The sequence below is a fragment of the Pogona vitticeps genome, chromosome 3, assembly GCF_051106095.1.
Source record: "Pogona vitticeps strain Pit_001003342236 chromosome 3, PviZW2.1, whole genome shotgun sequence".
NCBI classification, from domain to species: Eukaryota; Metazoa; Chordata; class Lepidosauria; order Squamata; family Agamidae; genus Pogona; species Pogona vitticeps.
In genome coordinates, this window is record NC_135785.1 from 25409650 (window position 1) to 25481738 (window position 72089).

Genomic DNA, 72089 nt, shown 5'->3' on the forward strand with positions numbered 1-72089 from the left:
TGGATCATGTACAACATATATTATACAGTTAATATAGAATAGATAGATAGATAGATAGATAGATAGATAGATAGATAGATAGATAGATAGATAGATAGATAGATAGATAGATAGATAGATAGATAGATAGATAGATAGATAGATAGACAGACAGAAAGACAGACAGACAGACAGACAGACAGACAGACAGACAGACAGATAGATAGATAGATAAAGGTAAAGGTTCCCCTTGACAATATTTTGTCCAGTCGTGTTCGACTCTAGGGGGCGGTGCTCATCCCCGTTTCCAAGCCATAGAGCCAGCATTTTGTCCGAAGACAATCTTCCGTGGTCACATGACCAGTGCAACTTAGACACGGAACGCTGTTACCTTCCCACCGAGGTGGTCCCTATTTATCTACTTGCATTTGCATGCTTTCGAACCGCTAGGTTGGCGGGAGCTGGGACAAGCGACAGGCACTCACTCCGTTGCGTGGATTCGATCTTACGACTGCTTGGTCTTCTGACCTTGCAGCACAGGCTTCTGCGGTTTAGCCCACAGCGCCACCACGTCTAGATAGATAGATAGAAAACAGGGGACATATTTTTATATGTAAATGTCCCCTATAATTGAGAAACAAAAGCTTTGACTTTACAAAGTAAAAGAGAAGACCGAGTAAGCACTTGACAGTGGAAAAGGATCCGCAAATTGGATTTTTTTTAAAAAAATTATCAAGCAAAAAAGTTATGCACTAAAAGTCAAGGCAGGCAGATCACATCCCAGAGTTTTAGGGGAAGGGCTGCCCCTGCTTGGGTCATGAGTTCCCTGTGATTCCTCAGTATCAAATAGTCATAAACTCAATAGACATTATCATCTAATGTCCATTGTATCTGTTCCAGTATAGAAAATTCCTGTCCATTATTTTAGTATTTTTCATACGTTTATTTATCAAACTTAAAACATTTTAGTTTGCCCATAGGTTTCCATTGAAAAGATGTCCCTTTTAAGTCTAAGCAAATTTATTAAGGATAAAACTGCATTGAAAAAAATGGGCTACTTCTAAATAAACATATGCCAGATAATAACAGAGACAAAGAACTATTTGGAGCAAGGTGTGGTTGGGTAGATGGAATCAGAGTTCCCTCTTGTAGTTCTCTGTTAGCGTAATTCAGTCCTCATCTGAAGTTCTCGATGTAGGGCTCCCAGTTCTCAGGGTGCTGGCTGAAGTCTTAGAAAAATGCTATGATTCCTTAAATCACTTGTTTGAGAAAACAAATCTCAGAGCAGGCAGTCCTGGAGGAGGAGGAAGTTACATTTTTGTGTATGATGTCAGACATGAGTAGTGGCAGCAACTGCTGCAGCTGTTGGGTGCCTATTGCAACCTGCCTGGTTACCAAACAACAACAATTTTTTCTTCCTTGTGCCAGTGGTTGTTGTATTATCTTGTTAGTCAGGTTACGCCTGGATTCTGGGGCCTATTTATCCAGATTGCCTTCATGCCCACTTCTATAACCAGCTTCTGACCCCAATGAGTCATGCCTCCACTCCCAACCTGTGCCTGCCTTGCCTCTATGACATCACAAGAGCTGACTCAGTGACATCACACTCTGGATTGGCCCTTCAGGTTCTGGCTATGACATCTCAGGGAACAGGATGTTGCTGACCAGGCACACTATCTTGATGACACTGTGGCTGGAGAATCCCATGAAGTCCTCCTCCCTCTTCTCTGCATGGGGAAAAGGAAAGGAAAACAGAGCACTTTCTGATGATGATAGCAAATGCCAGCTGAACATGGACAAATTTATGCACCATTATTTATTCCCATTGGGGATGGAAAACAGCATATGGAGGAAATCACAATTTGCAGGAGGGTGGACTTGTGGGCAGGAAAGGACCCAGACCTTCCAGAGGGCAGATTCTGACTCACTACCACAGTCCAAATTTCCCCTGCTGCTCTGGATTATACTGTAAACCTCAATGCATAAAATGGAGAATTAGGATGCATTTAGACTTTGGCTTTAATCCTCCACTGGTAACCCTTCTGCATTTTTCAACAATGTTCTCTTTTCACTTTCTCACTCTGTTAAAAAAGACTCAGCAATATTGAGAAGGAAAAGACAGAATAACTCTGCAGTAGGTTGGATCCCTATGTAGGCTCCTGCTACAGGGCTGGAAGAAGCAGACTTCCTTGCCCCATCTGTCCATAGCAGATCCTCCCCATGACAGCCCTTCAAAATTGTCCACAAAGGATTCATGGAAACAGTGGTGAACAGGGTTTCGGAAAGGGGGGTGTCTTTGGAAATGCGATAGAGCCACTTTTGATGAATGGAGCCCATCTATTCACATGTATCTGATTCTGGATCCAGTCTGTTATCTTTTGGTATCATTAGGAGCCATCTCTCTGGATGCAGCTTTGTTTTAGAATAAAACACTCACTCACTCACTCACTCACTTACTCATTCACTCACTCACCCACTCACTCACTCACTCACTCGCTCACTCACTCACTCACTCACCCACCCACCCACCCACCCACCCACTCACTCACTCACTCACTCACTCATTTTATATACCACCCATCTAGAAAATTGATGCAACAATGATAGACATATATTATACAGTGAATATAGAATTATGTCCCACATGCAGACAGCAAGCCAGGACAGTGATGATACATTTTGAAAGCATACTACAATGCAACAATAATCCTCTCCTCCACCCTCCACTGCCCCAGCTACTTGGGAAGAACCTCCCCAAAAGCTTCTCCGAATAGCTCTGTTTTTAGGAGTTTTTAAAATATACAAAGGGAGCTCCCATGGAGAGCATTCCATAAAGAAGATGCCATTGTCAAGGAAGCCCAGTTTCTGTTTACCATCTTCTGAGCTGCTCTAGATGTCACCAATCGCAGGTGTGAGGTCTGTGAGGCCTGCATCAGATGGGCAGCCAAAGTTGGCAGAAGATGTTCAAACAAGTAGTGGGATCCCCAAACCCTATAGGGCTTGTGTTCGAACTAAGACCTCGAACCTGGCATGGAACCGGACCAGTAAACAGTGCAGGTGAACCAGAACTGGGGTGATATGGATAAAGTTCCTCACACCAGCAACCAGCTTCCATACCAGCTTCAAGGGAAGCTCCATGTAGAATGCTTTACCGTAGTCAATTTTTGAGTCCACCAGTGTGTAGACCAATATTGCTAGGGACCTGTCATCTAGGTAGGACTCAGCTGAGTGATGCAGAGAACTGCAAACATGCAGATGATTGTAGCCTTAAGGTTATGTTAACCATCAGATTGAAATCAAGGACAAATAAAAGAATCTAAACTGAGCTGGATGATTCCTGTATTTCTTCAGAACAACCTGTGAAGTGGGAACAGGGGATGACGCTGGCAAACGTACATTTCCTGTTGAGCAGGAGGAACCTTCGGTTGTTACGTCCAGACAGGACACTTTCTTTCCACTTTAGGTTAGGAAAAGTACATTCTTCGCTTGACATGTGTCATTTTCAGAATGACATAACTCATCTTCGCACAACCAAGAATGGCCTAACGGCACGTAGGGAGAAAGGAGCTGTAACAGCAGTACTTCCTATTTGGAGAAACAGCATGTTTTCTGTTTGCGCTTCTTTCCCATGAGAAATGGGAAAGTGAGAAATGGCTGGAAATGAGCCAGAGCACTTTCTCATTTAGAAGTACAATCAATGTATGAAACAGAAGTTAAAAAAAAAAACAATAAGACACAGGCCTAAATTAAACCAGTTTTTCAGATATACATAGTTACTCTGTTTTAGTATGAACAGCAATAATACAAACAATAATATAAGACTTGTGGTGAGTCCTGAGGGTGCCACAATTTTATTTTCTTTTATTTTTAGATATAAACCACACCTGCTTTCGGGAGGTTCAGCAGATATGCCCTGGAGGCAAGGGAGAGTTACTTGGAAGGTGGATCATAGAGCTCGGAAAGTTACTCTCAGTTACAATTGGAGGGTCAAAAGTAGTACATTACCATTATTATTACAGTTTTGTAAAGGTATCTACTCTATTTTCATGTTCCTTGAAAGTAACTTACACATTGCCTTTCTATCTGTTTTTTAAAATGAAACCTCAGTGGTACAAGAAACCTCAGTGGTACAAGCTATTGATGTGTTCTAGAAAACCCATTCTCCTTCTGCCTCGTTTGCCACCACTTCTGTACCTATAAGCAGACCATGAGACAAAGCTTCAAGGCACAGCGTGAGTGTGAGCCCCAGACTCCCCCATAAGTTCTGGGGAAATTCCTCTCCCCATTACTGAGTTCACACACATGACCAGAGTATAAGAAATCTTAATTGGCTATATTAAAACTGGGAGATGGGTAAAGCATAACGGAGCATCACAAACAGTACAAATAAACTCAGTCCCATTTTCCAGTACAGCCTCTACTGACTTTTTAGAAATCTGACTTGGTTTGCAGAGACTCAGTCCTTTGTGGCGGGGGGGCACTTCAAAGTGACGGGTGGTATGCCCACACTGAGGACAAATATGATCGCCCATAGCTGGTTCTGACCCCTTTGGCTCTATGGCTCAATTGCCTCCATCATTCTTTCCCCTCTAGGGTGTGTTTGATGTCCCCTCCAGTCACGTCTCCTTGTCTCTCTCCCTTCTTTCTCCACAATCCCATTCTCCCAAACAGGAAGGTGGAGGGAGGGGCTGGACTGATACTTGTTAGCTCCTCCTTTGGGGATTCTAAACTGTTACCCAACCTCACCTACCCCCAAGAGTTCCTTTAAATATAATCACACTTTTCTGGGAGCTCTTAATTTAGGAGCCTCCTCCACCCAGAAACTTCCCAAACACTGTTCTTGAGCGTCCCCTCAGACTTCTTCCTCCTGGACCTCACTCTCCCCTTATCAATTAGTTGTTCCCTCAGCTCCCTGAGGTGGTGCATAGAGATGGGCACAAAGTGACCCTTTGTCGTAAGTCATCTGCGTGGAAGTACAGCTGCTGTGGGTTCCTTTTCCCTTTCCCCTGCCAGCTCACCCACTGACCTACTGCACTGCTCCTTCCCTCCCCGTTACCCAATCTTCCAGTCCAGGCAGGAGCCCAGACTTCCCTTCTCTGTCTCCTCCAGCGGCTGGCCACTGAGACAAAGAGGCGGAACAGTGCTGCCTTTGAATGGCTACTTCGTGATCATTCTTTGTAAAGGTGAAGTCTGTAGTTAGACAGAGAGAATTGTCCATTCCGAGTAAATCAATTTCATACTTAACTGACAAGAGAAGCCCTAGCTTTTCTTTTCTGCTCAAACAGGATGTCTGTGCTATATACATACATTTGTGTTTTGGGTTTGTTTTTGTTTTTTTTTTTTGGTTTTTTTGCCTTTTGGAGAACATTAAACAGGAAATTGATGCCATTGGATAAATATTCATTCTTCCCATCTTTTCTCTGCTAAACAAGTACAGATTTGCTGAAGGCAGACTCTCTTCCTGCGAAACATTGACACTTACCTCTTGTTTCATACAGAGAAAAATGCTCTTTGGTTCATCTTAAAGCATGATTGCAAAAAAAAGAAAAAAGAAAAAGAAAAAAAGAAAAAGAAAAAAGAAAGGAAGGGATGGATGGAGAGAGAGAGAAGGAAGGATGGAAGGAAGGAAGGAAGGAAGGAAGGAAGGAAGGAAGGAAGGAAGGAAGGAAGGAGAAGGAAGCAAGCATACACTGAAATAATATGAGGTTTTGCAGCATAGCACAGCACATGCACCAAAAGCTCTTGCTTGTTTAAATTGTCAGGCCAGTTCACACAAGTTGGCAAAGGTTGAAATTTCAGGCTCCTCATCTTTCATGGGGGCTGGAACCCCTACCATGGGGCAGACCAAAATGAAGGTATGTGTGTTTAGTCGTTTAGTCGTGTCTGACTCTTCGTGACCCCATGGACCAGAGCACGCCAGGCCCTCCTGTCTTCTACTGCCTCCCGGAGTTGTGTCAGGTTCATGTTGGTTGCTTCGCATACACTGTCCAGCCATCTCATCCTCGGTCGTCCCCTTCTCCTCTTGCCATCACACCTTCCTAACATCAAGGTTTTTTCCAAGGACTCTTTTCTTCTCATGAGATGGCCAAAGTACTGGAGCCTCAGCTTCAGGATCTGTCCTTCAAGTGAGCATTCAGGGTTGATTTCCTTTAGAACTGATAGGTTTGTTCTGATAGGTTTGTTCTCCTTGCAATGAAGGTATGGCATCTGGTATTTGTCTCCTAGAGGTGCTCAGAGAAGGGTGGAACATGTTTGAGCACTGAAAGGTATCTGGACAGGCTGCAGAAGGAGAAGCAGACTGAGACAATATGGGAACCTGCTGAAGATTTTCTTTTTCGTGTTCTCACTTCCCCCACCACAGGATCTCATTGTTTCTGCTAAACAGAAATAATATCCACTCACATCTCTTCAAGCCCCAGCATATGAAAAGTACAGGATTCCATCCATAGCTACCATTATGGAAAATGGCAACTTGCGCTACACTGTTCCTCTGCTGTCATGGAAACTTGACCAGTTAGTATCCCAGGAATGTTACTGCGTTAGAGAATAAAGCAAATGTCTCTAGACTCTAAGGTGAAATATTGGCAGCTGCAATCCTTGGACTGCAATTCGTAATCATTGGTCACCTTGGCAAATAGCAAAATAAAGAATTCTGGTACCTGAGCTGGGCAGGACCTATGGAGGGCATGGAAAAGTTACTTTTTTGGATGACCAACTGGCCACGCTGCCTGGAGGTATCCAAGGCCTGTCAACCAAAATGGTAACTTTCCAGTCTCTGGCTGAAACAGAGCCTGGCTTTGGAGGCTAGGGGTAGGCAGAGCATGTTGGGATGGACTAGGAAACCTAAGTCATGATGGGGTAGATCTAAGGAGTTCTAGGGCTAGAGGACAGTGTGAGATTTTCCATTAATCGAAGTGCACAGCTTTAAAAATAAAAAAGATGGAGGGCAGTCCTGTTCTTGCTTTTCTGACAAGAGAGAAAGGAAAGAAAACCACACCTCTCCAATCCCCCTCCCCCTGGTTAGTTCCTGTTTGTCATAATTGTCTACTTGAGTCTCCTTATCAGGACCCTGTTGTCTACTACCCAGTGCCAGGCGGTGCAATCAAGTTTTGAAACAGCCCAGAACTGCAGGGTGGAGGGGCCAGCATGATAAGCGAAGGCAACGCTGCAAGGCAGAGGGAGAAAAGAAAGTGCCGAAGGCATCAATCGTCTCAGTCCACAACTGACAGCCAACCTGCATTACGTGTCTCCAGCCCATTTCCTTCTGTTCCAAAGGAGATTCCCCAGACCACACATTATGTCAGCATTGCAGCTGTGTTCCAGGCAAACCCAAGTCATTGCAATAGACCTGTGTCCATTGATAGCAGTGGAAGATACTTCTGAGAAGACATAAGCCTTATTCCTGCTTTCATCCACATGTTTAGAGAGAAGTGCCCTGCTGTGATCCCCTCCATTATCTTTTCCTGCATGTGATGACTGAGGAGCATGAAGAGGAGAGGCAGTTGTTTGCATGTCCATTTTATATGCAAGAGAAAACTCTGGGTCAGAAGCTGTTCCTGTTCAGATTCCTCAGACATCTCAGATAGAAAAACACAACAGAAGGGCCAGGCTACCATATAAATGAAAGCAAGTATAATAGGGCTATAGAACATCCAGGCAATACAAAGGTGATCTAGCTCAACCCTCTGTCAATTCAAGAAACCTGCCGCTGCAGCACCACTGGTTGATGGCCATCTGCCCTCTCCTTTAAATCCTCTAACACAGATTCCGTAACCAGCGGAGTAATTTGTTCTACTGCCAAATGGCTGTTTAGTCAGGGAACCCCATTTCTTTTACTCTGAACCTCTTGGTTTCAGCCATATCCTCCAAAACAACAGGGGGTGGGGATTTCTCCCTCATATATCTGACGTACCTTCAGTATATATTGAAGAAGCACTCACTTTTGAGTCACTGAAAGCCTGCCTGTTGCCGAACAGGCAAATTCAGCACACACAGCAGGAAGAGAAGAGCCATCAGTAATATGTAATTTTCTGGCTGGGCCATCAAGCATCAACATCTGGGCCTGTCCCAAAACATTGTGCTGCCCGACAAGGTGCTTTTTTGCCCCTGGGTTCTGCCCACAGAGGTTGGCCACATATACAGTTAATTTTACTTTCATGTTGGTGATAGCAGATCATCCTTAACCTCAGCTGAGGGAAAACAAGACAGCTTAGGGCTACAGGATGGCCAGATGGAACACAGAGATATACCTCCCAACTGTGGGGAACACCCACACCACACCAGCCACCACTGACCACCTGAGGCAGTCACCTCAGTTTGCCTCATGGTAGGACTACTTTAGGGATATCTACGAGAACTATTATATACTGTTCCACTCTGGTTTCATAGAAGCAAACAACCTTGCATAGGATGTACTTTCTTCAGGCAAGACCATAATGTTATGGCTTTAGGCTGCTTCTGTATGAGAAAGACTCCTTAGTCTATCCCACTTGCACATTTAGCTATATTCCGCACAACATGACACAAGGGCAAGCAGGGGCCACCCTTATGGAGGTTTTTTTTGCCAACAACTCCTGTTAGAAGTAAGCAGCTTAGTTAATGGTGAAGGACAATGGGAGTTGTAGACCCACAACATCTGGAAAGCTAGAAGTGTCCATCCTTAGTGTACCACATTGCGTGCTACAGTCTCCCTGTGTACCAGTGTCTTACATTTGCCACAACTCTTTAATATTCTTCATTCAGGCATGCGGCCGCATAAGCTGGTAGATCATTTTTGAGCATTCCAACTTTTAAACTTGTTGATTTTTTTAAATTGTTCAGTCTGGCTTTAAATATATATATATATAGTACAGAATTAGGGGATAAGGAAGGAATCACCCTTCATAATATGAGATCTCAGAACACACTTGGGCATCCCTTGGACAGTAACAGAACTTGCTAGCTGACCTTTCCACTCCAGAAGTACCATTGGATTGCTTCTGACATGAATGGAAAAGAATAAAAGTCAATATATATATATAATTAAAGTAAAATTAAAGTAAAGCATTTTACTTTGCATGTTATAACCGTTGGCCACATGGGAGAACATGCACGGGGAAAACAGGACAAATGAGCAAATTAATCAGTCCTTGCCTCGAGAAGAAAAGTATCCCAAGTGCCTGTCAGCAGTGGGAGAAGGAAGAGTCTCAGAGTGTCCGTGGTAACAGACACTCTTCTACTTCTTCCTGTCCTGGGAGAACAAGATGTTCCTAATTTCACAGATTCCTTGACCCATTGTTTGTTCGCATTCTCTCAATTTTACTCCCTCTCAAATGTCTACTGGAAAAACATGTATGCTCACGTAAGGGAATGCAGATCTGACACCGCCTTGATTTCTCTCCCATTTCAAAACTGTTACGAGATGACTGTAGCTATCTCAAAGGGAAAGTTTTTTGCCACACATTTTGAAGTTCCTAAATCCTTAAAAGCTGGATTAAGGGCATTTAGCCCTTCCACATGACAGCTGGATTTAAGAGGACAGTTCCTCCTATAAAACATTTCTTGTGCTCCTCGGTACAATGCCCCCAATCTGAAGAGTTCTGAGAGGGAGGCTTTGTCAAACCCAATTATCCTTCCTCACCCCTAGCAAAGATGGTTATCTACATTCCACAGAAAGGGAACTTCCATGCTGGTTGGAGAAGTCACATCGTACTGTACTTGCATGCACTGTACCCAGCATGGAGATAACAAAGACACTTGTGTTCCCACTGTTGCCTTGTTCTTTAGGGGCATGACCAAAAGTTACCCACAGTTCTCTAAAAATATCAATATGTTTTGTGTTTCTTTAAAAGGTGGGCAGGAGCTTCTCATCCCTAGTCTTTTCACTTAGCTTTGGAAATTGTATTTTTTAAAAACACACACACATACATATATTTCATTCCATGTAGAATAACATCTCCTACAAGAAGGGCTTTGGTGTGCATTGAAGGGAGATGAGTACACTGCAGGCTTGAGGCAAGTTAATAGTTTTGAAAAAAGAAGCCATGTTAGTCTGTCTCATCAAAATGCCATAATACTTCAAACAGATTTATTTCAGTGTGCGTTTTTGGGATCAATATCCACTTCAGATTCAAGGAGAACCAATACACGTCTCCTCTTATTTACCTACATAGTGGTGAGAGTCATATCCAGGTGAGCATACAGATAACGGACACAGTGGAAATGGTTAATTAACACAAGAATGGGACAACCAAGCAGTTATTTAGCCAAAGTAATGTTGCATGTCAGGTAGACTTGGCTGTCATAGGAATACTAAGAGTTGTTTATGGGACAGAGGTCTGAGTCTGTAGACAACTATCTTAGGGTGTGATTCCACTGACAAAAAAACCCTCTTTTATACCAGGTTGGACTGAAAACAATCCAATTTAGATTTTAGCATACACATGAGCTATATGCATGTGTAGACTGCTGAGTCAGGGAGTCAGTTTTCCGCTCCTCTGGCAGAGGTCTCTTTATTTTGCCTTGGATGTGGAATTGATTCATTGGAATTGATTCCACATATGTGTAAGCCCCTGCCTCTTTTTTTAAAAAAAATCCTGCTGTCTGATACAACGCTATACCAGAGAGCAGGAATTTTTAAAAATAACTGTACTTCTTCCTCCCACCCCCCTGGCAACAGGTCATAGTGACTTACTATGTTTTATTGATAATCACATTGCTTACTGTGCAAATCTATGTATGCATACTTGAAGGTAAGACCCACTGTGTTTAATGGAACTTGGGGAAATGTGCAGAGGATAACAACTTTATTTCTAGTCAATATGTGGAAAAAAGAGGAAGGGGCACACAGAGGTACAAATACAAAGCTCTTGCGTCTAGTTCAAAGCCACCCAGGCTGGCTCTCCTCCTGGGGCGGGGGGGGGAATACCATGGAATTGAACCCCTGGCCTCTGGCTCTGCAGCCAGGTATCACGTTCACTGAGCTACCCAGCCAGCTAATTTTGTGCTGAATTGACTAATTCTGACTTACAGTGATGGCCCTTCCCAGGGTTCTCTCGGTAGAGAGTACTCAGATGTAGCTTTCCATTCCCTTCTTTCAGGTGCATTCTGAGACGGTGTCGCTTGCCCAAGGCTGGTCTCATGGAAGGCACACTGGGGAATTAAACTCCCAAACCCTGGATCTTCCAGGGTGCTCCAATTCAATAAGCTACACATAGCTGAGAATTCATTGTGATTTTGTTTAAGTAAGAAACTTACCAATATCTATACATTTCTTCACAAACAGCATAAAAATAACTTGAAATTTGTAACAACCACAACAAAAGAACAAGAGGGAAAATAAAATTCGCCATCCTATGTATGTTGTACATGAACAAGAATCTCTAGATTCATATAATCAAAAAGAGGACAAGGTTTGAATAGTGTGCATGTGCTAATACATATGTATAGATGCAAATACTGTATGTAAATAATTACATAATTAGAGTGGGAGAGAAGGTGACCACTTAGTGTGTTGCTTGGAAGATATGCAATGCATACCTCTCCAGTCTCTGCTCTCCTTTCTTATATATTTTTGTATTTACAGTGGTACGTTCTACAGGATATTACATAATGTGAAAAATTCATAAACCGAAACGCAGATTGCCATAGGAACAGGGGATGGCGCTATAAACCTTCAGGCACAATGCATCCTAGGGAAACTTTCTTCGTACTCCAAAAAAAAAAAAAAAAGTAATCTGAGGCATTATTTTCAATGGATTTTGCTTCGTAAACCAAAAATTACGAGGAGATAGAGAACTCTCTTCTTCAAAGACAGGACTGCCTGGTGCAAAGTGGATCATATGACATTTTCTTGGATACTCACTGCTGGTTATCCAGGCTGAATGGCAAAGACTGGGAGGTTTACTTCATCCACTAGAACCAGTCCAGCTGAGTAAAAAGCCACTAGTGTTTTTGTTGGGATTTGCCTGCAGAATAGTATTTCCTAGGAAATCCAGGCTCTCCTTGACTAAAATATAGCAGCAACAGCTCTTTACTTGAAGTGTAGACAAAGTAGATGGGGTCAGATGCAAGTGGAAGTTAGACCCCCAAGGATAAATCAAGTCCAGGGAGTAGTTGTTCTGCTCATGGGTAGCTGCATCAGCATTCTAGAGAAATCCAATATGATTAAAAAGAAAATAAAGAACTGCACCCACACTAGCAAATGTGAATGTTGGTTAAAGAGCAGATGGTGACCATTATCAGCTTAGTCTGCCAGCCATCACTGTTCTGGCCGTTTGAAGTTGCAAATGTTCTCCTGTGCCTCACAGTGACGATAAGTCACGCCATGTTTCACAATATGTTTGGAATACAGGCACAGAGTTTGTTAAAAACTTGGAAAACGAGACACCACCATCATTCATTTTTCTGACAGGTTGGAGGAGACTTTATGACCTAAACAGCTCTTTAAAAACAGCAACAATCCCTTACCATGAATATAATCATCTCAAGGCCTACCTTGTATGCTGACAAAGCAATCTCTCTGGAAAAAGAAGCAGTCTCAAAAGCTTTTGAACTGACCGGGTTCCTTGAATCAAAAGGGGCTTCTCATGTAAGGTTATTTAGACAGATGTCGCTTTATAGCCTTTCACTGGTGTTATTGCTGTTTTGATTATTATTACTTCTCTAGGAAGTCCCACTTAGCAGCCTCATTGGGGCAAGGAGATGACCTTGGGTTCTTCAGAAAGCTATTTGCAAGCACTGGAAGATTTTACCGCCCACAAACAGTAAGGGCTGGGTCCTTTACATCCTCTTCCCTGAAGCTCAGCACAGGCTCCCCTCAGGGCTATGTGCTTAATCCCTACCTGTATTTGCTGTACACATATGACTGCATACCTTCAGACCCATCTAACATGATAAAAAAGTTTGCAGACAATACCACTGTGCTGGGCCTTATCACAGGTGGGGATGAAACAGCATACAGGAAAGAAATCCAGAAGCTAACTACATGGTTCTTAGAAAACAATCTGCACCTAAACCCCAGCAAGACTAAGGACATGGTGTTGGACTTCCGGAAACAGAGACAGGAACCAGCCTCACTCTGTATCAATGGGGACAGTGTGGAAAGGGTTTCCGCCTTCAAATTCCTGGAAGTGCACCTCAGCCAGGATCTCACCTGGAAAAGTAACACATTCCAGGTGGTCAGGAAGGGCCAATAGAGACTCCATTTCCTAAGAGTCTTACAGAAAAATCAGGTGGCACAACGGCTGATGACATCCTTCTACTGGTCAACAATAGAAAGCATCCTCACATACTGTGTCACGGTATGGTACGCTGGCTTAACAACCGCGGACAAGAAGGCATTACAGAGGGTGATGAACACAGCACAAAAAATCATGGATTGCCCCATAAACCCCACTGGAGGAAATTGCCAGGTCCCGCTGTCTCAACAGAGTGAGTAAAATCCTTAGGGATGACTCTCACCCGGGATAGCATTTCTTCCTACTTCTACCTCGTGGCACAGTGGTTAAACTGCTGTGCTGCAGCCAAAACTGTGCTCACGGCCTGGGATTCAATCCCAGGTAGCGGCTCAAAGTTGACTCAGCCTTCTATCCTTCTGAGGTCGGTAAAATGAGTACCCAGCTTGCTGGGGGGGGCAATGTGTAACCTGCATAATTAACTTGTAAACCATCCAGAGAGTGCTTGAAGCGCTATGGGGTGGTACATAAGCAGCACGCTTTGCTTTTTGCTTTTACCATTGGGCAAGAGATACAGAAGCATAACGAGCTGGAAAAATAGGCTGAAAAATAGCTTCTATCCATGGGCCGTCAGACTTCTAAATGCCACATAACACCATGGTTAGACTTAATAAAACAGACTTTCAGTGCCAGTGCAACATGTAATATGTACATATTGGTGGAAATGTGTGCTGAGCCCCAGTATTCCTGGGGCTGGGGATTTGTTTATAAGACTGGAGACATATTCTGTGTCTGAATGTATTCTGTGTGTTTTTTTGTGTGTGTGTGCTTTGTGTGGTTGTACCAATGGAGGCTCATTCAATTTCACTGCACACATGTTGCACATTGACAATAAAGGTTATTATTATTATTATTATTTACCAGGCTAATAGTAGTTCAAATATTACCCTTGAGGTGGACTGTATGTCTGCTGTCTGTGAAATGCTAAAATGGAGAGAGTTGTCACCAGAAGGATGGGCACAGGGCAAAGATCTGGCCAAAACTATTCTGTATGCAGTCGTTTTAGTCCACATTGTAGTTTTAGTCCATATTGTTAGCAAGACTCATTACATAAAAGAAATCAGAGATCAAGGTGTTTTTTGTTATTAATGTTCCAATGCATTCCAAACTTGTGTGATATTTTTGCAAGCTTACAGTGATCCACACCAGGAAGCAGAGGATACCAAAGGAAGAAGAAACCAGGATTTAAAACCATGGACTGAGTCTGGTTCCAGATTCTCATTTGTTCTGAACGTGATAATGACAGGCTACCAAGCAAGAACTGATGACAAAAGTCAGTACATTTCTTGATTTTATTATTATTATTATTATTAAAGGGAGGCACAGCGTAGGCTCCTGCCTCTAGCCGTAGCATCCAAGCATCTGGCCAAGCATACCAATCTTCACCCTCAAACCTAAACCTATGCTTTTGTAGAGCCTTTTGTAGATTTCATAGCTCTGCAGAGCTTTAGGTCACATCTACCACTTTGGTCAGAATTTGCTAAAGAAATATGGACACAGAAAAATTGCTTGGAGGACCATCTAAATGAAAACAGCTGAGGCTACAGCTACATGGTCGAATACTACAAGATTTACTGCGGGCATAAAACAGATGAATTTGCATTTAGGTTTACTGATCTTATGACGTAAAAACTAAATCAAATCAGTCTGGCTCTTTTTGCTTCCGGTGCAGAGGTGGATTTTTTTCTGCATTGGGAACTTCTACTTTTTTCAAGCTGGAATGATCTGCATGTACTTTCCCCCTGTGATCAGTTGTTTCATTTTCCAAAAAACTGGAGTGTGTGACTGTGGGTGGCATTCTGGTGACATAGTAAAATGGGTAGTGGGAACACCCACCCCGTATCTTTGTCCCTGATCGCTCAAAGGCTGGGAATATTCTGATGATATTTCCCTTCAGTAATGTGAAAAATGTATGAAATGATGGATGGGAGGGGGGGAGAGAGAATATTTTTATTACTATTATTCATTTAATTTTATTTACACTTTATCTTACTCTGTCTTTGAGAAGCCCACACCATAAGTTTGATAGTCTCAGTTTTGTTTTTGACTCTATTCCTAATTATATCCAAATTTAATTTGTTTATTTCATAAGGAAAACATACTGGCTTGATGTTTTTATCACAACCCCAAGATCCTTTTCTTAATCAGTCACTGCCAGCTCAGATCCTATTAAGTTATTTGGATCCAGTATGCATTATTTTCCAATTGCTTGCATTGAATCTCATTTGCCATTTTAATGCCCAGTCCCTCAATTTAGAGGGATCACTCTGAAGATCTTCAGAATAAATTTTGATCTATGCATGCTCAATAATTTGGTGTCAACACCTCATTGCCCATCTCTAATTCTAGGCTATGACTATGTCTAAAAGCATAAGCTTCCAGCTCAGAGTCTGAAGACACACTCGATCAGGTGTTTTGTGGAAATGATGGTGAGGCAGGCTCCTGTTTGGTGTTGTAGAGGAACCAGGACTTATACAACTGGAGCACTGCAATATTCTAATTAACAGGGCTAATGTCAGCACCTCCCCTCCCCCTACAGGCTTGTCTGTTCCCTCAGAGCTGAACTGCCATCCTCATCATAGCCCAGTATGGGATGGGTTTTCTCAGCAACAGCATAAAAATGTGAGCAACCTTCATCCTAATGTTGGATTTTTGAAGGTGGTTTGATCTTGAATGGATAATTAAGATCCATTAATTATGAAAGACGTACATAGAATACCAGTACATATATACAGAGAGAGGGTGGAAGAGATAGATCACTGCAACTATTGGCAAAAGTACTACATTTCAAAAGTTGCTGTTTTGTCACTACTTACCGTGTTTCCCCAAAAATAAGACAGGGTCTTATATTAATTTTTGCTCCAAAAATGCAGTAGGGCTTATTTTCAGGGGATGTTTTATTTTTTTCCATGTACAACAATCTACATGTATTCAAATATAGTCATGTTATCTTCTGGTTGCTGCACAATACTTCACAACGGTGGAGGGCGGGGTTTCACTTAACTAGGGCGTATTTTCAGGGTAGGACTTATATTATGAGGATCCTGAAAAGTCATATTAGGGCTTATTTTCAGGTTGGGTCTTATTTTTGGGGAAATAGGGTATGTGGGAGAAGAGTCTGTGAGGGAAGGCTTGTAGGAAATGTGAGAGTCCTTAAACTGTAACAGTTTGGATATGGGGGGGGTTTACACAAAAGTGTGCAGCGATACTTTCCCTGGTTCGTTTTTCCAACGTCTTTGGTAAAAAAATTAGGGGGGGCATGAAACGTGAGGAGGAATCAGTACATTAGGAGTGAGCAGTGAATGGCTCATAAATTAAATCCCAGGTCCTCGAGGTGTTATTGTCGCTAAAGTTCCAACTGTATTCGTAGCCCCAGATGTCCCCCTGTCAAAAAGACAAAAGTAATTTCTCATTCCTTGAAGCTTCTAGGAGTAGTGTTTTTGCAATAAAGCAGGGAACAACCTGCCCTCAACCCACAGAAAAATGAAAACGTAAGTGAACTTCCAGCAACCTTTAGTTTTGATTTTTCATATTTTTGTGGATTTTATTTATTTATTTATTTATTTATTTATTTATTTATTTATTTATTTATTTATTTATTTATTTATTTATTTATTTATTTATTTATTTAATGTATATGCTGCCCACTCTACCCAGAGGTCTCTGGGCGGCTTACAATAATTAAAATTCAATACAATAAAAATAAAATGATTAAAATACAATTAAAATATTTTACTGAGCTTGTGGGGTCTCTGGGGGACCCTGGAAGCAAAACAAATGTGTCCTGGACTCTCTGAAGTTGTGCACCTAAATATTTATTTATTTATTTATTTGTATGTATGTATGTATGTATGTATGTATGTATGTATGTATGTATGTATGTTTGTTTGTTTGTTTGTTTGTTTGTTTGTTTGTTTGTTCTCGGCAACAGCAGAGAAAGCTATCTCTGAATACAGGAAGCTATACATTCCAGTGGAACACAGCTATCATCCTATATGCTATTTTGTGTTGAATCATGAAGCCACCTCAACTGGAACAGCTATATTCTGTTATGCACAATGTGTGTTTAATTTAAATAATACTGGATTAAAGGATTATAACACGGGGGGGCCTTTGCTAAGTGCTCTCCACAGTTCAGTGGCCCTGATATAATTTCTTTTTCTTTTTGCTGCACTGACCCAGGTGCAACACACTGCAAGTCAACAAGGCCAGCCCTAACAATAGGCAGAGTGAGGCAGTCATCTCCAGCAACAGATTTTTAATATTGAGAAAGGGCTGCAAATATGTAGTTGTTTAACTTACTCTGTGCAGAGCTAGGAAGAAGAGCTTCAGGGATTTTCTGCATCTTTAACAAAATAACATCTGGCTTGGATGGTATTCACTTGGACTCAAGTGGACAACTGGAGGCTGTACGTGGTACTGTACTCTGCCCAAGGCAGAAGAATGTCAGAGGTGATTTTGTTTAATCAGGCAGAATTACATAGACAAAAAGGTATGTCTTCTTTCAGAACTAGAACTGATTTAATCACCCTGGTGCCCCACAAAGAACCAGAGGAAGCACAGTCTCCTTTTTATTAGAAGTTCCCACAACATTTCCTCCAGGTTCCTTGACTAGCGCCCAATGAGGACCCTGATTTTTCCCCCTCTGATGCGCACCGTAAGTGAAAGGCAAGCTGTGCTTAGAGGGTTTTATTCACATTTTATCCACACTGCTGATGTTGCACTATCCATCCCAGCAAGGCCAGCCCTACTCTACCTTTAGGCAGGGGGAGGTGGCCTCTTCAGGTAGAAATCTCTGAATATTACGAAGCAGCAGAGATAAATAAATAAATTTTAAAAGTGTTTAATATCGCTCTCAGAAATGGGAAGGGTCATTTACGAGACTTCCAAGTCTATACGCCAGACTAACTTGCTTGGCTTTGAGAGTCTGCTCCTTGACTTAAGTGAGTCAGTTGTGTCATCTACTATTCTGTGGCAAAATGTTTTTGGGCAGCCTTGCGTCCTAGTCCCAGACTCAGGTCTGTGTCAGGGCTGGGCATCTTCTGATAGTCCAGAGACCACTTTTGCTCTCCCACAGACCTTGGTGGACTGTGGCTTCTACAACCCTTCAACCCATCCGTGGGTTGTACCATCTGGTTTTATTGGTTAGTTGTTATTTGATTTTAAATAATTTTCATTTCATTTCATTTTATTTATTATTGTAAACTGCCGAGAGGAACGCTTTGGCACTAACGGGGAGCAGTATAAAAATTCAATCAATCAATCAATCAACCAACCAATCTCCTTCCTTTCATCACCGACTTTTTCTTTTCCCCTCATGTGGGAACTAGTGTACATTTTTAAGCCTGCCAGATTTGAGATCTCTTATCTCCATCTGGTTCATTGACGCAAGTCATTGTAGGTCCCATGGAGGTGTGTATAATTAGAGCTCCCCTAACATCAGCAATGATGTGATGTGTGGGAGTGTTCTCCCCAGCATGGAGGAAGGCTGATTAAAGCTGAATCTCTTAGCTGAGGTAGAGGAAAGAGGGAGAGATTGGTGCCTCTCACCCTCACCTTAATGCCTGGCAGATCAATATAAACAGGATGCTATTTTACATTGCAAGGGGGGGGGGGAGAGCTAACCGCTCTAGGGTCTCATTCAAACTCTGTGGGAAATTTGTTATGAAGAAACACACACTCCCTTCTCCCTTCTCTCCCACCCCCAGTAAGCTTCTACTACCAAATCAGTCAAGAAAAGGAAGGAAAGTGGTGGAGGCAGAGCAGAGAATGGAGATGGCACAAGAAGAAGAGAGGGAAGGAGGAAGAGAGTTGATTTATCAGTTGGAAGCTTAACTCTGAAGAAACCAAGTTATATTCAAGCAAAAATAAAACAAGTATAGACACTTGGACTGAGTAATAGCAGAGGTATGGGGATTATTTGCACCTGTATCAATCCAAGCCATACAGTCTTCTCGATAGGAATTGAGGATAGGAAGTTTCCACATGCCTTTGTCCATCTACAGAGCATTCCTTGGCTTCTGGAAACTCAATCTTGTGAAACAGCTGGACCACATGAGGAGCAAGAATAGGACTGTGTGATGGTTTTTGGAACTTGATTTGGCCCTTCAGACGAGTGGATGTCAGGATGCTGCTGATTTGGTCAGGCTTCAGTAGGGGTTGGGTGGGAATGAAAGATTGATATGTGGCTAGCTGCACTGCCATGACAGAGTTTGTGTGAGGAAACAAAACAGAGACCCTCTGGCAGAAAAAGTGGCAAGACAGCAGCTGACTTACCTGCTGCAGCCAAGCATTTTGATCCTTAATTTAGTTCTACCTGAAGGGTCTCAGTCTGATCATACCAACCTGCAGAAAGACTTGATCCTGAATTGTCATTCCACCCACAAAAAACAAACTTTGAATGATGGTTCTTGTAGGTTTTTTGGGTTATTTGGCTGTGTTCTGAAGGTTTTTCTTCATAACGTTTCACCAGTTTCTGTGACTGGTATCTTCAGAGGACAGGAGTTAGAACTCTGTCTGTGTTCTGGTATAGTGTGTGGGATAGTTGAGTATTTGTGGCTGTGGGATCAGCTTTTTATCCTTTTCAGGAGATTAGGTGATTATAGCGATCAGGGTCTCTTTTGTTATGGGTATGTTGTTGTGATAAGGGTGGGAGATGATCTGTCACTGGGATTGATGGATGTCATTAGCTAGTCTTTTGTGTGCAGTGATCACCGGTCCTTGTGGCTGGTAGAATTTGTTGACCTTTTGCAGGTTGTATTTTTCAGTGCTGGGAGCCAGGCTTTGTTGAGTTTAGACTTTCTTCTTTTTTGTTGAAGCTCTGCTGTTGTTTGTGGGTTTCAATGGCTTCCCTGTGCAGTCTAACATAATGATTGCTGGTGTTGTCCAGTACTTCTGTGTTTTGAACTAGAATTTCATGTCCAGCTTGACATGAAACAATACACCATAATAAAAAACACCCTGATCACTATAATTACCCAATCTCCTGAAAAGGACAAAAAGCTGATCCCACAGCTACAAATACTCAACTATCCCACACACTACACCAGAACACAGACAGAGTTCTAACTCCTGTCCTGTGAAGATGCCAGCCACTGAGACTGGCAAAACATTAGGAAAAAAAACCCCTTCAGAACATGGCCAAACAGCCTGAAAAACCTACAATAACCATCAGATCCCGGCCGTGAAAGCCTTCAGGAATATATTAAATTTTGAACCGCCATCTCTAAGGACAAAGACTGATTCTAAAGTCACCTATCACCCCTTGGGGCCTGATCCAGACCCAACTTGATTACAGCAGAGAACTAGAGTTATAGAGATGGGCACAAACTGCTGGTTCAGTAGTTCATACCAGCTCAGCCAAAAGAACAGGCGCTTGGCGCTTCATAGTCCTGCTTCCCCCAGCAGGCAGTGCCTGGAGGAGGCGGGACAGAGAACCTGGGACACTGCCTCTGGGTGCCTGCTGGAGGAGGCAGACCCATGACCTTGACGTCAGCCTCTACCTTAACATCAACAGCAGAGGGCTATATGCCCCACACAGTAATGTGGACCCTGGCTGAGCTGATTCTTTGTATAATATACTCTGTGTTTATTGACTATAATTGTGTAAAATAATAAATAAATTATGTATGCATTGCAAGGTGGAAATCTGTCCCTTCACTGAATTCAGACAGAAGCTGGGGAGTGTCAGGGCAGCCCTCCCTATGGAGGAGGCAACCTTGTGGACACAGCTGCAACTGAAAAATGTCAGTGTTCATTGTGAAGAACATTAAGTCATAGTATGTTATCAGAGTTTAACACAGGATGCATCTGCCTATCACTTAAGTAACATACAAGAATGTCACAAAAACCTAATGTTCTTCCTATGTGTGTTGCTCCTGGCATGAAAGTATTCATCTGTGAGCAGTCATGAAATCATTTTCTGTAAAAAAACAAAATATCACCAAACTTTGGTTAAACAGTGAAGTGAGCACTTTGGAAAAGTTCAGCTGTGATGACATGATATGTGATGGCAGACACCTTTCCAAAACATGCAAACGCAACAGTTTCCTACCTGCAGCAAAAATTGTTCCACATCTTTATGGAATAATTACTGGATTTGGCAAGGTAATAAAAGCTGTGTGACTAGTTTCAGACAAAGGATGCCTTTTTTTAGCTGGAAGTGCTATTATTAGTCATGAAAGAAAGAAAAGACTAGTTCACTTCTTCTATGTTTTTTCTTTTGAAAAGTATCTTTGGCTCTCAAATCACTGGGCGCTTCTGTAATTGCCTCCATTTATCTTTGGCTTCCTACCTTCTGATTTGTTTTCCAGCACCGGAAAATCCCAGTGCATGCTTTCCTCATCAACATGATTATGTGAACTACTTTACTTTGTCATGAGTTGCAGAGGTAGGAACTTGATTCTAAAATATGAATAACTGGCCCTTCATAAGAAATTGTTTAGGACTAGAGCCTCGTGGCGCAGTGGCTAAACTGTTGTATTGCAGCCAAAACTGTGCTCACCACCCAAGGTTCCTTCCCAGGTAGCCGGCTCAAGGTTGACTCAGCCTTCTATTCTTCCGAGGTCACTAAAATGAGTACTCAGCTCACTGGGGGTGCACACGCAATGTCTAGCCTGCATAATTAACTTGTAAATCGCCCAGAGAGTGCTTTAAGCACTATGGAGCAGCATATAAGCAGCATGCTTTGCTTTTGCTTTGTTTTTTAGAGATAGACATGAACCGCAGTTCAGCAGTTTGGCCCAGTGTGCTTTGCCTGTACAGGTGTTTTATGGATGCTGTGCACTCCCCTCTCCCGCCTCCTCTGTGTGCTTGCCCATTCCCTGGGCAATACATGCTTCCCTCCATGCCTCTTCAGAGCAACTGCCCACTCACCCATCACAGCATGCACTTCTCCCCTCTGCCTCCTCTGGTGAGTGCCCACTCAAAGGCAGCATTGCAGGCGTTCCTGCCCCGCCTCCTCATCTGAGTGGGCAACTGCTGGAGGAGGCAAAGGAGGGAAGTACATTCTGCAATGGGTGAGTGGGCAATCGCTCTGAGGAGGTAGGGAAGGAAGCACACATCACCCAGGGAATGGGCAGGCACATAAAAGAGGCAGGAAAGGGGAGTATGGAGTGCGCACACAACTCTTGTGTGGGTGTAGTGCCAAACTGGGTTGAACCACTGAACTGTGGTTCATGCTCATCTCTATTTAGGACATGTCTTAAATTGCTTGGAAAGAGTAGAGGAAAGAAACAATGACTCCTTTGCAGCTGTCATTGAAGGAATTTTTTTTTAATGTTTGACTTAATTTCCTTTCCCCATCCTTGTACTTTTGCATTGCAAATATAAAAATTCTGCTAGCATTCTCAAAATGAATTATTTTTGAAATATTTTTGTGCCACCCCCAGTTCTATGGTGGCCAGCCTCATGAAGACCTGGCTGGGGTTGAAAACTAGCTTATGTTTGTGATGTTGTAGTTATCTAATAAAGGTATCATCCATCCTTGCCTTCAGATTGTGCACAAGGATCGATTTTCGATGCAGGGAGGTTTTTCACCTGACCTTTAAGACAAATCAAAAGAAAACAACGGAAATTCTCCTTGCTTCCTAGTCATGTCTCTTTCCACTTCCAGGAGGAAGTTTTCTAATTTCTTAATATTTTTAATAAGTGATACAGTGCATCAGTGCTGACCAATAAAGTCTAAAAAATGCACTTCCTCTGCCCCTCCACAGGGCAGAGGAAGTATTTAATTTGCCAATATCTTGAAGTGGCTGTCTTCTTAACCCACTTTACAATATGGGAAATTCCTAGCAGAAGGCACCCAAGCTAATTTTGGTTCATTTCCAGCAATTGCACATGCTGGAAACATACCAAAACAGAGTGATTCGACGCAAACCCCCCCCCCCAAAAAAAAGGAAGAAGAAGAAGAAGCCTCTGACAAGGGGGCTGAAAGGTGGACGTAGGAAGGCTCTGAGCATAGGGTAATTTGCTCCAGCAATTACACTGTGTGATCATTGGAAAAAGAAGTGAATCAGCCTGTCCCAGCGGTAGACCAAACAGTGGGCTAAATGCCTGTCCAACAGCACCCTTAGGTGATCATCCTACTGCTGCTAACTGCTTTTGTAAATATTCACTGGTTATTTTTAATGATTGAGCTTTAAATGCATTGTTATAAGTGTACATCTGTCTGTCTATTTGCTTGTTTGTTGTTTGAGTGCATTGTTAAAAATTAAATCACTGGCCATGCTGACAGGAAATGTATTACAAAATATAACTTCTACAAACTGTTATTAAATTAAGGGCCTGATCATACATGAGAAAAGAACCCCAGTTATACAAATTCTTTTCATACTTCTGTTGTACTGAGTGTTTCAGTGGTCACGTGGTATATATATCGGCATAAGCATTCACATTGTTTTTAACTGCATCAATTCATTTCTTTTTATTTAAACTGTCATAGCAGGTACACTGATCTTTACTTTTGTATCAATTCATTGTTTGTAATGTTTCTTGGGCAATCAGCCCCCCCTTGCCCTTTTTTAAAAAATAGCAAACATGATATATCAGTAAGCAATAGAGCAGTATGAGTCTTCTTTCCTCCTCTCCTCCTTTACTCACTAGTCCCTTTTTCCTTATTTTCCTGCATATCTCTCCCTCTTCAGTTCTTGGCTTTCATTTTACTTTTCCCTTTTACACAGCGTCTGGAGGAGGAAGCAGGTTTTAAAAGACTTTCAAAGCATCATGAAGAGCAGATTTTTAAAAAAAGAGAGAGATAGTAGAGATTCTTCCTTCACAATCGAAAGCCTCTTTCATCTGCAAGGGATGGGAGGAGGATGTCTCCTTCAAGCTGTTTCCTTTTTGAGCAATGTATTCATGTTGTTTTTGTTAGTAGCAATGGCTGCTACTAGTGATTTACAGATATCCCTTTTTAAAAGGGCTACAAGATGTGGCCACAGTGCCCAGAAACCTGACTCCTTCACAAAGGAAGGAAATTGACAGCAATGTTCGCACACACTGAAACAATAAGGAACAAAGCAACACATCATCAGTACAATTAAAAAACAACAGCCCTCCTGGCAAGGGGAAATAAACCAATTGCTGGGACAAATGAATTGATGTTGGTTGTGCATCATGTGACTAGAAAATCTTGAAATTATTTTAAAAACCATACAAACCAGTATAACTGGGATTCTTTTGGCAGGTATAATCGAGCCTTTAGTTCAGTTGTGGAATCTCACCATTAAAAAACACCTTAAGAACAGTGGCCAATAAGATATGTGCTTATTTTGGCCGGTCATACTGACATATTATTGCACCCCCTTTTTTCCCCTTTCTCTCAAAAGGGTAGCCATTTGTTTCAGTGCACTGACATCACCAAAGCAAGCATGCTGTATCTGTGATGGATGTATTCAAATTAGGATTAAATGCACACACAATTTTCTCCATCATGGAAGCCATCTGCTCCTTCCAACTTGATGAGTACTACCAAATAATAGGAAAGTGCAAACTGAGCAGACACAGTAGTTTTAATTATCTCACTGTCTATCAAACCGTTCTGTTGAGCGTTATTGTTTTCTCTCTCTTCGTTCCTTCTTTCTGATTTGCTCTTACAATGAACAGAAGGGGATTTTTTAAAAAGCTATGCTGTGATGCGTGTCACACATTTGATGTAAAACAGTGGCCCTAAAAGAACCCTTTTCAACATGTCAGGAAACATCCCTGCTGTGAGAAATCACTTTTCTCTGAAAGACAAGGAACAACCGGGAGTTTTTCAGAGTTATATATGATACTGGGAAGTGGTTAGAAGGGGGAACACATCAGTAGCCTGGAGCTGACTGTCAAAATGTGAGTGCAGCCCTGTGATAGGTTGATGGCCTGTCCTATATCTCTTAGGGCCAGAGAAGGAACTTCTGTAAAGGACGAGAAGTAAGTCATCTCCTGCAGAGAGTCGCTGGCGCGGTTCTGCAGGAAATCAATGACATCTGCTTTGCAGCACGCAGATGCCAACAATTTTTCCCAAGGAGAGGAACCTCACGAAAAATGTGCATGTTACATCAACGGGTGCCAGCCACATCCCACTGTGCTGACCAGATGCAGGTCACGCTATATCCAGTCATTATCTGCAACTTTCTCAATTGTTGTCTATTTAAAGCATTTTGTTTTCCCCACATTTCCTTATACTTTTTGTTTAAACTTTTCAAGACTCACTCACGCTAAGAGTCAGCACTAACTGAAAATGAAGATAATGACAGGGATCATGACAATGAGATTCCCCCCCCCCAATGATTTTGGTTTCCTATATTTTTTATCACTTTTTCTAGCAGAAAGGAACTCAGCATATAACATGTATTTACCATAACTTTATTATTATGTATGGAAAGTATCTCTGAATACCAGGGATGCCAAATAAAAGAACAATTATTTTAAAAAGTGTTTTAACACTTGTACTATCTATCAGTCCTGCCGCTTTGCTCCCGTATCATTTTAATTATTTTCAGTTAAATTTATTGGTGTGTATGTGTTTTGATTTTATAATTATTATGTTTATTGTTTTTTGTGTGATTGTATATTTGTTTCATGTGTAAACTTCCCAGAGTGGCCTTGGCAGCCAGATGGGCAGTATAAAAGTCTAACAAATACATACATAAATACATAAAAATAAGTTCAAAAACCAATTTAAGAAAACAGTCCCTTGAGAACATACAAAAAAATAGCTGCCCGCCATAGATTCAGGAGAGATAGAGCCAATTTGGTTCACCTTGGGAGAGAGTTCCACAATCAAAGGGCTGCTATAGAAAAAGCCCTGCCTCGTAACTTAGCTTCTCAGTGTAATCGCACATACCTAAGATACCTACATGCCCTGTTTGGAGGTATCTTCCATATGTAGAGTCAAAGATAAAGAAGCGTAAGGAGGGAGATCAAGAATCTTGAAGTTGCCCATCCATAACAAGCACTTTGACAACAGACTTCAGAAGGTCACAAGCTACGTACCCTCTCATTTTCAGCCCCAGTGGGCAGGGCTCCGCCTCTCATGCATGTGACTTCGCCTCTGTGTGTGTGTATGACTCCATTCCCCTTCCACACGCAGAGTTCCGTCGCAACCAGAATATAATGTGATCGCTGTGCAGAAGAGAAAGACAGCTGAACTCAGGGAGACAGAGACACATGCACCTGCACCCAGCTTAGAGGGAACCTTGATCGCAAGTCACCTGGTGACAATCTTCCGCATTGAAAACACTCTGAAATTCTGCTATAATCATGGCTGATTCCACATATGTACTACATATAAATAAGCACATGCAATTTTATGGAAATCAGTATCCTCTTCTGTTCTTTTTCATGATCTGTGACTGGCAACTATAGGCATACCATAGGGCTTTGGCTGAAGATCTCAAATTCCAAGTTGGTTCAAATGAAACATGGTAGTTTTTCAGGCAACCCAAACCATTTAAAGCTGTGTATATCAAAAACAGAACCTCAACAATACTACAAGCAAGAATGATCTTGGAATTGTCATAGATCGCAAGCTGAATATGAGCCAACAATGTGATGTGGCTACAAACAAGGCAAATGCTATTTTAGGCTGCATTAACAGAAGTATAGTTTCCAAATCCTGTGAGGTGTTAGTATCCCTCTATTCAGCACTGGTTAGGCATCACCTTGAGTATTGTGTCCAGTTCTGGACACCACACTTGAAGAAGGATGCTGACAAAAAGGAGGGCAACAAGGAGGGCCTGGGGCTGGAAACCAAGCGCTATGAGGAAAGATTGAAATAACTGGGCATGTTTAGCCATAAGAAAATACGACAGAGGGGTGAAATAACAGCACTTTTCAAAACACCTGGCAGACATCCTTTGATTTGTATTCCTGCATCAAGCAGAGGGTTGGACTTGATGGCTTTATAGGCCTCTTCCAACTTCACTATTCTATGATTCTAACAATTAGAAGCTTTTTGCATTTAATATGAGATGGCATGGTGCTATTCTTTCTTATTCCATGCAGCTATTATACTGTGATCTTAAAATTTCCTACACTGACAATCTTTCACATATTTTACAACAACTTTGAAGTTCTTTGTCGTCTGTTCTGAAATCATTCATATTGCTGCTATTACAAATTCCTTCTCATCTCCCTTTACACCTCTGTAGTCTACAAAAGTTCTTTATAGCCTTGATGATTTCCTACTCTGAGCAAGTACAGACTTCTCTGTTCTTAGACCTGCATCTCCTTATAGTGGGGGTGGTGCATGCTGTGAGAGCAAAATACATTCCGGAAGCAATGGTTTGAGGATGATCAGGCAGTGGCTTGCCTGTATATCAGCGAAGTTGACAGAAAGTTGCCAACTGACCAGAAACAAACTTGTGAGACCAGCTCCTGACTTGTTTAACAGCATATTGCCCTTGTGTAAAGCAGCAGCCACAACTTTTCGCAGCATATACGTTCTCCAATCACTGAAACTGCACATCTAGAAACGTGTCATCTGCTGAACTTTCCACATTTAAAAACACAATTAACTTACCAGAATTAAAGCTGGCAAGTCCAGTCAGGGATAAGAAGCTGATCAGAGCACCAGTGTTCCTATACCTGTGGCCCTTCAACATTAAAAATCTAAATCAAGTGCCCAAATATTTCAGTGTTAGGTGTACCTTTTGTGTCAATTTCTAAGCTGTCCCATGACTGTCTACTTGGAATTCTCAAACAGAATGTGCAACAAAATGTTGCGTTGTGTAGCATTCAGGAACTCCAGACACACTCTCTTCTGGCTACACAAGAGGTCTCGGATACCTGAGACTGCTATTAGTAGGCAAGATGATAATTTGTAAAATGGCCAGAGGTGAGGAAAGAGTTATGCTCTGAGCTATAGCTCTCAGTATACTGAGTGGGGTATTCTGGGAACTAAAGTTTTAAAAAGTAACTCTACATCTGAAAAAAAAAATTGGTTTAGAAAAATATTCTTAGCCCCTTATTTAACTGTTTAGGGTAGAAACACATGATTCCCACTGAGTCCCAGGCTAACACTGTTCCCAGGGACTCCATGACTCTTTATTTCTCCAGCTGTGTTTGTTATATATGAGAACCAGCTTAATCCAGAGTGGAATGAGGTAGGGGTGGGCAAAAGAACCTAAAGGAAAGAAATAAAACAATTCCACAGCGAAGCCAGTCAAACCACTTTTCTGAATAATTGTTCCCTGGCAGATTGCATATGATGTGTTGTTTACCAGCCTATAAATAGTCTGCTGAATGCTGTGCATATATGGCAAAACTGAAAGGGAATACAGTATTAGCAAAGAGCTGTCACAACAGCTCCAAAGTTGAAAGACATGCATATGCATTATTTCTGATTAAATTACAGCCTGCACACCAGCAATCTGAGGTTTAAATGGTCTGATCTGTTTCGCTCTGCTATTGCCTACCCTGCTTGCATTTACTCAATGCTTTATTTGTCTGCTTGTAGCTGTTGGCTTCAATTGTTGTAGTTCACACAGCTTGCTCTGGACTAGTTCTGCTAAAGCTAAACCACACACACACACACACACACACACACACACACACACACACACACACACACACACACACACACACACACACACACACACACACACACACACACACACACACACACACAGAGGTGGGGGGTTTAAAGAAAAACAGATCAAGGGTTATAACTATGGTACTTCAAGCTCAATAAGGGACGTGGTGGCGCTGTGGGCTAAACCGCAGAAGCCTGTGCTGCAGGTTCAGAAGACCAAGCAGTCGTAAGATCGAATCCACGCGACGGAGTGAGCGCCCGTTGCTTGTCCCAGCTCCCGCCAACCTAGCGGTTCGAAAGCATGCAAATGCGAGTAGATAAATAGGTACCATCTCGGTGGGAAGGTAAACAGCGTCCGTGTCTAAATCACACTGGCCATGTGACCACGGAAAGATTGTCTTCGGATAAACGCTGGCTCTATGGCTTGAAGAGCGGGATGAGCGCCGCCCCCTAGAGTCGGACACGACTGGACAAAAATTGTCAAGGGGAACCTTTACCTTTACCTTACTTCAAGCTCACCTCTGGTGACTAAACGGGAGAGCAAGAGAGAATTTATCTTTTGGGCTACAAGTTCCAGAACTCCCCAGCCAGCATGGCCACGGACTGGTATACAGTGGACGTTGTAGTTCAAACAAGTAACACATCCACGGTTTGTCAGGCAAACACCTCAAACAGGGCAAGATCGCAACATATGGAGTCGCAAAGCTGCCAGAAGAGATTGATAAAATGAGTTGAAATCAGGAGTGGGCAAAGAGCAGCCCACTAGACTTTTGATGTGGTCCTGGATATCCCCTCCCACCTTGCCAAAGAGAAATCTGCACACACCCCAAACAAGGTAATTTCATGTTCTGGAAGCTTCCAAGAGCAGGAGTTTTGTAATGAAGCACAGAGTAGGAACACGGAACTAGCCCTAAAACTCCACTCCAGAAGTGGGTCTCCAGAGGACCCATGGACAAAGGAATGAGTAACCTTCAGGCTGCCTAAGGAGGAGGCTGAGAAGGTGCAAAACCTCAAACCCATTGTAACACCCTCTTACTGGGGAGAAAAGGAAGGAAGGGCCAGGAAGACGCTGGAAAGAAAGGCTGTGACTAAGCCTTGAATACAGGATAGCCAAGGTCCCTGGAAGCCAAATCTAAGGAGCGTGAGCTGAATACCTCTCGACTCCGGGTATCATCTCCAAGGAGGCTGTGGAGCAAAAGGGATGGGGCAAGCACCCCCTGCTACAGCCGGTGCATCTGCCATCATCCCTGCCTCCAGCCATGGGCAGATGGGTAAACCCATGGGAAGATTATTCTTTGTTCAGTGATCCACGTGTGAGTTTGTTTTCACCTGTTGTGAACAAGCTGGACAATTCACGTTATGTTAGGAGGACCTATACGAGGTGGCGGCGGCGCAACTTGCCTCCTTGTTAAATGAAACTGTTTTGTTAAAAAAGGAAGAACTGTCTATGCCTGGATTATTATCGGACAGGGGTAATCCTGTCGTATCGCAACCCACGCACATGCTGGAGACAGAAAACTAGTCTCCGGGCAGTTGTCCACCTCTGCTTTAAGGGTTCTGATAAAATGAAAGCTGCAATGGCAGCCCTGCCATTAGACAGAGTAAGGCAACCCCAGAAACAAAAGAGGGAGATGCTATTTAAATAGTTTTGGCTGTGTGTTCTCTCTCTCTCTCTCTCTCTCTCTCTCTCTCTCTCTCTCTCTCTCTCTCTCTCACACACACACACACACACACACACACACACACACACACACACACACACACACACACACACACACACACACACACACACACACACACACACACACACACACACACACACACACACACACACACACACAGCGATTTGAGGGCCAAACAGTGAGAGTAAGGCTGGGGCTTTTTCATGTCCTCAGCAGAGGTCAAGTAAGGTTACAGGAGGGGCTGGAATTGCTTCTAGGTCAGCTGATTGTGAGAGCACGCACGAGGGGAATCTGGGTAGGTCACAGATCTAGAATCCTGGTAAAGCTTGACTAACCAGCCCAGCAGGTGCAGCCGTTGCCATCATCCCCACTAGTGTTTACATCCTGTGCATGCATGCCATTAGGAGAGCTTTCCCAGGCCTTATATCGCTGCTGGGCTTTGAGGAAGGCTCACTGCCAGCCCACATGTTGCTGCTGTTGCTGCTTCTCCTGCTGCTAGGACGTGCACAACAAGAAGACTCACAACTTGTTGCGACACTCGGCCTGAGGGGCCCATGAGGACACACCTACCAGGTCTCTTTCCAGTCCACTCGCTCCTGGCTTTTTGGTATGGCAGGGTTGAGCAAGCACTGCTCACATGCAAGGACCTCTGTGTTGAAATAGTGCATCTTGGTAACACGTTGGAATGGGTGGATATTTCTGCCTGGCTTTAAAGGCATCTTTCCTACACTGATCCTCCAGTGTTGCTTGTTTTGTCTAAAGGCCTAGTGTAACAATTCCCCAGGACTTAGCCAGAGCCTTAAGACAGGGCAACCCTATCTTCCATGGCCTCATAGGACATTTATGGCCTTTTCTACTTCCCCACTATGGAAGCCATGGGCCGGCAGTGATGTAACAGACAGTGTGTCTGCTGCTACACTAAAACCCAACAAAATCCATTCTAGTCTTTATTTATTTTCTAAAGAGCAAACAGCTGGCAACTCTTTAAACTGGCAGGCCTACAAGGCCTTTAAAATCTAGGAGTTTCTTATCAAATCTATGGGGTCTTGGTTACCCTTTTAAGGAGTGGTATTTAATAACCAGGCACATATGCTCTTAATGAGCTGTGATTATGATGGAGACGTAGTACCTTTCCACAAAAACCAGAGGCAGCTCAGTGTCAATAGCTCCTCTGTGGGTTGAATTACATCTCATGTCAGCTTGACCCAGGCTGAATGAGGAGGGTGTGCATGGCAAAACACCCCAAGGATATGCCAAGCCCAGAAAACTGTTTTCTTTGGGAACGGGTGTGCTTGCAAGGTAGAAATTTTTTCCAAGTGTTCCCGATGTCCATGGTTTATGTGAGAGCTGTTATTTCCCCTAATAATACATAGTAATGGTGTTGCAAATCTGCGGTTTTAATAAGCCCTCTCAGATAAATGTAAATTTGATTTACTTGTTAAAACTTTTGAAACATTGCTTCTTCTCTTTAGGGTTGGCCACATTTTATGGACTTGGCTCCCATATATTTCATACTAACTTGACACAAGGAGACTTTCCGCACTATCATAATAAACATGGCCTACAGTGAGGAGGAAGGGAGGCAGATCACATGGTAATGGAAACAAACAAAAGAAGACATGGATTTGCATCAAATGTGCTTTTGTTGATTACTTCTTTCTTTTGCATTTATATTCCACCTTTCTTTAAGGTGGTCAGTGTACATGACTCTTCTTCCAACTGCATCCTCTCAACAACCCTGTAAAGGAGATCAGAGAGAGAGAGAGAGAGAGAGAGAGAGACTGGCTGGCTGGCCCAAGGTCACCTAGTGGGTTGAGTGAGTCTTAGTCCAGCATCCTAATCACTATGTAACACTGGTTGTCATGTGTGCAGGAAAACATTTTGAAATAATTAGAAATAAAAACTATAGTTTAAAAAAATACAGTATACTACCTTAATGTGAAATGCTGTGGCAGGGCCACAAATTTGTTTACGGATATATTCAGAACTGTGTGACAAGGTTACAATGATTGATAACAAGGCTTAGTCCCTTTCTCCATCTGCTAGTGTGAACAAGTAACTCGAAGGTCCCAGCTGCTTCCCATTTCTATTTTTCTACATCTTTAAACGGGACATGGAGCATGAGGACAGTTGTCTTACAAATACAGTACAGAGCTATCATCTGTTAAACACACACACACACACAAGCACCTTAGTATTAATCTGGGATTTCTTTCTTTCTTTCCTTCTTTGGGCAAGGTATCAAAATATAAACATGAACAATCAATCAGACGAAGCAAAATCCAAAACAGCAGATGGAAAAGTCAGCTAAAATGACAAAAACACAAGGACCAAAGCCTTGCTGAAAACCAAAACAGTTTTCAGGCAATGTCTAAATGTTAAAAATAGCAGATTCTTTGTTGAGTGAAAATATTGTGATCTCCGTGCAATACTGAGAAAAGTGTCTGATGAGATGGGTCACAAGAAGTAAGGCATGGGCAGAATTCTTGAAGGGACGAGTCCTAGCATTTGTATACTTAACATTTTCCTTTTCTAATAAAAGTTATTGAAAATCGAATAGCTGAATGGGCCTGGGAGTGATAAATGCCTTCTTGCCCCAAGATTGGCCAAGGGTTATGTTGGCCTGGAGATTCTGAGAATTAGAATCCAAAAAGGTTACTTTTCCATGCTCTGGATCTGGCTATGGCAGATGTTCTGGAATACTGCAATGTATTTTGTGCAGGGCTGTCTTTGAAAAATGTTTGGAAACTTCAGCTTGTTTAACATGTGCTAGCGGCATTCCTCTGTGGTTCCCTCTAAGGTGTGTGAGCACGTGCTGAATATATTGGTGCCATGCAGCAGAAGCTGGGTCAATGTCTGTTTACTTTCCGGTTTCGGATGAACCCTGCTCCCCCCCCCCATGCATGCAGATGGGGATGACAATTAGAGGGAACATTAATGAGAACACATGACAGCTACCGTTTAAAGTGCATGAATACTATAGTTTGCGATATATTGGCCAACATTCTACTGGTTATTTATGCTGGATTTAAGTGCAGTTGTAAAACCTTTGAGTTCCATGGGGCCCTTTGTTTCTTGATGAACCTTGCGAAAACAATTTCACAAAATGAGCTTCTTCTTATTCACAGTTATATAACACACAACATGAAAACACTATAACAACAATAAAATGCTACAATTTGTGCGCACAGGGTATCAGCAGCAGCACCAATACAGATGTTATTTGTAGAAGTCCTCAGTTCAAGTGTCCTTTTGAATTCAAATTCAGACAAAAATCAAAGATTTTAACGGGGTTGTGTCCATAACATAGAAGAATCGGCTCCACATGCAGAATGTTCAAAACCCTAGATGAAGCAGGCAAGGGCCTTAGCAATTTGAGTGGTAAAAGCAGTTCTGGCCTCTTCTGCTCCCCCACTCTTTCTGATTCAATTCTCCTCGTCACAGTCCTAACTCTTTCTTAGTCCCACCTATTTGGGCTGAACCCGTATATCATGGAGGCTACACAATGCCAAGCTGTAATTAGCAATTTTGTTATCTGGAGCAAGCAGCACAAAATAGGTCCCCGAATCAACTGTGTAATCCATGACATATAAATGCAAGTAATTATAGCTCTGAACACTTTGCCAGCCTCTCCCCTCCCCCACAGGATATCAGCAACCTATCAGAGGTATCAAAAACAAAAATGTACTCACATATGCTTGTGTATGAAAATGTGAATGTGTTCGTGCGCACACACGCATAAATATTGTTTGTTTATTTCTTGAACTGATACCCCATCCATCTAATGGCAAGCCATTACTCCAGGGCCCAGATCACTACAAAAAAAAAATAAGCACAGGAAGGGGCATGCTGAAAATCTGATGTTTACCGCTAAGCCCCTGTTGTCCTTTAGTTACAGCCTTGGTGCAAAGGTGGAAATCCTAGTGGCAAATTGCCACTAATCAGTGAGTCACCAGGTGTAGTCCTCATTGCATGACAACTGGTGCAAAACAAGGAACATTGTCGTTGTTTAGTCGTTCAGTCGTGTCCGACTCTTCATGACCCCATGGACCAGATCACGCCAGGCCCTCCTGTCTTCCACTGCCTCCCGGACTTGTGTCAAATTCATGTTGGTCGCTTCGATGACACTGTCCAACCATCTCATCCTCTGTCGCCCCCTTCACCTCTTGCCTTCACACTTTCCCAACATCAAGGTCTTTTCCAAGGATTCTTCTCTTCTCATGAGATGGCCAAAGTATTGGACCCTCAGCTTCAGGATCCGTCCTTCCAGTGAGCACTCAGGGTTGATTTCCTTTAGAATTGATAGGTTTGTTCTCCTTGCAGTCCACTACAATTTGTGCCATTGCACTTAGCCTAGAATCTGATTATTTAAAGCATTTGTGAGATGAACTGTGGGTACTGGTGGTTTAGCACACTGGTTCTTAACCTTTGTTACTCAGATGTTGTTGGACTACAACTCCCAGAAGTCTTCACCATCAGCTCTGCTGGCTGAGGTTTCTGGGAGTTGCAGTTCAAAAACACCTGAGTAACAAAGGTTAAGAACCACTGGTTTAGCAGGTAAAGGTGCAATGTGGTGTGGTGGTCAGAGCATGAGGCTAGGGCTCAGCTATGAAACACACTTTGTGATTTTGAGCCAGTCACACAATCTCAGCCAGATCAACCGCACCAGATTGTTGTAGTAGTGACATGGGCAAGAAGAGAGCAATGTATGAGAGCCTTTTTGCTATGGGGAGGGGCTATAGGGCAGCAATGGAGCACATGCTTTGCATACAGCAAAACCTTCATTTCAGTCATTAGACAACTCCAGGAAAGGCTCAGAATACATCTTGGACCACGGATTGCCAATCCACGGTCCATTGCCAATTGACATAGACAGTACTTAGCTAAATGGCCCAAAGACCAATGTTTCCTGTGTTCCAGTATCTATAAACATTCAAGCTAAGTAGATATGGAAACATCAGGGCTTTAAAAATTATTCTGTTTACTATCACTTCCCAAATCCATAATCATAATGACCATAATTCTGGGTGTTGTAATTCAAGAAAAGTGACATTTCCAAGCTTTGGGAGACGCGTTGCAAATTCACATTTTTCTGGCATGATAAATCCCATAGAAGAGATTAATCCATTAGGCTTCTTGTTGTTATGTGCTGTCAAGTTACCTCCCACTTATCGAGAGTCTATGAATGAGTGATCTCCAAAATGTCCTGTCATCGACTGCCCTGCTCAGCTCTTGTAAATGCCAGCCTGTGGCTTCCTTTAGGGAATCAGTCAATCTCATATTTGGTCTTCCTCTTTTCCTGCTGCCTTCCACCTTTCCCTGCATTATTGTAGGTATTCTTGTTTTCTACAAGATCACTGTCTGCTTATGTTAAAAACTAAGGCACCAGGCTTTCTCTACTGAACAGCAGAATTTATACAGTTTCTTTTAAAAAAAAGAAAAGAAAGAAAAAGAGAGAAAGGGGATAAGAACATCTAATGCTACAGAAAACAGGTGGTGGATAATTATGTTTGCATGGATATCTGAGCGTGCAGTGGCCATTTGTTTCTCCCTCTCCCTACCACAGCATTTTCAAACAGCATGTTGTGTTTCTGTCCCTGCAGCTTTTGTCAGTTGTGCTGGTTCTGCTTTTCACAGTTCATGTTTCAGGCAGGGAACATCTTGAAGACCTCCCAGCAAACGCATCCAGGAAGCCACTTCCAGCCTACCAGGAGTGCTGCTTCCAACTGTGCTTTCCATGTTTGCCATCCATTTCTAAAGCACTTTAGATTTTTAATACATACTTATTTGTCTCTCCAAAGTTACATGGAGTCTACAGGGAGCAGCACTCAGGAAAAAAGTAGATTTGTTTGCCTGGAGCATAATAAAAGAGAAAAAAGAAACAGAAAGCTACAAAAAGAAGTCCTCATCTCTACAGATCCTCAGTGCCACTGACTTCTCTACAACACCCTTACCCGCTATCCTGGTCTAGGACAGCAGGGCTGTGTTAAAATCAACAGTGCCGAACTATGTGAGATTATTCTATGCAATTTATTTTCTCTGGGTGGCATGCTAGGGGTGGGGGGGGGGCATAATCCTTCCTAGCATCACAACACCCAGCATGTTCTGGCCATATTCCCTTTCCAAAACAGTGACCCAAGCTCCTTTGCTGACGAAGGAATAGGACATGGTGGTGTCTCCACATCCCATATCCAGAAGCTGATAGCATAGGCAGTAGAGTCTTGTTTGAACACTGGCAATGAAACAGTGACCTTCACCATTCTGTTGATTTAATTTAGATGAGGGCAATAGAACACCCTAAGAGGGTTCCACTTCATTCCCTCTGGCACACACACACACTAGTCTGTTTGTCTTGCAAACCCGGCCCACACCCCAGCCTCTAGGACCTGAGGGCCACTTCCCCCCCCTCTCTCTCTGTGGGCTACCCAGTTCAACTTCCTTTTTACTACAGGAAATCTGGATCTAGAGCATCATTCCCAGCCTGAACCATTGGTCACCTAAGCTTTAACTGAATGAAATTGCAGCTCAGAAAATTAGATCAAAATAACGTGGAGACACAAGAAGAAACTGCAGCGCTTTGGCTTTTAGCGACAGGCAGGCAGAAGAAGGCATTCCAGTTTGGACGCACTCATGAAATTTGCATAGACAAATGTAATGGCTGACTTCCTTGCTGGAATTTTTCATGTTACTACCAAGAGAGATGCATGCAGCATTAATGATCATTAATTCTGTAAGATATGCAAGGATTGACCCAGAGAAAATGCGGGGCAGGAGTTCAGCTCATGATGATGCTCTGTCGTTGAAGATGAAAACTGGCATGTTACGATGCGCGCACACACGTACACACACACACACGTACACACACACACACACATACACACACACACACACACACACACACACACGTTGAAGGCATGCGACCAGGAAAGAATGCATAGACTCTTTCAGTATGAAGGGAAAGGGACGAATGACTCAAATATCAATATGGTTTCAAGGAAGCCAAGAGAACCCACCCACCCGCTCCCTGCAATGTCAAGTGACTTTTCTTCCCCCGGTTCCAGAACTGGTGTCACAAGGGGCAAGCCAACTGTCTATTTCAGGTTACAGTTGAATTTTTTTACCATTTGTGTGTATGAGGTACCGTGTTTCCCTGAAAACAAGACAGGGTTTTAATTTTTGCTCCAAAAAACGCATTAGGGCTTGTTTTCAGGAGATGTTTTATTTTTTCATGTACAACCATCTACATTTATTCAAATACAGTCATGTCATTTTCTGGTTGCTGCACAAGGGTGGAGGGTGGGGTTTCATGTAATTGGGGCTGATTTTTGAGGCAGGGCTTATAGTACGAGCATCCTGAAAAAACATACTAGGGCTTACTTTCAGGTTAGGTCTTATTCTTGGAGAAACAGGGTAGTTGCAGAGCTTAAAGAAGTTACCTTCTACAACTGTAACTCTCAGAGTATACTAACCAGAATAAACTTTGTGGGTTTTTTTTTAAAGTAAGTTTCCAGGTTTCACATTTTCATGACAGTCGTACAGCAGTACATTTGCACTGCTGGGGAAGGGCTGTAGCTCCATGGTAGAACACATGTTTGAACATGGTGCTAGTTTCAGTTCTTGGCATCTCCAGGTAGGACTCAGAAAGATGTCTGGGTAGAAAACTCTGTGGGGAGGGCAAATTCAGATCAAGAACTAAATTTTCCATCCCCAGGACTCGTTATGGATTATACCTTTCCGTTAAAATAAAAGAAAATCAAAACATTTGCAGATGCCGTCTGGTTTCCAGAAGTCTACTTTCAGTTTTGCTTCATATGTGTGTGTTTTTGGGGAAAGGGGTGCATGCTATTTGTTGCCAAAGTGCTGCTTCAGGAGCAGAAGGTGATCTTTCTTTTCCATCCAGTTTTTCCACATTGGGGGGGGGCACAGTACTTCAAAGGCCTTAGGGGACAGCATGGGGCCTGTGCTCTGCATGTTTCACACCTCCGATCTAGACTCCATTGACCTAGATGGAATAATAATCACTCAGCCTTGATACGTAGCAGCATACTACTGTCCTATGTTTTCTATTAATTTGGTCAACTTGTGGTTCGTGGGTTGCATGAGGCCTCCCAAGATGACTTTGGCAGCTCTCCAACCCCCCATACAGTTTCCAATTTATTTTACATTTGCTTTAGAAAGTACCCCTGTGCTCTCTGGGTGCATAGGGGGCACTTTTGCTGTGTTTCAAGGCTTCCCATCACTCTTGACCCCCCCCTCCCATTGTAAAACATATGGGAGCACTCAAAATACGGTTAAAAAAAGAAAAGTCTTTTGAAAATTTTAACACATTTTTCACTTGTCCGAAACACACCGTACTAAAATTCACCAGGGCCCTCACCCTTGCTGTGATCATTCAATTCCATTTTATCCCAATCTAAACTGCCGTAGCATCTCCCAAGAATTCTGAGAACTGTAAGCCTTTTCCCATTGTTTTCTAAATGTGCATGTTGAGTGGAAGATCGTACAAGGCCTGGTATTATCCATAAAAAGGAGATTGGAAATACCCACTACACCTCACTACTGACGGGCATGAACTGCCAGTTCAGCAGCTCATGCCAGTTCATTCATCAGCCAAACAGGTGTCCTGCACTTCTCCTCCCCACCTCCTCTGGTGGGTGCCTAACTCAGAGGCAGCACCCGGAGGAGCTGGGAAAGGGATGCCAGGCCACTGCCTCCAAGTGGGTGCCCATTGAAGGAGGTAGGGTTGGGAAGTGCAGAGCACATGTACGGCCGATAAACAAACCAGCATGAACCACCAAACTGGTTCTCTACATTTCACATTCTATTGTTTCATGGTTGTACATGAGGAATCCCTGAAATGTCAACCTGGTGTGGATCCTAGTGGCCACAGAGATAGATAGATAGATAGATAGATAGATAGATAGAGAGAGAGAGAGAGAGAGAGAGAGAGAGAGAGAGAGAGAGAGAGGCAATTTCTGTTTCCAGAGTGGCCAGAAAAATGCCAAAAAGTTAATCCTTTAATATATCTATCACAAATGATTTTTAACTTATGGCATCTCATATTTATTATCAGTGCCTCTAAATAATGATGCTCTACTTTGCAGCATACCAAGATCCAGGTCTATAGAGCCTGTGTCCTGTACTGCAGTGAGTCCTGGACCCTTTGTGCATGACAGGATAGGAAGTTGAATACGTTCCATATGCGTTGTGTCCGACACATTTTTGGTAGCACCTGGCAGGACAAAGTTCCAAATTGAGTAGTCCTAGAACGAGCTGGAATTTTTATCATGTGTACATTACTGAAGCAGCGATGTCTATGTTAGCTTGGGCATGTCATGAGAGTGGCTGACAGTCGGATTCCAAAAGATCTCCTGTATGGAGAATTAGTGCCGGGAAATCGCCCCAGAGGGAGACCACAGCTGCGATACAAGGATATCTGCAAGCGGGATCTGAAGGCCTTAGGAATGGACCTCAACAGATGGGAAACTTTGACATCTGAGTGTTCAGCCTGGAGGCAGGCAGTGCATCATGGCCTCTCCCATTTTGAAGAGACCCTTGTCCAGCAGGCTGAGGCAAAGAGGCAGTCCCGAAACCTGCAAAATCAAGGAGCTGGACAGGGGACAGATTGTATTTATCTTCAGTGTGGAAGGGATTGTCACTCTCGAATTGGCCTCCTCAGCCACACTAGACGCTGTTCCAAGACCTCTATTCAGAGCACGTTATACCATAGTCTCTCGAAACTGAAGGATGCCGCCTACATATACTTTGCAGCAGTCAAGGTTAGTTGCCTGTAGACCACACTGCTGATTTTAAAAAATATATCAATACTTTAACGAGCTCCTCTTATTAATACCTATGACAGAATCCTATTAAAATTCACATTGTAAGTTAATTAGGCATTGTTCAGAACCTGAGCTCGTTTTTGTGCAAGTCAGAGCCTGAACTCCTAAAGCTTTCTGATCAGATATAAATGTTGTGGAAAGAAATTATCTAGCTTGAATGCACATATTCAGAGTGAAACAGGATTAATTTTTAAATTAGATTTTTCTTAGTTAATGTGTGCCATTTAATGGATTGATTAAACACCATGACTAACATGGTTAACATTTTTAATGTTACTAAACTAGGATTCAGCAGCTATAATTGTCATCATCCATCAACATAGGATAAACATAGTGGGAACAGCAATCCATCATGTCTTGGAGAGCTAAAGCTGCCCACCTTTTGGGTAACATTATATCTGCAAACTTGGGGCACAAGATTCAAACAAGTAATTCACAGGTGTGTTGTATTATCATTAAGCTAACTGCCAATTCATCCAGTGAGAAGTCTTTTAAAGCATCTGCTCACCATGAATGGAAATTACTAACCCATTCCAAACTAACAACAAATGATGCACAATTCAGAAACCCCCCCAACCTGATCCCCCTGATGTTTTGACTATAGCCCCCATCATATCTAGCCAGCATGTTCAATGGTTAAGGATGATGGAGCTTTTGGTCTAAGAGGTTTAATGGCCAACTTATTTATCCTTTTTTTCTTTTTAGAGAAAGAGAGAGAGTCCATTTTTATCAATATCACTGGCACATAACAAACGTGTGACAGATAAGTCAAATGAATGCTCACTAAAGGGGCTGATGTTGTTTGATTCTGTGAATACATTGCCCAAGTAGGTTTTGGGACAGATCTTGGCACTGAGGCTTATTGTAGGGATTGGATCCTTAACATATAACCCTGTTACTGGATGAATATTTTCTTCAGGCTGAAGTGGTGTCTTCAAGCAAAATAGACCCTTTCCCTGTCTAAATGCATGAGAACATACTCATATGATCACAGAATGGGAGGCAGCAGCCAACTCCTTAATGTAGGAAATCCAAAGACTGTCCAATGTTTACCTGAAGACCTCTGGCAAACCATTGTTCCTCTAGGTCAGTGGTTCCCAACCTTGGGTCCCCAGATGTTCTTGAATTACAACTCCCAGAAATCCTGGCCGCCATAGTTAGTGGTGAAGGCTTCTGGAAGTTTTGGTTCAAGAACATTTGGGAACTCAAAGCTGAGAACCCCTGCTAAGTAAATGGTTTCATTCTGAAACTGTGTTTATGATCAAAATATTTCTCTTAAGATGGTATCTACCTACCATTACTGAGCAAAATGTCCCCTTGTGGCTGCGCAACTTTTTATCACGTTCCTGTCATACTTTGAGGTCACATGATATTTATTCCAGGGTGTGCGTCCCAATGTGTTTTTGGGTTACCAAGTCATTTCCTTCCAATTCAATTAGCTCCTAGAGCTTCTTGTTGAGACCGTTTGACAGAGGTTAACCCATATCTACACAAACACCATAGAAACATTTTAAAAATTTTAAATCACCTTTTAAAAAGACATGCATGGTGACAGTATTTCAAAAAAAGTTACAATAAGATACCATATTTTTCTGTTTATAACATGCCCCTGTTTGTAAGACACACACACACACACACACACACACACACACACACACACACACACACACACACACACACACTTTTCTAACCCAAAAATTAAGAAAACTTAATTCAGCCTCTGGGCTCAGAATGGTCAGACATTTTGAGCCCCTGTTGAATCTGAGCCTACTGGCACCACCTCCAATGAGGTGTGTTCCAATTGGTTTGTTCAGCATCAGCTGATGTCAGTTCCATAAGGCTCATGATTGGAGGAAGCTAATTCTCCTGACTGTAGGAAGCTAAGCCTCATGACTGAAGGAAGTCTGTTTACAGAGGAAAGGTATGTGCCGTTTTGTTCTCTCCTCAGCTATCTCGGCTTACTTCCGTGTAGAAAACGCCCCCCTTCCGTGTAACAATTTTAGGAAAAAGTGGTGTCTTATACATGGAAAAATACGGCAGTTCACACGATAAGATTCACACAAAAAAAGTAGAAGCCTCCGGCTGAATGAAAAATGATCCAAAATTAGCATGTTTACTGGGCAAATGATTTGCTAAAGGTCATGTGTCCTGTGACCACAAATTTAAATTGCAAAATCAAAGAGGGAGAACTGGAAAACATTTTGTTAATGTGACCATGACCTAAATCTTTGTCGTTTGGTAGCAGCTATAGAACCATGATGCACTGCAGACATTTTAGCTGCGAGATGTAGCAACTGACAATTAATGTGGTTGAGTAAATTTGTTTGTTTGCTCATTTGTTCATTCATTCAATTTTTATACCACCCATCTAGCAAATTGCTACTCTGGATACTGTACAACAAAGGAAAAGACACAATTTATATAAAATAACAATGACAAGCTAAGTCTGATCTACAAGAAATAAACAAGACAGGTGGCAAAAACTTATTATTTGTTTGTTCCATTTTAACCCACCCATCTAGTTTTGGGAATCTACTTTGGGCAGTTTACAGAGTATAAAGATAAAAACAACATTAAAATAACTTTGATCAAAGAGCAAAAATTGATAAAGGAAACAGAATCCAAGATGGAAAAGAAGCTATTTCATGAAGGGAGGAAAGGCCTGCTGGAAGAACCAACTCGTTTTAAAAAAATTCCCAGCGAGGGTGCCAGTTGACTCTCTGGTGGTAAGCTGTTCCAAAGATGAGAGGCCACCACCAAGAAGGCCCAGTTTCTTGTTATCTCCTTCCAGGCCTCTCAGCCCCTCAGCTGTCTGGTCTGGCTTGATCGAGTGACCCGAGTAGAGCTAGATGGGGATAGGCGCTGTGCCAGGTATCGAGGCTCTAAACCGTTTAGGGCTTTACATGTAAGCATTAGTACCTTGAAATCAATGTAGAAACGAATGGGTAAGCAGTGAAAGCCTGCCAGAGTGGGGGAAATATGTTGGCGTCTTTTCACCCAGGTTAATAGCCTGTTTTCCTGAAAATAAGACCTAACCTGAAAATAAGCCCTAGTATGATTTTTCAGGTTGCTCGCAATAGAAGCCTTACCCCAAAAATAACCCCCAGTTAAGTGAAACCCTGCCTTCCACCATTGTGTAGCAACCAGAAGAAGATGACATGACTGTATTTTAATAAATGTAAATTGTTGTACATGAAAAAAATAAACATCCTCTGAAAATAAGCCCTAATGAGTTTTTGTGGAACAAAAATTAATATAAGACCCTGTCTTATTTTCGGGGACACACGGTAATCTGGCAGCCATTTGGACCATTTGTAGCTTCTGCATCAGTCTCAAAGGCAGACCCACATAGAGCGCATTGCAGTAGTCTAATCTCGAGATTATGAGCACATGGACCAGAGTGGTGAGCGACCCAACTTCAAGGTAGGAGCACAGCTGGGCAATCCGCCGAAGATGTAAGTGGGTGGAGCAGACCACATGGTAAGCGCTGGGTCAATATAGACCCCCAAGCTGTGGACCACACTCTTCGTGGTGAGAGTTGCCCCCCCCAAAGAGAGTGAGCTTCCCACACCACTGATAGAAGGGGTGCCCACCCTCAGGACCTCTGTCTTGTCCAGGTTCAACCTCAGTCCATTCTCATGCTTCCATTACTGTATGGCCCCCAGGCAGCGCTCAAGGGATGCAACGGTATCCACTGCTGTTGGAAAAAGGGAGATAGCCCCTGATATTAATCGGCACACCTTGTGTCCCTCCTTCTTCGTCCTCTATATCAATTAGTTTGGGAGAGCCTCCCCAAAAGCTTGTCTAAAAAGCTCAGTATTCAGCTGTTTTTTTTTAAGGCACAGAGGGAATCAACCTGGCATAACTCCTGTGGCAGCACATTGCACAGGGAAAGTACCTCAACCGAGAAGGCCCGGCTTCTGGTTAACATTTCCCGAGTCTTTTGAGATGTTGGTATCCACAGGTACAAGGTCTGTGAGGACCTAGTCAAACAGGCAGTCAAACTTGGGACATAGCAGAACTGGACACTCTATGAGAAACACTACGGGAACAACCAAGAGACTATGTAAAACAAAGCTGGGGACTAATATATTCTTGGGCCCAGAAGAAGACAGGAGTGTAGGGTAAAATTTATGATATATGTATGTCCATTTAGTATATACTGGAAATTGATCTAGAGAGAGTAGAGGGGCTAAGGAGACTGAAGTCTCTGACTCCAAAGGGGGGAGGGTGTAGTCTAAATAGAGGGGTTAGTTAGTTTTTGTTTTCTTGCATACGTGGTCTGGGTTTTTTTTTCTTTTGTCTTTTTTCTTTCTTTTTTTCTCTTTTTTTGTTCTTACGGTTTTCTGTGTTAGAAAATTATTTTAAAATAAAAAAAATATTTAAAACAACTTGGCAGAAGACTTTCAGGCAAGTAACAAGCTCACAAACTGTTTAGAGCTTTGTATGCTGAGACTAAAAGCTTGACACTGGCATGGAAGCAAACTGGCAACCAATGCAGGCAAATCAGAATTGGGGTGATACGGTCAAATTTCTTCACCCCAGCCATCAATCCTTTTCAAGAAGCCTTTTGGACTTCTTGAAGCTTCAGTATCAGCCTAAATTTCTTGTCTTGTAGCAGGGGACCCGTCCGGCTGCTGTTCAATATTTCTACTTTTCCAATGGACTGTTGCGATTGTAAGAAGTCTCAGTATAAAAGGCTCTGAGTGATAGCTGAATATACTGTAAGCTGCTAAGTGCAACATCTGGCCAGTTTACTGTGCAAGGTAGTGTTTATTTGCTTAATGGATAGTTGAGCATATGTAAATACCATATGGTAAAGAAGGGTGCAAAAATATATACGTATATAGCCTCCAAATTTTTCTAGATTCATCACCACCCTGCCACTAGGAAGAGTGAAGTAGCCAGCTCAGTCCCCTCGGCTATGGAACAGTCTCCCAACAGAAATCCGTCTGGCACCCTCGCTGGGTGTTTTTAAAAGCCATTTTAAAACCTGGCTCTTTAGGCAGGCCTTCCCTCCAGTCAATAACTGATCTCTATCCTTTGTCTCTCAAATTACTCCATCCTGGCAATAATTTAAAATAAGTGTAAAATTACGATGTTTTAATGATTCTAAGACATTTGCTATATTATGATGTTTTTATTATGCGTGTAAGCCGCCCTGAGTAGACTTTGTCTAGGGGGTCGGGGTAAAAATCTAATAAGTAAAGTATGTATGCTAGCAAAACTGACCTTAGGCTCTCTTAACTAGGCTAAAGGGAACTAACTAAAGAGAAGTATGGAGAATCAGTATCAGTAGAAGTAACAACCCATTAGAATAAATGTGTGCATTAGAAGAGGGACTGAAGTGCTGAAGGACATCCCACTGTCACGTCTCCCACAGTTTGCCTATTTGCTTGTTTTGTTTTGTGATTGGTCCTTGGGAAGTAGACAGGGCTTCAGCTGCAAGTATGGCTGCTCAGACTCAAAGGTCTGTTGAAATTACCACGCTTGAGTGACAGTGTGATTTTGGCTTCTAATGACGTGCTATCTGTAATGTTATCTCTTTGATCCATGATTAAACTATTGTTCAAACAGCTTTTCTCTACAGACCGCAGAAGGGTCTGTCCTTAAACTCAGGCAATAAAACACTGGATTGGTTGGACCCGAGTTCTTATCAATATCAGCCAGAAAGGTCAGGGCAAGAACATTGTACAATATCTGGAGACCAACAGCTGATAAAGAAAAATGAATTTGGTAGAGGTGTGTTTTTTTTGTCGTTGTTGTTTTGGATTGCAATACCAGGATTCTTCAAAAATTCCAGCCCACAAACCAAAATCTATGGGGCCGTAATTCCCCCCGCTTAAGAGAGGCTTTCAAGTTCTTTATTGCACCATCATCTTCACCAGCCTTTGCTTTTTACTGTAGATTTGTGGAAAGAAAAAAGTTGCAGTGGTGGTCCCTGGGAGTCATAGTCTAACTGTCCATTAGGCTCCAAAAAGGGCGCATTCCTAAGAACTACAAGTCCTAGGATGCACTGAAGCAGAATTTCTCCGAACAAATCAACAAAATGAAGCAGAAGCCAATGGTGCTGGTAAATAACTCAAAAGTCCTTCTTTAGGGGGCTGAAGCCTACAGGTGTGCAGATTTGCAATTCCCAGAAGAGAGGGAAGAATCCTGAGAATTGAGGTCCAAAAAAGATAAAGGAACCTAATATTTGGTTCTTCAGGAATTGCCTTTGTTAGATTAAAGTTCCCTAGTGCTTTCACATGGACTCTTGGTTCTAGACAACTCTCATTCTTGTTTGCATGCCACTGGTTAAGAAGTGTCTACTGGACCTTCAGGAAGATTTGTTTACAAGCCCCTTGTAAAATTATTATTCTTACATTGGCATGGTGATATACTAAAACAGACATGTAAACATAGAACTGGTTTATATTCACAATGTTTTCTTAAATGAAAACAAAAATATTTCAAAGGTCAGCATATATTTTAGAGATGTTCGTGTAGAGGTGCTTAGTTTTTGAACACATTATTCTCAAGAGGCAGTGTCAGTGAGGAAGGTTTAGCAGCCTGGACAGTTTAACAACTTGGATCAAAGTTCAGAAATCCTGGGTGTGTATGTGTGTTGTGTATGCAAAACCTTATCAGGGAACATGTCAGCAATAAAACTGAAGTGCTAAGGCATTAGATCCTTCAGAGTTTCTCAGTGTGGGACATCCCATCATTTACTGCATTAGGGAGCATTAAAAATTCATGTCTTCTGCCAACTGGGCAGTATTGCAAGACTAGTAAATATGTTTGCTTCTGCTTGTTAGTCCCTCTTATATCAGGAAAGCCATGTATTTAAGAGAAGGAATAGTTCATTTCATAGTGTCCTTTAATGCATATGCTGAACATGGAAGCTGTGCATTCAAAAGAGCAAAGATGAAACCCTTTCAGATCCTCTGCTTGGAGGACAGGCGCATGGCCACTATGTGTAATCTTGCTGTCCCTTTACATGCCTTCAGCATGCATGTAAAACGCCGATTCCCAACTCCAGGTTCCTGAGATGTTCTTGAACTAAAACTCCCAGTAGTCTTAATCATTAGCTGTGCTGGCCATGATTTCTGGGAATTGTAGTCCAAGAACATTTGGGGAGCCAAGGTTAGGAACCACCGATGCAGAAGATTTGAACAGGCTTATTAGTGGGGTGAGAAAATTTCAGCATATCTCCCCCACTCTGGTTGCACTGCACTGGTTACCTATTCGTTTCCGCATTGACTTCAAAGTGCTAATGATCACATATAAAGCCCTTAACGGTTTGGGACCTCAATATTTGGCAGATCGCCTCCTCCCACCCAGATCTACCCGAATCACCCGATATAGCCAGCGGGGTCGGCTGAGGGGTTTGACGCCGAGGGAGGCCCGGAAGGAGAAAACAAGAAACCGGGCCTTCTCGGCGGTCGCCCCTTGGCTGTGGAATACACTCCCCACTGAAATTCGGCTGGCACCCTCGCTGGGTGCTTTTAAAAGCCAACTAAAAACCTGGTTATTCAAACAGGCCTTCCCCCCAGTCAACTAAGTTATTTTTTCTTTCCTTTTCTTCTGTTATTTGAGTTTTAGCCATCTTGAATAATATTGCTTATAATTATTGTATTATATATGTTATTTATATGTTCTTTTAATTTGTTTTAGCCTATGTAAGCCGCCCCGAGTAGACGCTGTCTAGAGGGGCGGGGTAAAAATCAAATAAATAAATAAATAAATAAATAAACAGGGCTAATTGTCAATGCTGTAGGGATCCCACATCTTGGCAGAGCTTGGAAAAGTTATTTTTGAATTACATGTTCCAAAAACCCTAGCCGGTCGTGGCCACGCTGCCTGGGGACATTGGATGTTGTAAAAAACCATGCTATCTGTTGAGTTCTCTAAGTTTTTCTTTCTGATCATGCTGAAGGGAGGGAGGGAGGGAGGGAGGGAGGGAGGAATTATTATCTGAGGATCTATCTTTGAAGTCCACGATTTCATTTACATTTGACAGCAATGAGTGTGCCCCCTCCAGATGTTTTGAACTACAACCCCTGCAATTCCCATCCATTTCAGGGGAGAGATGGTGGGAATTCTAGTCCAACTTTGGGGTTGGGGGCATCCAGCTTAAGGAAGGCTGTTATAAGAGGTGTTTTCAGTGGAGGCCTTCCAGCACTCAATTCCTCTCTTCTGAGTGTCTAGTGTTTTTAAAAAGCCTTTTGCAGTTAACAGCCTGCTTGAGAATCTAGACAGCTCCTCCTAAAGGTGAGGCTGTCCCAAAACATTTTGCAGCTTGAACCAAGGGAAAGATGGCACTTCCCATCCACCTACGGAAGCTGACCAAGTTAGTGCTCATGACATAGGATAAAATCATCTGAGGAAAGACGATTAGATCAAAGAATGTAGGCCAGCCGTGTCAAGCAGATAGCTCTGAAATCTCCAACAGTTGGGTGCTGTTACTGCTACTCCTACCACACTATCTGCCATGTGAAGCACAACCAGCCTCACTCACCCTAATGGGAGACCCAAATCTCTCTAACAACCAGTCCTGACCTACAAAGCTCTACAGGACCTTCACAGTTTGTCTGGTTCTGTTTCCAAATAGCTTCTCTGTGGTGTGAGGACACTACTGGTTTCTGCTTCCTTTCCTTGGATGCTGCTTTGGATCTTGACCACCTTTGTCTGCTTTTGCCTCAGCTGACCCCCTGTTATATCTGGTCGTGCTTATGGGGCGCTCTGTATGTTGTAGTACAAAAAAGGAGGAACTTTCCCCCTCTCTAAGTATAACTAAATCTGGATCCAGTCCTCAAGGAACAGCAGTCCCTGGGGCCTCGCTTCTTTCTGGGTTGTTGTTGGTGGTGGTGGTGAGTGCCATTGTCTTGACCTGATCTCTACCACCCCTTCTCAGCTACTTGTGAAGCAGAAGGAGGAGAGGGAGGATGTGGACAAGGAAGACAAGGAAAGAGAGGAGAAGGAGGAGCAGCTACATGAGGTCAAACTATGGAACATCCTCTCTGGTTTGGCCTTCAACGTCATTCTTCCTAAGTTATGCTTGACACATGAGAGCAGCATGTCTGAAAAATGTAGAAGGTGAAAGACACAGAGCAAGAAGCCTGAGGGTTACTGACTCTTGAACTCCACCCCTGGCAACAGCTGGCTCTTACACCATGAAAACCTCCACTGTGATTCCTGTATATCAAAGTCTTTTGAAAATGACAAGTACAGGACATGTTTAACTTTTTGTGGCCAGTTGGTAGCCTTTTCCAACTCAGTGCTCTCTAGATGTTTTGTATGTCACATCCCATCATTTTCCCGTCTGGCTCCATGCTGGCCAGTGAATTTTTAAAGGGAAATTAGTAGATCACACTGGCTGTGTGTGTTGAAAAACTAACACCCTTTGGCCAACCCCATGCTGGTTGGGGACGATGGAAGTGTTAGTCCAACACACCCCTGAAAGGCATTGAGCTGGGGAAAAGCAGGATTGTTCCTATCAGTGGCTTAGATGCTTCTACTGCCTAAACAGGATCATAACAAAAACAAAAGGGAAAAAGAAAGGGAAAAATGATTTACTGAACCTTAAAGGCTTAATTCAACAAATCTTTTTCTTCCCCTGTAGGCAAATGAATATCAAACAAGGGTGCACCTTGCTCTCTGTTCCGTCTATATGCAGAACATATCAAATGGAAAACTGGACGACATTCAGAAGAAATGGAGTGAAAATTGTTGGAAGAATCATCAGTAATTTAAGATAGAAATATGAGAAAGCAGCAAAGACTTGAAATGATTTTTAGTGAAAGTGAAAGAAGGAAATGCTGAAGAAGGATTACACCTGAACATGAAGAAGATAAAAATTATGACTACAGATGAACTACACAACTTCAATGCTGACAATGTAGAAATTGAAATAGTTAGAGATGTTTTTATATCTTGGTTCAGTCATCAATGCTAATAGAGAATGCAACCAAGAAATCTGAGGAAGACTGAGACTGACTTAGCAGGCCAACACTGAAGAAACTAGAAAAGATAATCAAGTGCAAGGATGTGTCATTGGAGACTAAGATCAAGATCATCCACACTCTTTTATTTTTGATCACCATGTATGAATGCGAAAAATGGAGAGTAAAGAAAACTGATTCATTTGAAATATGGTGCTTGATTTTCCTAGAGAAAATCAAGCACGAACAGTCTCAGGAGGCAAAAATGACAAAGCTGAGGCTGTCATGCTTCTGGTACATCATGAGAAGGAAAGGTTCACTGGAAAAGACAATAATGCTGGGAAAAGCTGAAGGCAGCAGGAAAAGTTGAAGAAGAAATATGAAATGGATTCACTCCATCAAGGACTACAGGCTTGAGTTTACCAGAGCTGAGCTGAGCAGTTGCAGACAGGACATTCAGTGTGATATTTCATGGCTCATGATCCATATTCTCAGACTTTTATATTTAGCCACTGGTATATATAAAATATGCACTGTGGGATGTAGCTACAAGCACAGAAAATCAGAATGAAAGTAGGATTGTTAAAAGAATTAATGAACTCTTGAGTGTTGATTGCTTACACATCCTGGCCATAATTAGTATGATTTATTGTCTACCAGGTAAGTACAGGTTTGTATTGGAGGTGATTTAGAAAGTAGCATGATATTTTTGAGTTTGTTTTTAATTCTGACCTTGAGTAAATAAATCTGTACAAAAGACTAAACAAAACTGCTTTAATAATATATATAATGATTTTGAAAGTTTTGGTCTTTGGACACAACACTGGAATTTGTGGTTCTAACTTATCTTTGTAGCTTTCCCCTCCACAGCAGTTACTAAGAGATCTGTAACAGTGTGTCCTGGAAGGCTGAAGTGTTCCGAAACTGGCATTTGTGTGTTGTCATATCTGATGCTAGATTTGTGTCTATTTTCTTGCATAGAGATTTCTCATTTGGCATATATAGAATGCAGAAGGGCACTGTTGGCAAAAAATGGCATAGATCAGGTTAGCATATGAGCAAGTAAATGAACCCCTGTTGCAGGTGACATCGTTTGAGTTCCCTAATTATGCTACCAGAGTAGATATGGGACCACATTTGGCATCTAGATTTGTAGTGCGGTCTTGTTTCTGTCTCTGTACCCATCTTTTGCTTCATGGTGCGTGGCTATTTGAAGCCGGGAGTCTACAGACACAGACTCGCCACCCAGGGCCTGAATGGGCAGTGGAAGATGCATGTGAATGATCTGATTTGGGAATTATAGATTACTACCCATAATGTTCTGTTATTATCTCTTTTGGTCTTCTTGTAGTACAATGTATCTGGATATCTGTCTTGCTTTGTCAATTTGGTTTTTTTTCACTTCCTTGAATGGATACTGTAGTTTAGGAAATGTCTGCTGTACACTTATGAATTTTGAGTCTTTGTCTTGTGGGTTTGAGCAGATGCTGTTGTATTTGACAGCTTGGCTGTAAACAATAGGCTGTGTTGTGTGTTCTGGGTAAATATGTGTAAAAATCAATGGATTTTCAACTTACTGCAAATTACAGCTAGTTAACACAGTATGGTACCAGTCATGTGCTTGGTCACATCCGAGTGATGTGACTGGCATCTTGTTAAATTGCAATTCTTCACAATTTATGTGGTTTCACGTATTCCAGAGTAGAATACTAATAGAATTCTGACCACCATGGCAAATTAGTGTCTTTTGCTGATTTTCTTAATCTGGGAATGATGGCAGAAGCACACAGTATAGAAATCTAATTTTTTTTTTATTTTATTTTTTTTTTGCTCTGACTGTTAAAAAGGGGCCCAGGTAGAGTTCCTTCTGAAGCAATGAAGGGTAGCTATGTTTCAGTCTACTGTTCCTCACCATGTCATGGAGATCAAGATGGATAACTTATCTGTTGCTGCACTGGTTGTTATGATTATTGAAATATTCAGAGACTTGTAGTCCAAAAAGTAATTTTTCCAAACTCTAGTCCAGTGTGAGTTACTCACTACATAACAGTCAAGCAACTGGTAGATTCCAGGGTGACTCCACTAAACAATGTTGTCTTAGGAACCCGGATTTAGAAAGGACTGGCACAGACATTTGTACAGCCATTGGGCAGCCCTCTCCTAAAACCATCTCCTCCTGGCATGTCCCAACCTAGCTGGTTCTCTTTATTGGGCAAAACAGTTCTAATAAAGCAAAGCCCTAGGCTCACCCTGCCTTCCTGAACAACTGCAAGCAATAACATTTGAGCTTCAGCATAGCAGGAAACCCAACTCTCCCTTGTAAATAGTTTCTTTGTAATGATCTGGGGCAGAATGAACCTGTTCCATCATGGATGATGCTGGTTGCCTTCTGAGCCACACATTGCACAGGAGAGAGGGTGGGGAGAGCAAGCTGTGGCTGCTTGCCAGCTCTGTTTGATGAAAGGATAACTCTTCGAGGCCTAGCCTTTGGGGGCAGCTGAGTGAGTCACCGCCGAGAAGTTGTCAGAAACAAAGCTACCTTGCAGCCAGGGCTATCTGTGCCAACAGAGAGAAGAATGCCCTGGATCGTCTTGACCTATTCCCACAGTTTTGGGGAGCTGGGACAGAATGACACTTGGATAAATCATCCGAGGCCTGACTCAAACAAGAGCTTCTTGGCATGTTAAATGTTTGACTCTCACTGCCTGAACACTCATTTTCATTATGTAAAGAGACCACAGTCTCCCTTCGGAAAGTTCCAGATGTCAATTTGTTTCAGGTCATGCTTGGTCAAACCTCAGTGGCAATATGACTGCCTCAGCATCCAAGAGCACCAGGACTTCCATCACAGTTTTGAAGCCTTCCTTTATATCCCCTGTCTTCATCCTGCAACAGCATAGAATTCGATTCATAGGCCATGCCATTGCCAAGCAACAAAGAAAGAGGGACAGGGCAGAGCGAGGGAGAAGCAAAATGGGGATCAACAGGGGGAGAGGAGGAAGCCAGAGAAAAGAAAAGAAGAAAGAGAATGAAGGGACTGTGGAAAGAAGGGAGAATGAGGAGGGAAAGCCAGAAAGGAATCATCATCATCATTCTCAACCTCTGATTCTGCAGCTAGATACCAAAAACACTGAGCTGCCCAGCAGTGTGGTAAGGGAGAGGGTTCCTCTACCTCTGACTGGATCAACTCGGCTAGCGACATACTATTGTTTGAGATCTGAAGGCCTAAACCTGAGAATTAGAGACAGAAGCCTGTAATGTCACTGTAAGGGAGATGCCTCCGTCATTCCCAACCACCTCATCCCTGTGCCCCCAGATTACTCAGGGATCCAGGGGCTGGGTAATTCAGAGATGCTGGCAGCAGGGCAGCCCAGGAATGCTGATGTTGGGACACGGTGCCAGGTAGGAGCAAGGAGGAGGAAGAGCTGCAGTTGGAGGGCAAGACCACAGCAGGAGCTGGGTAGCAGAAGTCAAGGATCAAGGAGGAGGGTGATAGAGCAGGGTCATTGGAGTGGTGGGTGAGAGGGCTGGTTGGAGGCAAGGGAAGAGTTGCCCACTATCCTTTGAGCCCTTGAGGAGAAATGGCCACTGCTTCTTCAAGACCTCTGGAAAGGAGAATGGACCAGCTTTGCTTCCAAGAGGGGCTGTGGCAGGTTGTGCCCATTTTCCCTCCTCTTCATGACAGTGGGCAAACTCTCTGGCCAAGCCTCGACTAGGAAAGTCCACATTGACCCAGAAGAAGCACCAGAGAAGGAGGAGGTGGCAACACCAGCAGCTAATGCAACTGGCCTGGGAGAAAGAGGAGCAGCTCTTGAACAAGGAACATCATTGGCCCACCACTACTGGCCCTCACTGAAGGATGTCAATACAGTAATTGGGGCTAGCACTAGTGCCTAAAACTAGCCCACAGTTCCAGGAATTGGATAGTGGGAGGCCAGTGCCTGAAAGTCAGCCCCAGACACAGACATTGGACAATGGAGGGACTAAGTGAAGGAACTAAGCCCCTGCCTGGATTGGTAGGATGTGGGGGATCAAAATATGTGGTCTGAAAGTATATCCCATTCCTCTGCCTCAATAAAGACTAGTTGGAACTTAGCACAGTGTCTGGGGTCTATGGAGCTTCTGGTCAAGGAGCCTCTCCCAGTGACCCTGTCCCTTGGTAAGGGTCACAGTCACAGGGGACTGATCCTTCAGCAACAGTTGCAAAACGCTCTGTGCATGACAGACTGACTATGTAAAGACTCTGGTATGAAGTTAAAGGCCAACTGGCAAATTCAAGGGCATGCAAGATGATGGCAGCAATAGCAGTAACAATGGTGCTTCTGACATTGTGTAAATCACATATCCTGATGTTCACGAAAAAGAATCCTTAAATTTCGGATTGTCAAATTAGCAACATTCCATTCCCCAAGATTTTCAGTCCAGAACCCAAGGCCTGGAGAATGGACCCCAAAGCCTGAGTCTAGGGTCCAAGGCTTGAGAAATAGCCATCTTAATCTCTACTTATTGGTGGCATGCAGAAGATCCCAACAACTTTGGTTGGAGAGGACGTGGCCTTCAAGAGCAGCCTGCCCAGGACTACACAGGCTAGCTGTTCTCTTCAGAGGCACAGTGCCCATTTTCTTGTAATTATGAAGCAAGAAAAGAAGTAGAATGAAAACTCAGACTGGCTAGATATGGAAATACTGTATAGATGACAAGAACCCCCAGAAAATGAATAAGGTAAAGTGCCCTTATTAAACAAACAAACAAACAAACAGAAATTGCAGAATGAAATCCTTATTTGGCTGTGCTTGTGGCATTATGCTTCTCTCTCTCCACATATCCATAATGTTATGCACTTTTATAATCTTCAATGTATTATTCATTTGCTTACTTTTCCTCAAATGAGGGCCCACTTCCACTGCCAGAATAAATTAGTAGAGGGATGTTTTTTTAAAGGTTTGGGCTAAAGTCACGTAGACTTTTGTGTGAATCCAAACTTTATGACACATTGCACATTGCCACCTTGCTGCCGCTACTTCCTCTCCTCCTCCTCCCGCTCCCTGCCATGGCCTCAGGCTCCCTGCTGCTGCTACCACCACCGCCTCCATGGCAAGCATGGTGTTCTAATATTTTTTAAATTCCTGCTCTCTGGTATAGCACTGTATCAGACAGCAGGAATTCTTTTTTTAAAAAAAATAGCAGGGGCATATGCACATGTGGAATCAATTCCAACGCATCAATTCTGCACGTGGAGCAGAAAAACTTGCTCCCCTGACCGAAAAGCCCCACCACCCATTCTGCTGTCCCTTTAAAGAATCTCCTCATTCAGTAATGCAAGATGTGGCTTGATAGTCTCCTCTGAGCAATTTCCATACTTTCTGAAGTTCTAGTGGAAATGTTGCATAAAAGAAATACAAGAGGCCATAGCAACCTACCAGTTTTGCTGCAAACACCAGCAAGTGGTTTTGTCATAACCTTTTGCTCTGACATCATTTGGTGAAATTATAAGTTATCTTAGCAACAGTGGGTGGAGGTTTTAAAACCCAGTATTTATTGGATCTATGTGTTCTTTGTTCTCAGCTATCCTGCCCTCTCAGTTCTTTCTGTTGACAAGATAATGGAGACCACACAGTGTCAAAATGCTTACACCAAGGAGTCGTGTTAAGCTGTGCATTTGATAGCACAGATTGTTCAGTTCCGTGTTTTTCCTTCCACAGTGGGTGTTCCTTTTTCCAATAATAAGTTGCCTTCCCTTTCCTTATACTCTGCTGTAATACCAGTTTGTTTTCAAAGCCAGACCCTATAAACAGCTATATAGATTTTCTTCAGAGACATTGGACAGTCTCAAAACCTCTGATAACCTTGTTTCTAGCGGCTACTGTTGGAGGGGTGCAGGAAAAGGCTTTCTGCAAATGTAAAAATATCTGGATTACTCACTGCCTTGGAGAGTTGATAGCCCTGGATGATCAGCCATTCTGTCTGGTGGAGAACCCTGGTTTCCATAGGTTTGTGGCCGAACTGGCATCCATGACCAACGGCCAATGCCCCTTAGCTGCAGGGTGGTAGCAGAGTTATACTGGGTTGTCAGACAACTGGTGCAGCAGCAGTGGGTACAGTTATCAAGTGTCATCTGGAGCAGCCAGGGTGCAAAACATGCCTATCTCTCCCTGACAGGACACTGGTGAGAGGTGGAGGCGTCAGACATAGAGCAGCACACAAGGACTGTTGAATGTTGCTGTAATGGAGGGCAGCCACACAGCTCACAACATTCAAGAGGCTCTGAGGGACATGCTCCAGCAGTGGGGTCTAGGTACGGAAAGGCAAGGCCTGTTTGTCACAGACAATAGGGCAAACATGGGGGCAGCACTGTAGGCTGAGAAGATGAAAGGGTGTGGTCTACCTAACATTTTGGGGTGTTTTGAAAGGTATGGAAGACACATGCCTACCTAAGTGGGCCAGAAATGTTGCAGGGCATGTTTCCCACAGTGTCTGGGACAGTGAGCTATTCCAGCAGAGGCAAGAAATCTGGGATTGCCACGGTGCCACCTAATCCAGGATGTGGCATCGCAATGGAAGTCCACTTTCTACCTGATTAAAAAAAGTGCTAGAGCAGCAAAGGGCACTCCATGATTTGGCACTGGAGATTTCCATAGGTGTGGCTGCACCTCTGGGCAGAGAAGAGTCAGCCATTTGGGGGATCAATGAGAGGAAGGTATCAAAGGAAGTGGGAATATAAATACAGATAGAATAGCATCAGATTGAGGCATTAGACTGAATAATAGGATTAAAACAGCCCAGGGTCTTTGTGTGGTCTCCTAAACCAAATGTAGTTACAGGAGACTGTGAACCAAGCCAATGTAGCCACACCCATAGCTCACAGGTGTAAACAATAAAACAATTTAGAACAGTGATAGTTTCCATCAACACCATCAAGAAGCTGATAAACTGGAATTGTTCAACAAACTAGTCCCAAAAGATTTAGAACACACATCTAATTTTAAAAGAGTATGTTTTAGCAGAAATGACTGGTGAAACAAGTGAGACAGAAAGTTAAAAAAGGGTGGAAATGTGAGGTTTGAAATCATTGACACATTGTTCTTACTGAAATAAAGTGGAGATGTTCTGAGAATGATGGTATGATCACTGCACTGGCATGTGTAGGTCACTTTAATTTTGAGCAAGCTCCTTAGAAATCACATCCTATGGAAAAAAGAATGTCTTATTAAAACAGAAGAACCGAAATGTGTTTCAGAAAACCAACACCCTAGTCGGGACCTCTTGCAGTAGCCTCCTTCTATTGTCTTCATTCTTTATTCTTCTTTTTCCCTTATTGTCCTCTTCTCCAGAACCGCATTGATCCTAATTTGGAACTTTCCCTTTCCCTTTTGTTAGCACATAGTAAATCAGCCTCATATATCATAAAAATTATTTTTTCATCTCTCCTTTCTTGACCTTTAAATTACAAGTTAATTTCTTATTTATAGAAATATTCCATATTTCATTATACCATTCTTCCATTTGAGATTCAAGCTTTGATTTCCAATTCCTGTCTATTATTAATCTGGCTGCTGTTAATAAATTGGTAATCAACTCTCTAGTCATCATATCATATTCCACATTTACAAATATTGATAGCAAAGCTCTCTCAGGATTAAATTCTATATCCCTTTCACATATATCAGTTAATGGATAAGTTATCCTTAAAAATTAATTTCCAAAATCTTTGTACTTTTTCACATTCCCACCACATATGAAAGTATGTACCAATTTCCTTCTCACATTTCCAACAGATATCCAGATAATTAGAATTAATTTTATTCAATTTTATCGGTGTAAAATACCATCTTAAACTTGGTTTTTTAAAAAATTATTTTATTCTCACTGACATAAATCATAAAACCCTCATTTTCCATATCTTCATCCATTCTTCACCATTTATTCTTTTTCCTAAATCTTGTTCCCACACTAGCTTCAATCCTTCATACTCAATCTCTTCCTCTTCTAAATCTATCAGGAGGCTATAAATTTTACTTACTACACCCTTCACTGACTCATTCATCTGAACATCTTCATATGATAATAGAAATTGTTCATACTTTGTACATTCTTTACCTTTGTTATACTTCTTTACCCATTCATTAGTCTATCTTTCTAATTGTGTATAATTCAACCATGATATATTTTATTTTGAAAAATTTGTTTCATTTGATTTTTCGTTATCATTTTATCCAACCAATCTTTTAATCTAGTCACTTTTTTCTTTAAATAATTCTAAATAGACTTTCATATTGGCAGGGAAATTCTCAATTTCAGTCATTAATCTTAATGGAGAGTTAGATGAACATAGATTTTTTAATATATTTATACCACACATTTAACATAGTTTTTAAAAAGGGATAACTGATTTAAAAATGGATTATTGATTAGTGCTGTCCTCTGAAGATGCCGGCCACAGAGGCTGGCGAAACGTTAGGAAGAACAACCTTCAGAACATGGCCAAAAAGCCCGAAAAACCCACAACAACGATTATTGATTTCACTTATTTTATATTTTTTAATTATTCCAAACAGATATTTTTCAATATCAACCTGTATTTCTGATTATTCCATTTCCCACCAAATTAACCTTTCTTGGTTATATATAATTTCCCCAATAAACCCCAATTTATTAGCCATATAGTAATTTTTAGTATTTAGTATAACTATACCTCCTTTTTTAATTGTCTTATAACAATAGCTTTTATTTATTCTGGCTTTCTTTCCTTCATTACAATATCTATTAATCAGTCCTTGCCAAAATTTAAAATCATCTTCTGTTAATTGTACTGGTAATATCCTAAATAAAAAATTAATTTTTGGTAAAATCTTCATTTTCATCAACACAATCCTTCCAAACCAAGAAAGTTTCAAACTGGAATATTCATGTAGTTTCGTTTTAATTTATTATAATTATGCTCTTTTATTTTCTGAGTATCCTTTACTAAATCTATACCTAAACATTTAACAGATTTACATATCCTAAAATCATACTTATCAGCAAACTTTTCTTGTTGTAATTTATTATGATTAAATGACATTATTTCAGATTTTTGCCAATTTACACATAATACAATTATTTTTTCAAATTTTTCTAGATGATTTTTAATTCTATCCATACTTTCTAATGGATTTTTAACTGTCAAAAGGGAATCATCAGCAAATAAGTTACTCTTGATTTTATTATATTCACCCATACCACTAATTAAATCATCATTCCTTATTACAGGGGTTCCCAACCCCCAGTCCATGGCCCGATGCCGGTCCGTGGTCTGGGCCGGACCAGGCCACGGAGACAGATCTCCCGCCCACCCACCCCGGACGCACTCCTGCCCCCCACAAGCCCCTTTGCGCATGCACACAAGTGTGTATGCACGCACAAATGTCCACCCCACCCTTCGGGAGTGTGCACGAGTGTCCCCCGAGCACCCCCTCTCTTTGCGCCTGTGTGCGAGTGCCTGCGCGAGTGCATGTCCACTTGTTCGCACATGCGCAGGGGGGCTGCCCCGCCTTCCCCAACCAGTCCGTGGAGTTGAAAAGGTTGGGGACCACTGCCTTATTGCATTTGCTACCATTTCAATAATCAAACGAAACAGAACTGGGGAAAGATGGCAACAGTTGCGAGTGGGGGTATTACATGATTTTTCTCTTTGAGAAGGTGTATTGTGGATTCATCATTCAGAAATCCTTCTTGAGTGTTTAGCAAGGATTTTTATGAAAAAAAAATCTATTGTGCTGTCAATGGCCAACATTCTGCTGCGTAGTGTAGTAAATTACACTAGAATAGGGGGAGATTTAGGCAGTCAACTCCTCCATAAGTTCCTTTGATTCAAATAGGTCTACTCTTAACTGTAACTTACTGTACTAAAGCAAGTTCCAGTTAGAGGGGGCCCATTTGAATCAATTGAACTTATTGAGCTGACCCACCAAATCCTCATGGATTCAGTGGGCCTATTCTAGTGCAATTTACGATACTAGGCAACAGCATTTCAGCCATTATTTACAAAGCGAAGCATTAAGTCTCACTGACTTCAACCAGGAACAAAATATATTGTTAGAAACATTCTTCACAAATACTTGATTATGCACTGTAACATGCTCTTACTCTGTGTCCAAAGTAAGGCTGTGTAGGTTGTTTCTTTGCTTTATGTTTTGCAGATGTGCCAATTATGTATTTATTTATTTATCACATTTTTATATCACCCATCTGACCGAAGGCCACTCTGGGCAGTTTACAACAAACACAAACAACATAATTAAAATACAATTTAAAAAAATTAAAATAATGAAACACAAATAAACAGTATAATCGAAAGTATTAAAATATATTTGTATAACAATATGCAATTTAAAATAGCAGACTTGATCAAGAAGGCTAAGCTTAATTTGAAGCCACAGATATAAAACTGAAACTGAATTTTTGAGAAAACAAAAATACTATGTTTTAATTTTTTACCCCTTTCTTCAACAGATTCTTTCCTCCTCCTCCTTTTTTGGGAGGGGGAGTCTTATGTGGGGTAAAACATTGCTGGCTGCTTACTCCCTGGGGTTCATACTCAATTTTCTGTCAACATGACCTTGTCATAGCTCATTTTATATAAGTTAACACCCTCTGTGTGGAACTGTGAAGGGGAAGTGAAGTAAGTTGAACATTTTCTGAAAATGATGAAACCGTCACTGCTTTGCTATGGGTGGATGACCTGAATTCTAAGCAAGGAAATCATGTGGCTCCTTAGAAATCACCATCCCAGCAAAAGAAAACTTGACCTTCACAGGTTCTTCACATGTCATGGTGATTGTTGGCTAGCACTATGTGCCTCCCCTCAAAATGTGGTTGCCCAACCTAACAAGGAAGGCTACCTAGAGTGCTAAGACTGTGGTCCAGTGACATCTGTAGGGCCACAGATTCATGAGCATCATTTTAGTCAAATATTCGGCCCTTTGCTTTCAGTGCCCTAGACTCCCACACATTGGGCTGTGCGGTCAATATATATACTGTACACTGTGGGTAGAACAGCAGTCTTATCTGACTGATCTCTTGCTCCTCCTTTTCTTAAGGACCAGAAAGCTGAGAGGACACCGCTCTGCATTCTCTCAAGCTAAGGAAAAACCTCATATAATATTAATCGCCTTTTAGCCGTAAATGCTTAGATTTAACATGTTAGCTCTTCAATAGAGGTCCTGCTGCATGTCCAGGGAGCACAGTAAAGTAAGCTGAACATAGAGCTTCCTCTGCCGGAGTACCTTGATTCCTTCCCAAGGGAAGTCACTTGGGCCTCATCCCAACATATTATGCTTTTGAGAGGTTTTGGCTGGGAGGGACTTTTCTGGACTGGAGTGGATGCCAGTCAACTCATTAGCAGCCAATAGTGCCCTCGCTAACTCAGATTCTTTCCCCCGCTTTTTTCCAGTCAGGGTTCTGTCAGAGTTAGCAAGAGAGTCTGCCAGAAGTAGACAGAGTGAAGTGTTCTGTGAGCCATGTAACCAGTCAGTTGGTCAGTAATGAAGTGAGATAATTAGTTAAGCTCAGTGAGGTAACCAATTAATATATTTTTGTACACAATGTGATACTTGTTTATATCTATGAAAAACTGTAAGTAAATGGAGACTTATTTTTTTCCTCACTGCCAGAGTCTCTGAGTGAATGATTGAGACAGTAAGTGCCAGTTGAGGTAAACAAAAAATAAGGGGTGGTCTATTAAGCGGCACATGAAGCCAATCTGCTCTGTAGGTCCATGCCTCTGTCATTTTATCTGCTCTGTAATTAGAGGAAGTTTATTTTTTATTATGTCACTCAATTCCTACACCACTCTGCCCTAATAATATTGAATGAGGTTTCAACAGGCGGCTAAGACTCTTGTTTTTGTACGATCATTGCTTTTAAAAACTGATCTTCAATCTAGCTTTTAGAGTTCTTCTTAATACTTTCAATTATGTCTTTAACATTAGTTAAAATGGTCTTTTATTCTGTTTTTAAACGATGTTTTTATTTTGTTCAGTTGTCATATATCACTCCAGAAGCCTTTGTGGGCAGAAAAATGAAACCTTTAAATGAGAGCCATATGGTGTAGTTGATAGAATTTCAAACAATGACTCAGAAGACATGGGTTCAAATCCCTGGCCAGCTCTAGAAATTCACTGGGAAACAATAGTGATAAACTACTCCCTGAACATTTCACAAACTTCAAAAGCCCCACTAGGTTTGCCATAGGTAAGAAGTGACCTTATAGTAACAAATTACATGGAATGAAATTTATTGGAAGCAGATTCAGGAGCAACATGAATTTTTTCTTCAGCACATTATTCCTATCTAGGCATTCTTGAAGCATAACGAAGATGTCTAGGGAGCGGGGATATTGTTTCCCTCATATTAAAATCTAGGTTGCAAAAATGTCTGTGAAAGGGCCTGTATCACGTACACTGATGGTGCTGTGTTATGAGGATAATAAGAATATTTATTTGTATCCAGAGAAGGAGTTTTTTTTTTCCTACAGAAAGTGGCTGAGACAGTGGAGAAGTGTTGGATGTTCTGGTAAAATTCCTTTGGCTACACAGCAGAAGTACAGAGACTCACAGAAGAGAATAGCTTCAGGTTCCCTGGACAGCCCACACCTTTCTTGTTAACTGGCACTTTTAGTCTCAATAACTCACTCTGAGATATTTGTAGAAGAAAGAATAAAAATGTTTCATTACCTACAATTGTGAACAGATCAACAGGAAACAACACACTGTTCCAACAGGTTAAAGAAAGAGAAAGGAGAAACACTCAGCAGAGAGGTGGGCCTCTCTTTGAATTTAGAGGCAGGATGGAACGATTGGTTAATGCTATATAGACTAACAATCACCCTATCTCAGAAAAGGTCCCTCCTAGTCACACAAACCACAGACAGCCTGTGAGGTTATTAAAACACCAACGAGAAGCACCACTGGTTTAATGTAGGGGAACTATTTTCCCCACATTTCCTGATCTGACATAGGCAGGTAGAGGCACCATTTAGCGCTTCCCACAAGATTGTGCTGGGGCTGGATGCTGGTGCAATTACAGTGGTGCCTCGCTAGACAGTTACCCCGCATGACAGTTTTTTCACTAGACATTGACTTTTTGCGATCGTTATAGCGATTCGCAAAACAGTGATTCCTATGGGGGAATTTCACTGGACAATGTTTGGTCCCTGCTTCACAAACCGATTTTCGCTAGACAACGATTTGCTTTTCGCTAGACAATGATTTCGCTAGACAGCGATTTCAGTGGAACGGATTATCATCGTCTAGTGAGGCAACAGTGTATAAGATCCTTCTTCCCCTAGCCAGCCCTTTTTCCTTTGAGTTAAACTGCCCATCTTGGGTCCAGTGTGGCTGAAGTGGTCGCTTTGGGGCCGGATAGGAATTTTGGGTCAGTCTCACCTGATTGGCATATAAAAGGTGGGCGGACGTATTTTTGTCTAGCCACACTGCTTACCCATGAGATTCTGAGGGCTATTCTAGGTTTGAGTCACATTTAAATAGGTCAAACTGTCATAGTGCGGAAGAGAAGGTGAGTTTCAGTGAGCTCCCAAAAAGCACATGGGGTCCTATTTGCACCCAGCATCACAGCAACCAGGATCTAGTGTTTCACTTGCTGGGATGAGGGGTGAATAAGGTATAGTCCCATTCATTGCATGTCTTAGTTCTAGACAATTGGATGGTTGGCAGATAGGGAGGTTTTTCTCCCCAGTCTGTGGCCAGCTGGGTATGAGCTGTTCAGGGGACAGCTCTGACCAGGGGCTTGGGACTCACCCACTTAGGATTGGAGAGGGGGTAAGAGATACCCCTAGAGCCTGCCCCAGGGATGCACATGACATCTAGGCCCCTCTGCAGGGTGAGTGATTGGAGGTTAAAAGCAATAAAGTGTGGCCCTAGTTAACTCCAACACCTGTGTCCGTCTCTTTATTTCGGGAGTGGGTGGGCAGAGATTAAATAACAGTGGTGGAGGAAAACACTGAATATTAATTTCATGAACTTTAAAATATCATGTGAATAAATCTACAGTGTTTTGGAAATTCATAGTATTCCAAAGTGTCAATAGTCAACAAGGGACCACAGCAGAATATTTTAACTACAAAAATTCTCAAATGCTTTCCAGACAATTTACATGTCTCCTCTACATTTTCTCTTTTGCATTATATTTCAACAGCTCCATAGTTCATCCCAAAAGCAGTCTTGACTGCCATTAGCAAAGTTCCATCTCCCATCCCTCCAAATGTAGGATATCCACAAGAATAATCACAGGCCTGACACTGTACTGATTTCCTACTGATTCTGCCTCTTATCACACAAGAGATGAATTACCAAGACAGGGCTCCCATGCTCAGCATTGCTGATTTATCAAGAAAACATCAAAATAGTGGCATTCCCATTTGGATATAAGAAAAAAAAAAGCTCTCTTTCTCTTGATCCTGAAGGATAGAGATCCAAGGGTTGGACCCTTATAAATTTTAAACAGAAGTTTCCAAGAGCTGCAGATGGAGATGGTATTTGTAGCAATCTGTGACAGATTGTTACCGCTGATCATACAGGTAAAAGGTAAAATGAATGGAAGAAGCAGTGAAGGAAGAATAATCAATTATTGGTCTGGATACAACACAATATCATTGTTTAGAGTTGTTGCATGTATGGTCAGAATGGCTACAATGACATCCAGCCTCTAATAGGAAAGGGATGAGACAACCACTGTCTCTTCAATTGGACGTGTTGGAGTAGGATGTTCCTTGCTTCAAATTTGAATTTCCTTTTTTCCTCTTTCAGTCTGCATTTGGTTAAGCAGAAGGGAATGGGTGATTCAGAAGTCATATACTGGGAAATGGAAAGGAATAGTGGAGTATTGGATGGTAGAGCTCTTTGTGGTACACGGCGGGTTCTACATACAACTAAACTACATCAGAGCCTGAAGACAGAATTCTACTCACAGTGAAGCAAAACTGCTCCCTTTCAGTCTTTGGTGCTACAAATGTTCAACTACTGGGTGACAATAACAATATATTTTGAAATATGTTGTGTTCTGCTGGCATGGAGGAAACAAATATAAAATAGGCTTTGTTCTGTTCTACTAGATACCAAGATTCCTTTCCTTTTTGTTTGTTCCTTGTTCCTTGTTGCCTGCGGCTCTTCAGCCCCAGCGGTGGCAGCAAACAAGCAGCAGCAGGAAAGGGAAAGGAAAGGAGGAGAGAGGGAGGGAATGAGTGACAGACCATCAAGATGGTCAAGATGGGGGGGGCAGGTGGGATGCATCCCCTACGAGGCGGGGAGGAAGCCCCGCACTCGCCAAGTAGGTGCCGCCGCCACTGCTCCCGCTGCAGGTTGGGCTGAAATTAGAAGCCAGGCAGATTTTGAGAGTGTGGGTGTGTTGTGCTTGCAGGTGGCCATGTTGCGCTCGTGCACTTGTGCACAAGCGTGACACACCCCTCCCGCAATTGTGACACGCCCCTCCGCAATTGTGACACGCCCCCCGTATGTCCGACCGTGTCCGCGGCCCAGATAAGGAAGCCCACTGACCGGTGCTGGGCTGCGAACCGGGGGTTGACGACCCCTGCTTTAGAGTAGTGAGGAGATATGTGCTGGAAGCTACAAGGAAAATCAGCAGAAATGGACTTCCCCACCCCTCACATCAATTGGGAACATTTTGAGAGGCACTTTGTTAAAAAAAATGGTGTTCGAGTTTTATTTACAACCTTGAATACTGTCTGTAGTTTAAATCAGTGGTTCTTAACCTTGGGTTACTCAGGTGTTTTTGGACTGCAACTCCCAGAAGCCTTCACCACCAGCTGTGCTGGCTAAGGTTTCTGGGAGTTGTAGTTCAAAAACACCTGAGTAACCCAAGGTTAAGAACCACTGGTTTAAATGACTTTTCTGGGCAGGGGTGACTGGCTATCTATCCAGCACTAACCATTTTATTTATTTATTTATTTATTTATTTATTTATTTATTAAATTTATACCCCGCCCATCTAGACACATGTCTACTCTGGGCAGCTAACAATAAAAATAGAATAAAAACAGTATAATAAAATAAAAAGCAACAATAGTAATATGGTTCAAGATGTGAAAAAAATAAAAATGATCAAGTGATGACAGGAGGGAAAGTCTGCCTAAAGAACCAGGTCTTAAGTTGGCTTTTAAAAACACCCAGCGAGGGGGCCTGACAGATCTCTGAGGGCAGACTGTTCCAAAGATGAGGGGCCACTGCCTAGAAGGCCCGGTTTCTTGTTCTTTCTCTCCGGGCCTCCCTCAGCGTTAGGCCCCTCAGCCGCCCTTCCTGGCTAGAACGAGTAATTCATGTATATCTAGGTGGGAGGAGGCATTCCGCTAGATATCAAGATCCTAAACCATTTAGGGCTTTGTATGTCATCATTAACACCTTGAAATCAATGTGAAAACGAATGGGCAGCCAATGCAAGGCAGCCAGAGTGGGTAAAATATGCTGATATTTTCTCGTCCCACTGAGAAGTCTGGCCACCGCATTCTGCACCACTTGAAGCTTCCACATCAATCTCAAAGGTAGCCCCACGGAGAGTGCATTGCAGTAGTCTAATCTCGAGATTAAAAGTGAGATTACAAGCGCATGGACCAAAGTGGTGAGCACCCCAACATCAATATAGGGACACAGATGGGCAATCCACCACAGATGGAAATAGGGGGAACCACTCACACCCCCTGATGACCCCACCCAGTGGCCTCATGTAGATATTAACAGCATTGGGGAGATAATCGAACCCAGCGGAACCCCATAATTGAGGTTCCACGGGGCCGAAACACTCTTCCCAAGCTGTACTCTTTGAGGATGTTCCTCCAAGAAAGATCAGAGCCAAGCAAGCACCAGACCACCGACTCCCAGCTCAGAGACCCTCCCCAGGAGGATACCATGGTTGATGGTCTCGAAGGTGGCTGGGATATCAAAGAGGACCAACAAAGACATTTTGCCCCTGGCAGCCTCCCTGAGCAGGTCATCAAACAGGGCGACCAATGCTGTTTCCGTACCATGGCACGGCCTGAAGCCCGACTGGAATGGATCCAGGGCATTGGTTTCATCCAAAAGAACCTGGAGCTGGTCAGCCACCACCCTCTCTACCACTTTGCTAAGGAAAGAAACATTGGCAACGGGCCTATAATTGCCAATGTTGTCTGCCGCCAAACCAGTCATTCCTTCCATCTTTTGATATTCAAAGCCCCCCACCTCTCTTCCGAATGTTCTATAATTCTCTTTCATCAGTTGCTGGCAGTTGTTTTGTTGCTGTTTGACCTGTTCGGTTGTTTGCTGATAATGTGTGCTGTAAAGAAGGCAGAATACAGTATGTGTGCAGTAAGAAAGCAATCTGTAATTTCAAGCAACTGTAAGTAAAGAAATGTTTTTATTGTTTCTCCTACAAATGTCTAAGAGTAAGTTATCGAGACATTGTGCCAGCTAATGAGAAAGGATGGACCCTGGAGAACTTCTAGCTATTCTTCTCTGTGGATCTCCGTACTTCTGCTCTGCAAGAAAAAGATAATTTTACCAAAATGTTTCAGAAAACAGAAAAAAATCTGGATCCAATATCATTATCATCATCATTACCATTGTTGTTGTCATCATAGTTATCATCAAATGCAATCATCATCACCACGGCCCTTTGTTAAAGATTGTAAATGGTCAACAAGATTTTTTCTTTGATTTTATATATATCACAGAGTTAAATTTGAGTAATACTTTATGGCAGAGATGGGATGAGTTACTTTTCTGAAACTACAGGTTCCAGAATACCCAATCCAATATGGCCCGATTGATCCTGCCACTCAAGCTATCCTGGAACTTATAGTTTTAAAAAAGTTAATTTCCTCAACTCTGTGGAATTCATAGAATCATAGAACAATGAAGTGGGGAGGTTGTTTCCCCTGATAACCCATTCGAATTTGTGCTTACCATGAATTTAGTTATCCTGTTCTACTAAATCTGGGTTTCACTGCTGGATTTGCTCACTCAAAGGGAAAAACAACAACAAATCATTTTCATCTTTCTATCTTCTGTATATTTCCTGCTAAGAATAGAGCTCCTATTTTTGTACATTCACTTCAGTGAGATTTTGCAGTGGATAAGTTCCTAGAGCCGTGTGCTTTGCACTTAAAATGCTGGGAATGTGGTAGAAATTTCACATGATTTGTGCAAAGATGGCTAATTTAGTCCATCAGATTTATTTACCGGTGGCCTTAAATCAGGTTTTTTAGTTCCCAAAAGGAAAAGGAAAAGGGGTGGGGGAGGGAAAACCCAGGGCAATCCTATGAAAACAGCAGTTTACTCCAGTTCTCTGGCAGTTCACACCAGTTCTCTTGGGACCAAGTTCCTGCCAAGTAAACACAGAGCCCTTCATTTCTTTGCAGTTTCCCACAAAGCCTGAAATAGCTATTGAGGTCCAGCACACACACACAGCCTAGTCCCATTGGAATGTCGTCATAACGAAGACAAACTTAAGATGAAAGCATGTATATTTCACAGATTGTACACACTACTTCTTGTACTAGAACTCCCAGGCTTCCCCCCCCAACCCTCGCCAAGCCCACATGATCTGTGGTCATGTAGGCTTGGGGGGGGGGATTCTGAATAGAGATGAGCACAAACCAGTTCATCCCAGTTTGTCCCAGTTCATAAAGCTGGCAGCACAGGTGCTGTTGCTTCCCTCCATCGCCTCTTCTGTCTCATCAGGCCTAGCATGGCAGCTTCCTGCACCTCTTCAACTGATCTTCCAGTCCTGGAAACAGCTCAAGACTTCTCTGCCCCATCTTCTTGGCTAATCTCCCACTCAGACCAAAAGGGGGGGGGGAGAGGCAGAGAACTCTGTGCTCTTGTTCCTGACTGGGAGATTAGTGGAGGAGATGGAAAAAGCAAGCAAGCTGGGCCTGGTGAGTGGCTGATCGGCTGAGGAGGCAGGGGCGGGGGAGCAGCAGCCCTTGTGCTGCCACTTTAATGAACTGGGACGAACAGGTTCGTGCCTGTCTCTAACTCTTTGTACTTCAATAAAATAACATTTCTACAGGCAGGCTTTTCTAGGCATGTTTCAGCTAACAACTGCAAGGCAGCTGATCGCTGCACTTCGGTGCTCTGATAGTAACAGATACCTGCTTGTACTGCATTCAGGGGAAGATCCAGGTTTCGAAAAGTCAAAATGCCAAGACTTGCTGACAAGCAAGGGTGACATATAAATCTGCCCCCAACTGGCTCCCTGTGAGTTGAGCCACAATCTTTACAATAGTTGTGGGGAAGGATGTTCCCCCCCCCACAACCAGCGGGAAATGCATACTATTTTTAGCAGCTCAGTCTTGAATAAGTAGTTAAAAACCTATAACCTTTACAGAAAGTCCACAAAATACACATACAATGCACTCAAATATGTGGATATGAACAGTGATCGAAGTGCACATGCTCATCAAGGCAGTCCCTATAGCCTCTTTAGCATTACATACACGAGAAACATACCGTTCCTGAGGAATGCAGCTATGCTCAGATTGAACAAGGAATCCTAAATGGGGTTTAAAGATGTCATAGTCCCTGCTACTCAGAAAGTCCTGGGACTTTAACCCTGCATGCTCTGGCATTTCTTTCCTGGCCATACAGGGAGAGAAGAGGACATTGACTAATGTAATTGTTTGCAGCTTGTTAACGTGGATCTCTTGTAGCCCTGCAGAAGAAGTGGTTAGGGGGGAAGCTATCTAATAAGCTGGAAACAAGGGTCACATGGAAATTTCTTTGTCTCATTTCTTCATTATGTACATCTCTATTTTTAGGGGTGTTCCAGGAACCCTAGTGCAATGATGCTTGTACCAAACCAATTTTTCTTTAAAAAGTAATTATTTGCAAAGATCCTTGTCTAACCCACCCACCCCCAGCTGGTCTACTATTATGCTAACCATTAGCACACACTTTTCTGCATCTGTTCAAATAATCACAATGTCCAAAGTGATGCAAATGGATCTGTTTTTTAAAAAAGGAGAAGCCCCAGCAGTGGAGGTGAAAACCTCCATTTCGCAGGGAGGAAAGTCCAGGCTGATTTGCATTTCCTTTTGCATTATGTGGTCAACAGAAAGGGGGGGGGAGAATCAGTCTCTTCCAATTTTGTAGCATTTCCTGCACTTTTTGGACGATGGACTTACACACTCAGATAGGTCATTTATCAAAACTAAGTAGAGTTCTAGCAATGTCCAGTTCCCCCGAGGCTTTCGGACATTTTCTGTTATTTTGCATAGATTGTGTAGCCCCTGAAAGCAGAAAATTGAGCCCTATCCCTTATAAAGTTGCTCACCTTTTGAGTTAACAAAGGGGCCAACCACTGTGTAAACCCAAATCTGTGTATGCCCAAATCATCATCTTCTGCTGACATTCTTTTGTTGCCCATTTTCCCTTACCGTGTGCATATATTATAACAATCAACTTTTCCATTCCTGACCTTTAGTTAATTTGGCTGTGATCATAAAGATTTAATTGGACCCAGTCTTGCTGTGCTGTGAAAAAAGCCCTATATTGATTATATAGCAGTTAAATTTTATTACATAACAACAAGCAAAGTCTTTCATTTTAATTGGTCTCAGGGTGGATATGTTGTGCCAAAGTCCATCATTTTGGTTACATGGGATGCACGCAGAGTGTATGTAATTGCAGTTATCTCTGTGACGCAGCCATTCCGTGTCATTTGTCTGAAAAAAGCCAGGGACTTTTTTCATGGCTGCTTGGAATCACTAGGCATGTTTTCCAAGGTTACACTTACATTGTGGAATCTGGATGTGCCAGAGGGATGTGCTAGTGAGTCCATCATTAGTAGTTGCCAGACAACAACCACAGAAGAAATAGGCTGACATCCTGTTGCTTAGCATAGCAAGTCACAACTAGAGTTGGCCCATGGAATCAATGGAATTTATGGGGAAGGAATTTACGACTCACTAAATCCTCACTGATTCAATGGACCTATTCTAGTTGCAACTTAACTACACTCAGCAACAGGATTTCAGCCTTTGGGTTTGTCAATGAAGGTGGCAGCAGTTCTCTGTGTGGCCACAGCTGGCCCTCCCAAAGAGTGGCCTGCCTCAGGTGGAGGAGTGTGGAGGGCAGCCAGTCATTCAACCCCACTGCTGGAAGGGCCACTCTTGGGAGCCTTCCTGGCCACTGCTTCGCTACGGCAAATGTCTTCACTGGGAAGCCACTATCTCAGCTCTCCAGACCAAGGCACTGGTAGGAAGACCTCACAGGGTATTGGCGAGAGTGCAGTGGCTTGAGGGCATGCTGGCAGGAGGTCCAGCATGTCCTTGTCAGAAAGGCATTGGCAGGAGAGCCAGCTGCAGTAACATCCGGCGCATGTTATTAGCCATTATCAGATGCACATAAATGCTTGGCTTTGAGGGGGTCCCCAGAGCAAGGCCTTGTGGGTAGAGTGCCTGGGACATAGCTTGTGTCTCACAGCCACGGATTTGTATGACTCCATAAAGCCCTCCTTCCCTCTGTTTCACAGTGAGAAAGACAGTGGGTGGGTGCTGACGGTGAAAATGGCCGCATTTCTTTTCCTTCTGCCTCAGGTGGTGGGAAAGCTTTGTCTATTGCTTTCTCTACGTATCTTTGATTGAAGTCGGCCCATATGGAGCAGTATCTTTCAATCCCAATCAGTTCTGCAGCATTGGAACACTCCACTACACGTACCTCAGAATGCCAGAAAAATGCAATTGGCTTCCCTCAGAAATGGAGTGATGGAATGCTGCTTTCAATACGAGAAACCTTTGCAGTAGTTCCTGAACAGACAAATGCTCGCCAAAGTGCAAATGTTTTCCAAAAATATCCTCTCCCACTCCCCCATGAAACTGTAAAAGTTATAAAGACCATATATTTACGGTTACAACTGTGCAGCCCCTCAAGTGACACCACAGGAACTCT

The 72089-nt window shown here is 42.5% G+C and overlaps 3 long non-coding RNA genes across 3 annotated transcripts in view; 1 reads left to right on the top strand and 2 right to left on the bottom strand.

Moving 5' to 3' along the window:
* Positions 1 to 4328: 4328 nt before the first annotated feature.
* LOC144587792 (uncharacterized) lies at positions 4329 to 9274 on the top strand. The gene is made up of 2 exons (XR_013542939.1): positions 4329 to 5834; positions 6178 to 9274. It is a non-coding gene; the product is annotated as an uncharacterized LOC144587792 (long non-coding RNA).
* Positions 9275 to 23589: 14315 nt separating this feature from the next.
* On the bottom strand, positions 23590 to 56214 carry LOC140706044 (uncharacterized). The gene is made up of 3 exons (XR_012085749.2): positions 56074 to 56214; positions 26166 to 26294; positions 23590 to 23875 (listed from the first exon to the last, which is right to left on the bottom strand). It is a non-coding gene; the product is annotated as an uncharacterized LOC140706044 (long non-coding RNA).
* An 11325-nt stretch (positions 56215 to 67539) lies between these two features.
* LOC144587794 (uncharacterized) overlaps positions 67540 to 72089 on the bottom strand; it is a 4636-nt gene continuing 86 nt past the window's right edge. The window contains exons 1-3 of the long non-coding RNA XR_013542941.1: positions 72047 to 72089; positions 69651 to 69776; positions 67540 to 67675 (exon numbers count right to left, since the gene is read on the bottom strand). The exon at positions 72047 to 72089 is cut by the window's right edge and continues 86 nt beyond it. This is a non-coding gene — a long non-coding RNA (uncharacterized LOC144587794). The remainder of the gene's footprint in view (positions 67676 to 69650; positions 69777 to 72046) is intronic.